Below are 72,089 nucleotides of genomic sequence, written 5' to 3'. Positions count from 1 at the left end.
CTTCCCGCAGGCTCCATCTCCCAGTATGACAATTTTCAGCTGGCGGTCCTGGCTTTCCTCCTCCGAGTCAGACATGTCGGCCTGGCAGGGTCAGGGCACACACAGGCTGGCTCTGGACTCAGGGATTATGATGACACCGGATTTACAGCAACACTGCTAAGCAACCAGACGCCATGTTCCTCTCAGCCTGTCAGTAGCTGGAGGCCAGAGTCTACCAAGTACAAAGGAAAAGGGGGGGATGCTGGACAAAGAACTGTAAATAATTCCGGTGTCGGGTATTCGCTAGTATGACGCTGTAATGAGCTGTAATAAGCTCTCATCACACATAGCACATAGACCTATTACACCCTATTCATCTCTCCGACAAATGTCTTTGTGTTACTATTCCCACTTTTCCCACTAAGAGATGGATTCTTCCAGTGTACTACGCAGCACGGCCTCCCCGCTGCCCTTTAGACGTGTATAGTTTTAGCTCCTCCCATCTGTGTATTATGAGTTGCTAGGATACGGCTGATGAGAGGTTTCCCTCATACTGACCCCAAACAATTCACATGAGGAGCCAGCTGTCAGAATATTTACTTATCAGTGATCAGTATTCTAATAAAGTGTATGCAAAACACAGAGAAGATCCAGGGACCCCACATGCAGGGACATGGGAGGGGAGAGCAGGCTGAGACAATTTACAATCAGATTGGGCTGATCTGGAAATACTTTATTATAAAAAAAAATTCTTATTAAATTATATGTCAGGAATGAAAAGATATGCAGGATGTCTCTGCAATACATACACATTCACCCATTTCTATAAAAATACGCTGCAAGTACATAAAATACCCGCTCATTCACCAGAATATTTGTGGTGTCAGGACAGGAACAACAGGATTTTTTGAGGTTATCAAACAAGTAACAAAATGCTTCCAATGGTATATTTACCAGACCAGAAAAAAGCAAATAAGAGACATTTTATTGCTGAGAAAACTACACGTACTACATGGACGTTTTCCCCAGCGTTTAACTTGAGGCTTTAAAAGCCCATGTAGTGCGTTCCCATGCATTCCAATGGGCTAATGTACACCAACACGTTTATGAGCGTTATAAATAACACTCCTTGCAGCGTTTACATTTTTTACTGCTTGTAAACTCACATAAACGCTTGCAATAAAAGAGGGTAAAATCCCTCTATGGGTACAGGCAGCAAAAAGTCACCTGATGGGGTGTTAAAGCATAACTAAACTGAAAACAAAAAAAAATTACACTTACCTTTAATCCCACAGGTCCCTCGCTGCGATCCGGTCCCTTGTCGTCCTGCAATTCCTCTTCGTCCGCCATCTTGTCTTCTCTTCCGTCTTCTTCTTATCTTCTTGGCATGTCACCCGATCTTGCACTGCGCAAGTGGGAGATTGGGGGACATAGCCACTGTAAAATGGAAAAACCGAGAGCCGATCTCACTGCACATGCGTGAGATCGGTGTACCTTTCCCTTAACCTCCTCGGCAGTTCATTTCTGTCTGGATTTATGTCTAAAAGCAGTACATTGTTTTTCCTAAAAAATAATTTTACAGTATAATATAATAGTATGAATAGAATAAAGTTTGAAACACAAAATCATGTCAAAATAATAAACTAAATACATTTCAAAAAATAAATTTAATAAACTTTGACATGATTTTGTGTTTAAAACTTTATTATACTCATACTATTATATTATACTTTAAAACAAATTTTCATGAAAGACAATGTACTGCTTTTAAACATATACATTCCGTGTATTGCATTCACAGTTATTTTGTATTGAATGAAATACAAAATAATTTGAAATTCCCGCTGCGCCCCTAACAGCGGCTGTATGCGCTGACGTCAACGGCAACTCCCAGGGAATGTCAGCCCCTTCCCCAGGGGACAGATTGAGGAAGGGGAGGCAGCCAGAGGATGGCAGGAGCCTGGAGGATGCCGGAGGATGCCGATTGGACCAGGTAAGTGTTTGTTTTTTACTTTTTTTACTAAAAATCCGCTTTCAGCTTGTTTTTTACCCCGAAATATTAAGAAAAAATGCACAGAAGGATCATATAATGGTTGTCTACCCTTTTATGTAAAGTGAAAATCTTGAGTTTAGGTACACTTCACCCATACAGTGTAAATATGATGGTGGGAGTACAGTATACAGTGATACCTCGGCTAATGAAGATAATTCGTTCCGGAATCACACTCGTTAGCCGAAATCTTCATTACCTGAAACAAAACTAAAATACAGCTCAGTACAGCTGCACTTTGCTATCGCACATCCACAAAAGCATTCATTAGCCGAGTCCATCTTCATTAGCCGAGGCCGAAACTCAGCCAAAAAATTAATTAGCAGGGTCACTTGTTAGCCAAGATATCACTGTAATCTCCAGGTGTTTTGAGCTCACTTCCTATAGTGTAAGCTCTTCACACACAATAGAATTATGAGGATGATAACAGGACACATCCTATTAAGCTGATAATTGTCACCTGAAACAAACGGTTGTGCTTGTCTTAGGCAAAAATCTGAAATGTGTACAGCAGTACGCTCATGTCATTTACCAACTTACCAAATTTATGAATAACTCATTAGAATAAGAACCTCCTAAAGAAAAATGTGGGGTGCTGCTCACTCATTCTCTCCATCCCATAGAACAGAATGACACTGAGTGTCCAGCACATGCTAATTCGTCTATCACAAAAGATCATTTCCAGCAAATATCGTCTAATATCCATTGAAAATCTGTACACGGCTTAAAGTGTCTGCTCATCTTCAAAACATTTACTTTGACTGTCATATTTTCTTTTATAATTTTTTTTTTTAACATATAAGTGTAGTGCAGATCAGAAAACAATCAACTTTTTAAGTTTAATACCATCATGCAAAAATCATTTAGTTTAGTTTCGAAATATTTGCATTTTTCCTACATTTCATCAGTAAAAAGAACAATCAGTTTGTGTAAACCATCATTTGTGATGCTGAGAAAAGAACCAGGTCTTTGTGTGGACAGGAACAAGTACAAGGCCATATTTTCATTGCTTTCTAGTCGTGGAACTTCTGAATGATGTTGCACATGTTTTTTTGTGTTTATGCCAATGCACAAAGGACATCCTGAGCATTCAATAGGTGGGTGGTAAAGTTTTTTTTGTTTGTTTTTTTTATAGTGGGATAAATTTAAACATGGGCTGTGCCAACCTAGAGGTATGCTTTTGGTAAGCAGTGGGAATTATACTTTGCCCACCCTCCTGGTATATTCTGCACTTTGACAGCCACTGACAATGGGTTCTGCATAACAAAATCTTGCAACCTATTAGTTAATATGTCCATAATAACTAAATTGTTACATAAACATATTTGTTTTCTTTTCAAATAAGGTGCACAAGCTAGGGGCACCTTAATTTGTGCAAACAGTACGTCCGCAAATGACATAAATCCAGGAAACTAGAAATTGTATAAAATATATATAAAAATGCCCTAGCCCTGGTCTTGTTTATTTTGTATTTTGTTTACATTTTCTATGTAAACATTTTGAAATCTTTGTCTTTGTTTCTCTTTGTAGTGTCCAAAAAAATTCACAAAATTCAAAATAAAAAAGCCTTAGTATAATTAGAAAATTTAACCTGATAGAAATATATAATCAGCACTATTATATTAAAGACAAATTAAACAATAGAATTTTCTTTTTGAAAAATACAGCTGAGCTATAACCCAACAATTCACAAAGATTGAAGAAAACAGTTTATGTTTAAGGCTATTAAATATTGTATTATATACTTACCTTACTGTGCTTCCAACTGTAGTGCCGAGGTGTTTGCGGATGGGATCCCATTTAATCCTCATAAATTAACATTCCGGAAGCTTTTACTGATGACTAGGAATTTTTGGGGTTCTCCATGGAAGGAGGGCAACATCACGTCCTGCATTACAGGGGTAACGTACTTATACATAGTAACAATTTTTACCTGCAGGTTTTTTTATTGATGATAGAGGAGAACCCCTGATACAATGCATTTATTACTAGATTAGCTACCCCCGCACCATGATTTTGCCCACCTGGTAAAAGACTTATTTTTATTCCTTTCCCAACAATCTTTTCTTTGCAGCCTTGCCCAGTGCCTTTGCAAAGAAAAGATCCCACAGCCGTATTCTTAGTGGGCATAAAGCCTAGTTTGACTTGTGGCTTTCTAGTGTGCCTAATTTATTTTTATGGACTGGGTAGATTTTAGTCCAGTAACCCACAACACCCCCTAACAACAAAAGCTTTGGTGTAGTGGGGGTGTTCTTGGTGTGTCTCATATTATGATCCATGTTATAATTTTTTATTTTTAATATTTTACCATATCCACAATCAATTAATTGAATGTACTTTTCTTTAAAGAAATTAGAAAGAATTTTGTGATTAGTAAATATATTTAGATTTATTCTTAATCATTTTTTTCAATACACCAATATGCAAACATTTTTTTTAAGACCCATGAACATACTTTCTTTATCCTTTTTTTTATTTCGGTGTTTCTGTCGTTCGGGCACACTTTTCCTTGTAATTTTATATGCCTGCTGGCTATCGAGGCTGCACTTCTCACTTGGAACTTATGTAGTGCTTTGGGCAGACCTTTTCAGCATGTACATGAGGCCCCAGGGTGTAGTCTGCTCAGCCTCTTTTCCCACTTCATAAAACAAAATTGAAAGAAGAATTAGCTACACAGGACCATCGCCACTAGGAATATATTTTGTGCAAAATTGGGAGTTCACATGAAACAAGCCTCACAGTAAGAGCTCCGCATTGCATTCCAGGTAATATTGCTGTGTTAACATTATACATGCAGCCGAATGAAATTCTAGTAATTCGGTTCTCATAAAACCAGCAGTACATATTAATAATTTCAAGCATTTTCCTGCTCTTTTCTGGTTCCAGGTACTTAGGGGGAGGTGGACTGTAGGACCAACACTTCTAAATACTTGTACTACATTCTATCCCTTTCGTAGTTTGCTTTCACCCGTCATTTTTAACTCACTTGAACTCACTTTTTCAATTCACAAGATTAAAAAAAAATCATGACAGATAAAAAATGAATAGGCTTTAACAAAATTTTGATAAAGTATGATTTACTGTTTTTTGGCCTAATTTTATCTATCCATTTAAATCTATTGGAGATTTTAAAGCTTTTTAGGCTCTTGCTTTTGAATGTTTTTGAATTGGGGTGATTGCTTTTTTTTCACTTTGTATTTTTTTGGTGTTTTATAACATAGCATAGGAATTTACAAAACAAATTTAAATAAAAATAAATAGATTGTACTGTCTCATATATTTCAATATCTTTTTCATTTTTTTTTCACATTGACTACTTATTACATACAAATCATATTATATACATATATACATAATATATACATGTATATTATATACATCTTATATATACATTATTTATATAGTATATATTACATTATATACAAATCTTAAAAACAATAGAAAAAGGAAACAGATGTAAAAGGCCCACCTTTTATCATCACTGAATGCATGATTATGATCACTGATAACACTTGATGCCAATAAAATATAAAAATATATAAAAATACCCAACCCCATCCCCAAAATAAGGTAACTAAAAAAAGATGTGTTTTTTCAGGTTTTTGTTTATTTTGTTATGGCTGCCAAGAATGGGTATTATACGTCATGACAATAAAAGAGTTAAAAACGTGCTCTCTCCCTGCGGCAGTAGCCCTGAGGATTTTTTTCTTTGTTTTTCTTTTTTTTTATATTAATTTGTTGTTACTTTGCCACATGATCACTTTTATAGACTGAAATGTATGACCTTCCCACCACCAGACCCCTTGATATTTCTATAGAGGAGACCTGTAACCTGCCTAATGTTTTCACATAGGAGGGCTAATGTTAAAATGTTATTAGGTATTATGAGAAGAATAGTTCTTCAAAGAACGTCCTATTTTAATAAAATATTAGGCAATTAAACTAAAACTAAACTAAACTAAAAAATTATTATTTTTTAATATTAAAAATATATTGTGCAAATATTAGGAGAATATGCAGCTACCACTACAGGGCCCATGTATTCATGAAATATATATTTTTTGGGGTGTTTGAAATCATTTAAAAAATTGTGAATTTTAAAGGGTTGTGAAAAAATAAAAAGGCTGGTCAACATCCCCTAACTCTTCCGGTTGTAGCCAATCTCTCTTCTCCCTCTATTTCCTGAATTTACCCTCTCAGATTCTGTATTCCATTGATTGTATTCACCTGGTAAACAGGTTCTATTAAATAAAAATCTTTTTATAAATGGATTTCATTTTTAATGGCCTAAAATGCATACACAAGTTATTAACTGACTCGTGATTTTAAAATGGGTTTAAAGAATTGGTTTATTGATAAAGAGCAATACTCCTTTATTGCAATGGAGAGTGAGAAGCCTTTGCCATTTGTAAAGTGAACTTTTACTTGTCTAACAGAGCAGCCTGTGCTCCGTTAGAATCAACTCTTATTAGTAAATCAATTCCTATGTGTGCAACATGGTAAACAAAAGGGAAAAAGTAATAAAAACGCCATCATAAAAAAGGAAGCAGGTGCAATAAAATTTGCCTGTATTTAAAATGTGTTGTATGTACAGCGCTCGTTCATGCATCATGCAGTAGTTTGTTGTTGGAAAGGATCGTGAAAGATCCTTTCCAATGTCAATTATTGCATGTGTGTACTTAGCTTATATTAGCTGACTTCAGATTTGTAAGATACACAAAATCGGACCTGCGGACTACTACTGTGTTTTATTTTGTTATAAGCAGGGGCCACTCATATTGGAAACCCAGGGTTTTTTTTTTTTTCCTGTCCTCCTGCAGGCAAGTTTAACCCAGATAATAGACAACTAGTCACTACAAGTTGACTGCTCTTAATAGAGGACAGCACACCAAAGATGGGTCTTCAATCATTTTTCCATAAAACAAACTGACCACACTCTGAGACCCTGACGATGATCCAGAAGTTCTGATTCCAGAAAAATAAGATGGATGGGAGAGTTCTTGCAATGGGCCTGATTTATTAAAGCTCTCCAAGGCTGAAGAGGATACACTTTTATCAGTGAACCTGGGTGATCCAGTAAACCTGGAACAGTTTTGCTATTTGCTAGCAAATGTTTTCAATTGTGGACCAAATCCATTCCAGGTTTGCTGGATTACCCAGCTTCACTGATGACAGTGTATTTTCTCCAGCCTTGGAGCAATTTAATAAATCAGGCCTAATGACTGCTGAACCTTGATTTATCCTTCCCCAATAACCAGCCCCTTCTAAACATTCACCTATTTATCAGATAAGTATCCTTGTTTGATATTATTATTTTTTGTTGTTTTTTTCTACCTTACCCCTTACAACTCTTTTACATTTTTATATTTTAATTCGGTGTTTTACCCACTCATGTAGGCTCTACAACCAGGGTTACTTCAGAGATTGCTAGGGGTTCCTTAAAAAAATTGTGGATCTCAGGTCAGTTTAAATGACATCAATGATCTTTTTGGCTATTTGTAAGGGTGACATTCTTCCCAATGGCCAGCAATGTAAGAGACATTCTTCTTATCGATCACAGCAATAAATAAATTGTGAGTTGTGGATACAGAAATCAAAGCAGGGGTCTATTACAATAGATTCCCCTATGTTTAAAAAGTTAATAAAACTCTGGTCCTCACTTAATTCTCTTGTTAACTTCTAGCTTATCTTTTGATACTGATCAGTTTATTCCAGCCAACTGTTTTCTGGCTTTGTGAATAATGGAGAACATCTTGGTTTTTCAACTGCCGAAACTCGGCTGTTGATAATATGGAACAATAGTATATTAGTATAATTTTTATAATGTAAAAAAAGTAATTTTCTGATATAAAAAACACACACAAAAAAAGATTCCAGTCTTCTACATTTATTCTGAAAAGGAGATGTTTTTACGTTTATCTGGAACTATTTGTTACCCTATAGAATATGAGTTATTGCCATCAATGACAGAATACAGCCATGACTTTTAGGTAATTGCTGCATAACTACTGGCTACCAGTGGGCCTTGTTTAACAAGTAAGCTTTTAAAAGTATCTTACAACCTCCTAAGTGACTCAAGTACACAAATGTTTATGATAGTAATGTCTACAATCCTGGTCTGTAACAACAGACAGGCCCAGCTGCTGAGCGTGACATACAGAAAAAAAAGAAAGGCTGAACAGACAGGGCCTTGTGAATTGCTGAGATTTATATGTATTTATGTTTTCTGAAGTGGTATCTAATCAGTTATGTTTTCAGAGCTGTGAGTGTTAAAGTAATGCCTATTATGTACACATTTTAAAACATGTTTAAATAAAATTGCCACCTCGAAGACAAGCACAGTAGGGCATCCTGGGAATCATGCACTGCCACTGAATTGAATTTTTATGATTAAATAATAGAGAAAAAAAAGAATGTTTAAAAAGAAAGCACGCTTTCTATACTGGTGTAAACTCTGTAATTTTAAAGCTTCTGGCAATAAGTTAAATTAATAGAAATAAATATATGACAGCCCTGTTATCTGCACACGAGATGTATACAGCTCTACCATATGGCAAAGACAGATGGCTTACCTGGCATTTTTCCCTTACAGTAATGCGGTTGTAAACCTAAATTTGTAATCATGAAAAAACTGTTCCCTAAGGTCACATGATTTCTGTGATCCAAATGTCCTTGGTGGTGAAAGGGGACAGCCCTGGTGCTGGTAAGGTCCAGTGTGCCCTACCATGAACTAATTTAATTTAACACTTTTAATGGCCAATAATTGGTGGCCTGAGTGTTTTATGGACCCTGGCCCCTCCTGTCATTACATTTAATGGCATGGCAGACTGGTCCTCCCACCGCCCTGGCCCTTACAACCTACTGCCCAGGCCAATCAGATTAGCAGAAAGAGCAATGTGATCTAAGGCATGTGCAAAAACAGTGGCAACACTGCGAATAGTAGATGAGCCTGCAGATTGTTGAACCACCGATAAGAAAGGTTGCATTGCTAGCATATATTAGTGGATATTTTTTTTTTTATAGTAGACTTAATATTTATTTTTTATAAGAGGGGTTAAAACCATTAATCACAGACTGATTATCTCCCTGCTGCAAGGAAGCAGCAGTTGATTGATGGGATTATCTCTTTCCTCTCGCCTCTGGTCAGCATTCCCTTCTAATGCATCAGAGGCTGAATGGCATGAGAGTCTATGGGAGTAGTCACCCTCTCATTGTACAATAGATTACAAGAGGCTGTTATCATAATAGATGTGTACCTACCTGAGATTTCTGCTTTCAAAATGCCATTAAAACAATAATTTCAGGTTTATATTCAGGTGACTCCTAGTGGTACATCCTGGAACTGCATTTGTCTCTGGTTTGACAGATCAGAGCTGTCAAAGACAGCGTGCTTGTAACACGCTTTACATGAGGACACAGCTCCAGCTTTTGGTGGCCAACAACCATGCACAAAGGATTGTTTAGGAGAGACCCAATATGACCAACTTATAATGTACTCAAGCACAAAATATGTTAACCTATTTACATCTGAGCCCATGTGACTTTTGTTTACCTTTGAAACAAATGTTTTAAAAATATTTTACTATTGATGTATGTACTCACATTAATGTTATTGGCATTTCAATTTATTCATGTTTAAATGTCAGTAGTGATGACTGCATTTTGTGCTCTAGGTTTATATTCTAGTCATTCCTTTTTTAATTTTTGTATTTTTTAGGTAAAAGTAGGTACCCTTGTTTATAATAAAATCAATTTTTATTTAAGTATATATGGTACATATATCGTAAATTTATAACACAAACTTTTTTACATAGTTTGGAAAAGAGTGGTCCCCAATGCAGAGGGAAAATAATGAAAAGGGTCTTAACGTGCACCTGCTTCGAGACAATGAATGTTAAACTGCTTAACCATATTCTTAACCAGCAGTACAGGGGCGTTAGAGCATGTTTCCCCAGATATGTCTAGCTAATTTTAATGAGAATTTATTCTTTCTCAAAGATCCTTAAAGATAACAAAAAGGACTCTAGACCCACCTTAGAAACACCTGCTGATAACCAACATAATTTAATAATAATTTAATAACCAACATTCTGTTATTAAAGATTTTAGTGAAATCTAAAAAAACACATTTCTCCCCAATGCATATAGATACAGAGGTGGATGAGGTCTGTTTAAACCTTCAGGTTCAGTTTACCATTTCCTACCCTATCCTAAAATCAATTTAAAAAAATGTTAACTTTAGACAAACTTTGTGTTTTGTTTCTTGTATACTTGATTTATTTGTCGATCGAGTTTTTTGAAAAGTGCACATGTACTTTGCCCATACAGTTTGTTGTATTGCTGTCTGTAGCTTTCTTTCCCTATTTCTCAAACATAAGTTACAGTGAGAAAAAAATCAACTAAATGGCGTCACTAACAGAACTGAAAGCAAGACAGAAGTGTATCTCCCCATTGTATCTAAAACTGAAAAAAGGCTGAAGTTGGTCTTGTTTCTGGTAATTGATAAAAATTGTCAGCAAGAGATTAAATCACTCAGAAGCACTCAGAAGATTGAAATCATATTTTTAGTTTTTCTCTCTAAACTGTGAAGGCCCCAGCTTAATAAGGAAGAACTCCAGGATCCTCCACTGTACTGAAAATAGTTACTCTCATTTCACTGCATACATGTGCATTCTCACAATGCTCTTTAGAAGCTGCAGCAAGTCAAATAAAGCCTACCTCATTCCCTGGCTGGAAAATGTCCAGCAACATCGTGTCCGAGTTTGAATTTATCTGTTCCCAGTTTGAATGTCACCAGATGTTTTTTTCATCATAAAGGCTCAGAGTTATATATGGTGGTACCTAAGAAGGTCTGCTGTTTTCAGGAAAGCATGCACAGTCCCTCCGACCAGCCATAATCTGTCTGGAATGCACAGAGAAACACAGATACCTAGTGGTGACATTACTGGATTCAAAGTAAGATATGTAACAAAAATTATTATTTTTTTTATTTAAGTATATTGATGAAACACCAAAGGTAAAACATAAGCAGTTCAAACTTCAGGTTTGCCTTAAAAACAGCAAGAGAGGGATCCACAGTATTCCTTCCAGGATCCCTGCAGATTATCTTTTCTTCATTACTTTACCTTGGTTTTTTGGCTTCACATACAGTTAGGCTCCTAAGTTTACTTACCCTGGCAGAATTTACACGAGGTGTACCATTATATAAAGAGCGATTAGTCAACATAGTACAACCATTAAACAAATCATATCAGTATGGAAAATAATGGGATTGTCCTGTTAAAAGTTTGCATACATAGTTCCTATTACCATGTATTGACTCCTTTGTCATAGTTGTGGATGAGGCCTCTTTTTTTTCATCAGGGCCCTGTAAATTCTTGGGATTTCCTACATGGACTGTATGTTTGAGATCTCCCCAGAGTGGTTCCATGATATTGAGGCAGGGATAGCCATTCTATCACCTTCACTTCTTTTGCTGTAGCCACTAAAGGGTTGACTTGACCTTGTTATTGGCATTGTTGTTACACTGGAAGAACCAAGGGCATCCCAAGAAAGGCATCCTATGGGCAGCTTTAGAACAGATAAATGCAATTATTCCTCCAACATCTGGTAAAAAAAAACTACAATCATCTTGGCATCAGTTTTTAGTTCCCTGTGCTGTTGTAGCTCACACACTCCCAGAACATCTGAGATACACCTCCATGCTTCACAGTAGGGATAATGTACTTTTCATCATAGGCTTTGTTGCTTCCTCTACAAACAATTTATGGTTTTAACTATATTGTTCAATGTTAGTCTTATCATTTCAAATGAATTTGTCCCAGAAGTTTTCAAGCATATGCTGTTTGGTATATTGTAGGCAGGTTGTTTTGTGGCATTGGCATAGTAAAAGCTTTATAGCTTTCCTATTGAGCTCCTAAAAAAGAATGAATAAAAATTCCCTCAAGGCACACAAACAATAAAAAGGACTAACCATTTTCTACGCTAACCAAATGATATTAAATTATTTGGGCTTTGGATATACTTTTTTATTAAATCTACTAGACTGGTGTCCCTTCAGGTAGAATTTACCCGATGGTTGCCCACAACAAGTGCAAACTGAAAGTCTCATCTCCTCTTTCTTCTAAAGCACTGAATTTAAATTCTGGTTGAACATCAAAGTTTCAGGATATAATCATAAGGGTCCTGTTGGTAAATTTTGTAAAGTAGTATAAACACATCAGAGGGGTCTTGCTTGTGAATTTTCAGTAAATGAGACAAAGAAAACAAATCCTTCCAGGGTCATACAGTCTGAATTTCTATTCATCAATTTATTTTATTATTTTATAGTTAGGTTCATAAATATTTGGACAAGGACAACTTTTTTCTAATTTTGGTTCTGTACATTACCACAATTAATGTTCAATGTTAGTCTTATCGTTTCAAAGGAACTTGTCCCAGAAGTTTTCAGGCATGTGCTGTTTGGTAAATTGTAAGCAGGTTGTTTTGTGGCATTAGCATAGTAAAAGCTTTATCCTTGCAACTCTCTTCCTTTTTTCTAAGCAACAGGTGTCCTTTCTAAAGTTTCACCAGCATGGGTTTGCAGAGCCTGTAGAAAGACGCACATGGGGTGATTCAGTGCCACTCACTAAATTAGGGCTGTCTTGGGCTGGATAAGGGGAATTGGCCCCAGCATGTCATGTGATCATCCTAAAGACATCTAAAAAAGGTAAGAACACCAAAATAATAACCAAAACATGGAGCATAGGTGGGCCTAGGTAAGAGAGGGGTGCTGCCTGGGATTACCAGGAAAACAACCAAGAAAATTAGCATTTCATATGGATGTCAAAACTGGCACCCCCCACTTTAGACTGTAATTCTAATCCAGTTGTTCCAGTAACCTGAAACAATTTTTGCAGATCGGGAGTTCTTCCTTTAAACCGACTTTACTTGTTGCATGCTTGTTCTAGACCACCATCAGAAAGCTTTAAAGCCATCAACAGCCAGACAATTAGCATTATGTGAAAGATCTGGAATGGAGGCCCCCATATTTCTCATGTGTTTAGTCAGGGCTAATGAAAGGGAGGGTTATTCTCAGTGATATTTTAAACTTTAGATAGAACAGAAAAAAAATAATCTTAGCAAATAATCAAAATAAAACTGCAGAATCTTTGTTCATTTTTTGTTTGAGATGGTTTTGCCTGTCTATAATAACTAATGATGCTCAAATCCAGAATGGAGGAATGGACTATGTTTAAGTTATATTTGGCACTGATTTACTTAGTCCTAATACCTCCCATCCATTTAAACGCATTAAAGCAAATTCACTTGCAAATGCTCAGCCCCATTTCTGGACTTCTATCTGCCTTTCTGTCACTCACACAGTTTACTGCCCACACTCGCCTCGTTGGGATCATCTTCCTTATTTTCTTTCTCACGTCTGCAAGTGTGAATCTCAGCAATAATTCACGGGATATTTGAGGAAGGAATGAGTCAGGTTGTGTAATCTGTTTGAAAGGTGCTTACTGCATGTAAACGGAACATGAGAAAAGTGTGCATTGGAGAAGAAGGTCATATGCAATGTGAAATATCATTTGTGACCACTATTCCACCTTTGCTAATATCCTAAAGAATTTATATTATTTTTATCAAGAGGTTGCGACAGGTCGAGCACTCCGTTTTAAAGTGTATCTGCTTTTTTAAAGATGTAAGGATGTTTTTATTGCTGTCTGTGCCCGGGCCAGGAAGAAATACTCTCACCATGTGTCCTGTGACCATTGTCACTGGGATTAAAAAATCTAAATTTCTGAGTTATCCTCAGAACAAAATGATAGGCGAAATCTTCCAATGAAGACACTTGTTTGGGTGAAAATTCTCTAACAAAAGCGTTCTAGTGTTGTCCCCGGAAATATTTTTTAGTTGGCTTAGGGGAAGCTGTAACCAGGTGGTGGGCAGACCAGGCATGTAAAATGTAATATAAGTTATGTATTGTAAAAAATAAGGTATAACAATCCCCAGCAGAGGTAGCACTCACTTACTGTAGATGTCACTTCATAAAAAGTCCAGCCTCAGCAGCTGTCCGACCGCCAGGAGGCTACTGAAAAATTCCGGGCAAGGCGCCCGGCTGAAAGGGGCTGGGGAGAAAACTGCATTGTTTTACTGTAGCAATTTTCTCCAACTTCCTATCCGAAATAAGGAATTATTAAAAATTCACTCAGGGCAGCCAAACAATAAAAAAAGACTAACCATTTTCTATGCTAACCAAAAGTTATTAAATTTTTTGGGCTTTGGATATACTTTTTTATTGAATCTACTAGACTGGTGTCACTCAAAGTAGACATTAACTGATGGTTGCCCACCACAAGTGCAAACTGAAAGTCTCATCTCCTCTTTCTTCTAAAGCACTGAATTCAAATTCAGGTTGAAAATCATAGTTTCAGGATACAACCATGGGGGTCCTTATTGGTAAATCTTGTAATGTAGTATAAACACATCAGAGGGGTCCTGCTCCATTACTGTGAATTTTCATTAAATGAGGGAAAGAAAACAAATCATTTCAGGGTCATACAGTCTGAATTTTTATTCATCAACTTATTTTAGTAATATATATTATTTTTTATTATTATTATGAATATGAACATATTGCCAGCAGTAAACAGAACATGAATCATCTTCCTAGAAAAAAAGAGACATTTCCCAATGACCGATCCTTGTAGTAATAAAAAAGTTGCCTTTCCATGAGCCCATCTCCCTCACTTTTGCTCTATTCCAGAGATGTAGCTTCTATAGGGTTCTGGGAGTGTTGGATACCTGTTATCCCCCCTGCGCTGTGGTTCCTTCCTCCTTCTTCCTTTCTACAGCACTCGATGGTGAAATAGGGGTCAGAGGATGGAGAGGTCAGTAAAAAAAACTTTTCTCATACTAATAAATAGGAACTTTGACATTTGTAATTTAAGTGGGATATCTACTTACAACAAAAATGCTGGAACTCTCTTTGGTTGAAGAGCTGCTTGCATTCTGCAAAGCCCTCATTATTGTATTGGAGACCAGCTTTAAAACAGAAACCTATACTGTTGAACCTGTGCCTGAAAAAACTTAAGTGGGAGGCCCATATGTATAGTCGAGTATTGCATACAAGGTGTCAGGAGCTGATATAGGACTGTCCTAACTATGCCTTATTTTTCTCTACGTCTCCATAAGGTGCAGCCCAATATGGTAGAGGTGCGGGGCTTGCTCTCAAAAGCCTAACCTGTTCTTGCGCTTACCGCTATTCCATTAAACTGACATTAAATATGACACACAATATGAGAAAATAGAGAAATTACCTTTGTATAACTAGAAATAATTAGCATTTTACTGATTTCACTTAGTTAACAGTCACAATATTAGAAAAGTGATTTTTTTTTTTTAGCAACAATGGAAAAATTGCCTGTGTATATCTGGAAATAATTGTGATTTCACTTTTTTTCATGATTCAGAAAAACAATTTTTCCAAAGTACTCTTCCCCAAAGGACTTTGCAGTAAGAATTGTCTGCCTCATCTCTTTTTTATTTTTATTTTTTTTTAAAACTGTCTCTATATTTTCATTCCAAGCTTTGTGGCTGACAGACAGAAAATCTCCCCTTGGCTAGCTGTGCACCATCTTTTATAGAGGGCCCCACTGATGCCATTCCTGATGATGGCCATGACCCTCTACAGAAGACAGCGACAGTTGTGCTTTACACATATTTGAGAGCTCCAATTCTAAGTTCTGATCTGAAGTTGTAAAAGCTCTGATCCGTGTCTTAATCACCACTACTACTTTTTAAATATAAGAAAAGCAAGGAAACTCTTGCACTGCAAGTCCTCAGGTATAATTGCTCCAGCAGAATCTCAGAAGCAAGGACATTTCTGACCTTTTAGCACCCTAAATGACATACAGTACTCATCTGGTGCCCCCTTCATTATATTGGTGGTGAGTAGAGAATACTGGATTCTCCCTGACATGCTCTCCTCTTTTCAGGGCAGCCAACTCAGCAGAAGAGCAGCCAACAAAAAGACTCAGCATGCATGTCATGTGGTGGGTAGAGTTTGGGAGTCTTGCTGCCTGAATATAATGGGCAGGTTAACCTTATAGGGGCATAAATGGTAATATTCCTCATAATAATGCCCCCTCCATCTTAACATGCACATATGCTACACCACTTATGCCTGGAAGCAGCCTTCACCGGTGGGGCACAAATTGCTTATTGTTCAAGGACCCCCTAGCATGCTCAGGAGGAATCCTAATTATCCGTAAACCCTGGTTAAGAAACATTTGTCTAGGTAATGATTTACTAAAAAGGTTTACACTGGATTCCTCTCACTGGATCCAAAGACCTGACCAAAAAAATGTGAATACCCAATCATGTGCAGATGCTTTACATATTTTTGAATAACTTTAGTGAATATTTACAAACTTTGTAAAGATTCTTAATTCTTTTTGTAAATCAATTTGTAAACCAACCGTCACTTGTCAGGAATACACTTCCCTTTTAAGGAAGAAGACAAAATACTTTCCCAGTACTTTACTGTGCTATTTTTTTGCAATGTAGTGCTTAGTACGAAACCCTATTTTAACAAATTTAGGTTAAATTCAGCTAAAAGTAAGTGGCACAATTTTTAATGTGAGCATGCCCTCTCTCATTTATTTAGGGGTAAATGCATGCCCCCAGGGAAAGCTAGGGGTGGGTGATTTGTTTGGGTTAGCAAGGTGTGGGGGACGTCAGCTAGCTGCTTCATGGGAATTCGGCCTTCCTTGTCAACAAAGCACTAAGCATCATGTTGACCCTTTACAAATAAGTTTTCAAAAAACTAACATTATACCTGTTACCAATGCCAGAATCAATTATATTGTGTATATTTTTCCAAGTATATTGCCAAAATTATTTCAGAAGTGTTGAAAAACAGCATTTAGGTTTATTCTTTTATTATGTATATGTGATGACAAGGACCCCATTTTAGAGGTAAGATTTCCACATAAAGAAAGAAAATAGTGATACTTAATAGGTTTTAAATTCCTTGTTTTTTTATAGTAAGCATACATTTTACTTTCCTTTTAAAACAGAGAGAGAATGGAACTTACCTAATGTTGTAAGGCTTAAAGTATAAATGAATATAACATAAACATCATATACAACTAAAAGTCCAACTTCATGCAAATGCTGTGCTCCTTGCCTGTTTCTCTCCCACCCAATATTATTATAACTATTATTACTAATAATATTAATATTAAAAGTATTTATATAGTGCCAACATATTACACAGAACTGTACATTAAAGAGACATTGCAAATGACAGACAGATACAGACAATGACAGGAGGAGTCCTACAGAGTTTACAATCTGCCCTACAGAGTTTACAATCTAATAATTAATCTTTAAAACAATCTTTCATTAAAAAGCCCTCCAACACTTGTCATTGCCTACCTACATCTAATGTCTCCTGCCGCTCCTCATTTGCCTTTTTTAGTCATTCAGTTCAGGCTTTACATCTACTAATATATACCCTCAAAGCAGTGGTGCTCATTTAGCACTCGCGCAATAACTTGTGCAGATGATATACATTTTTCAGATACACCTTCCCATCCCCCCTGACCCCCCAAACATAAACGGCCAACAAATACCCATTTTAAAAATTATTTAAAAAGAATATAAAACAGTGCTTTATTAGCATACAATTACCAATTACCAAAAAAATTAAAATGCTTCAGTTAATGTGAAATATTAGGGATAACCTACACTTATACATTTTTTAAATATCCTTATTGTGATTGACCATAAAAGATAACAAAAGTGGCTTTACATGACTTGTATACCGAAGTTCACAAAAGAATTATACATATATTATATGGAGATTATACAGGAACATTGGGGATGGGAGGAGGTCCTTCTAGGATTGTCAGTAAGTACCGCATTTTTATTATTTTGCTATGTTCACCCTATGGTTGTGCTTTATTCCTTCAGTTTAATAGAAGAAAATTTGGTACTATCTAGATATTAATTTAAAACTCAAATTTTCCAACTTGGTAACAATGACAGATACACCAAAAATATAGCTAAAAACCTCTGCCATGCCTCCCCTAAAGTTTAGAGAATTAATACCCAGAATACTTTTTTTAACCAATAATCTTTTTATGTATTTATACCTCAAAAAGCAGAACAATTGAAGAAAATGGATAGACAGGGGGATTTGGTTCCAAAATGGAGACAGAGTCCCACAGAATAAGGAATAGCTGGACGCTTTGTTAGTATTTTGCAGTTCCTGCACATTGCCACATACTCTACTAGCACATATCAGAAATCAATATTAACAGAACAAATTTCCAACACAAAAAATAGGCTTCACAACATAGAGATGGAAACTAATCTAGATTTGGAGTAAGAATAGGTGATGTCATTGTAGTATTATTTACTGTTCTTTCTAGAAAAACAATCTGTACTTCGGAACCTGCAATGCAAGAATATTCCTGCTTTATTCATCCTTTCTGCACTTCCCTTACCATTACCGCCAATTAATAATGCCAGTCAGATAACCAGTCATTGGGGGGCATCTCTGAAATGGGGGATCAAAGCCTTGCCTCTACAAGGAGGCCACCCCAATGCAAGGACTACAGAACAAGACATGATATATAAGAAAAGATCAGCTGCAGAGGGCCCAGGCATACTGGTGACTAGTCCTTTACCCTGCTTGTCCATTTTGGGCAAACCTTTCATATTTTAGGTCTTCTTCTAGTTCATCCTTCCTTTTGATTCAAATGCAGTTTGCCAGATTAGAAAAATTTTGCTTAAATCTTCAAATTTTTGCAGAAATTTGGGTCAAATTAAAATTCTCAGTTTCGCTCATCCCTAGCAGCTAAACACCGAGACACACAATACTGGCTGTTGATGTGTGGCTGCCCCTGGGTTAGCTGTTCAATACCAGGAATGCAGGCAGGGTTGTGCTGACAGCTCAGTGAGGGATTGTACAGGCAGGTCAGGCTTTCACTAGCGCAGGCCAAGACAATAGCGTTATGTTCCCTCTCCGCTTGGCTTGTCTGTGAATTGATTCCTGAAATAACATTGCCAGTGTTGCTGAAGCTGTCATAAACACCTGGCACAGGTGGGCAGCTCGCTCTATTTGTAGAGCCCCTCTTATGGCTCAACTGGGAGCCAGTAAATAAGCCCAACATTATTTAAGCTAATGTGTTTTTAATAGGAACATACGGTTTAATGGGGTTTTAATGAAATGTAAATAAGAATGGCACTACTGTTTTAGGCTAGTTAACTTTGTTTTAGGGCAGTTTGTTCTTTTCTGTTTTACGATGCTCTGCAGGCTTTTATATCTCAGCACGATGGCTGGATGCATGTTCACATGTTGTAATGTTGTATGTTGGCACCCCTTATAACTGCATATAAACGCTTAATTACCAATGAAACGCTCGGGGGTCATGCCAGAGAGCGATCCTGGGGCGATATAAATTGTGCTGTGTATGGAAATGTCACTTATCTACTCTATCTGCTCTCCTTCCATTCAGAGAGGGCTAAATGACATTATTGACTAAATGACTTCTATTATCTATAATGATCTCTTACCATGTAAACAGGTCTGAACAACAATTATAATGTAAAACAATAAGTGTTTTTTTTTCATAATACATCAATCGGAACATTCACCAAACAGGTGAATATTTTTGTGCATGTGTTTGATTCACCTAGAACGGTTTGCTACATGTCACATTTACTGTTAATAATATGACCCTGACACATTAACTGTTAATAATATGACCCTGTGTAACAATAATGAATGTATACCAACTGTGAAATAAATGATATTTATATGATATGATGATATATATAATATTTGATATACATATGATATAATATAATGATATATATAATAAGTATGTTATATATTTTATAACCATGATACAAATATATGATACATTTATATAAAATTACTAAAGGTAACACTAATACATTCATAGAATTGTGAAGCAATCAAACAAGGATCAGATTTTGCATTGTGGGATATAAAAATTCATTTCATTAGACGCATTTTGTATATTTTTTATATATATTTAAGTATTTGATATACATATGATTTAATATAATGATATATATGATAAATATATTATATACTTTATAATGATACATGATATATATAAATATATATATATATATATATATATATATATATATACATCTATGATAAAATGATAAATGAGTAATAAAGATAAGACTAATATTAGAAATGTGTAGCAATCAAACAGGGATCAACTGTTGCATAGTGAGATAATAATATAAATTTCATAAGACACATTTTGTATATTTATTGGATGTATTTTTTTTTTAAATTTATGAATAGCTTATACACAACTCATTAACAACTGAACAAATAATAATAACTATAATAAATTATAGAAATGTTATCTCTCTCTATCTCTTTTATATTATACTGTATATATATATATATATATATATATATATATATATATATATATATATAAATATATATATATAATACATAATTGGAAGAATACATTTCTATATTCTATATAATTTAACATGTAAATATAACTAAAGGTTTGACATTAACAACTGAGCATGGTAATAATAATAATACAAATAATAATATTGTAATAATCGGATTAGATAATGACATAAAGCTGGGCATTTAGTTGACTATGTGACTAAAGGACCAGTTCTGCAATGCTCATTGAGTGACATCTGTATCAGGCTTATAACAGATCCCTCTGTAGATAATCCTTTTCGGCCATACACCGATCTTGGGCTCCTGGCTGCTCCCATTATTGAGGTCAGTCTTCAGCACTTGCCTGAGCAGCAATTTACAGGTAATGGTTTGCAGATGTTGGAACTTTGAGCCTTTGAACACTACAAAATCGATTTGGTATAATCCTCCATAGTAGGAAAGCATTACCCAGCTTAGTGGGCCAGCAAACACCTGTCTTATGAAAGCACACCCGAAGATGTCTTCCTTCTGCAGTCACAGGTCCTTGAATGGGGCAAGAATGGCTTCAACTGCTGGAATAACAAACGTATTATAACTGGAGATATTTATGGGATCAGTAACATAAGGCCCTGCTGTTTCCTTCAACCATTGTGTTTTACTTACTAATAAATACCATTCAATTTAGCTGTTATTATGGGTAATCGTGACCATTTATGTGCTCAGCATGATAACTGAAATCAAATACTTTCCGTGGTACCCTAACATATGCAAAGTTATTTCAGCTTTTGCTCTTTCTGCTGGTCAGTTTATATATCAAACTGTCCTTCTGTGATTCATTTACCTATTTTATTAGAAGTTTTACACTAGAAAGCAGAGTGATATTTTGGCACCCAGCTATTTTTCTATTTTATGTCTATTGTCGGGGCCTGATTTATCCAAATTGGAATCTCTGCTGCCAGTGAAGCCTTATACAGACATCAGATGGCCTTCAGATTATTGTCAATGGAAGAGATGTTTTGTGATTGTTTCCAGTGATAAATGAACAAATGAGCACTGTACACAGGGCGCTTTCTATTCTATGGAGAGGGGAGGCAGGAGGATGAGCTAGTGGCACCCTGCTGTACTCTCCTCCATTCAAATGCACAGTGGTCTTTCTCAACTGGTCTTTAATTGATCCATAATGGTGGATTGATAAACAAGATTGGGGTGCTACTGAATACTTGTCACATTTTACCCAAGACTCAACAACAATCATCTAAATAATGTATGTAGCTGAAGGGGGAAGCCCACCTTACCTCTCCAATTAAACAATGTCAATTCGTTGATGCACTAAGCTGACATTCATGTACGTTTCAGCATGCAAGTAATGTGCTGCTAACTGGCCAGCCTGTGGGTGTAACTTATATTGTGTATTTATTTATTAAATACATGAAGAAAACTTTGAATATTTAAAACAACAAAAACAGCTGGAAGACACTTGCATGATTTAAAACACAAATTGTAAAAGTTTAATTGTATAGATAAGCTGAGCAAACTTCTATTTACTTTGATGAATCAATACTTTTGTGAATCAATACTCCTACAAATAAAAAAAATTATTTCAAATCTCTTTTGTTTTAAATCTACCACTGCATTCATTAAGCAAAACTTTTCAAGCTAAACAATGAACATATGTTCACCAGAGTTCATATATGGTGACAACAAACTGTCCTATCAATACATAAAATACTGACTGGCATGGAAAGTAAGCAAGTGATCGAACATTTTCTAGGTTTGGAGGACAACTTCTGAATTTATATTCAAGCCCAAAATATTAGTAAAAATTATTACATGGCATTGCCACATTACAATTTATAAGATCAAAAAATGTAGATTTTAGGCAAGGTCTTAACATTTTATTGTAGCTATTTTGGGATATTTCTCCAAAGGAACATAGGTAGCATAAACTAATCTGATAGGGGTTTTATCCTTGGCCTAAACTAGAAGAACATTGTTTAAATACACTTTATTCATTAAGATTATATCACTTTATGTTTATGTTTTAGGATAATCAGTATTAAAAGTAAGTAAAAAGGCTTAAATTCTGAAATGTCTGGGCAGCAGCTCTTGTAGGGGTATGTATCCTTGTACATGGCCTGTTAGGACAATGGAATGTAAAACTACACACAGCCCATCCAAATAAGAAGTCACACACTGTAATACTTCTTTGGGCAGCCATTAACTTTGATTATGGCGCACATTTGTCTAGTGCTGCAATAATGTTTACTAAGATCTTGTATTGATGATGGGAGAGTTGGACTTTAAAGTCTTCTCCAGCACATCCAAAGGCTTTCTAATGAGGTTAGGATCTGGACTCTGTAAGGGCCAATTCATGAGTAAAACTGTTGCTCCCAGAACCACTTTCATTGAGCTTAATCTGAATCCTGGCATTGTCATTTTGGAATATGGCTGTGCCATCAAGGAAGAAAAATCCATTGATGGTAAAACCTGGTCATTCAGTATATTCAGGTGGTCAGAATTGGGCACATAACATTGCTGAACCCAGACGGACAAACTGAACCAACCCCAGAGAATGACAGGGCTCTTACGGCTTGGAGACCTTTATTGGTCTGGCAGTATATATGTGTGTATCATGTTTAGTTTTAAGAAAACCCTTCTCTCTCCTTCTGTCTCTCTCCACCCTGTGTGACCCCTGGCAAGGCCAAGGCAACTATTATATAGAATTACCTTACATAGCCCTTTGCAAAACCAACCTACAAGTTATGCAGAACCACCCAGCTGATCCTCTGTAATGTCCACAGTGGGTATCTAGAACTACCCAGTGTTATCCTTTGTATGACCAATTGTAATGCCAAACTTACCATTCTTTAAGTCCCCCTGTTTCACCCCCTGTATCCCCAGCCGGTTATCAAAAATAAAAAGTGTGATACTTTGGCCATTCTTATCTATAACACCGCTATCATTCCCAGGTCCATATTTTGTTTTCTGTGAGCCTTAAACTCTGGACCTTTTTAAATGCTCCTTAGCATTCTCAGCATTCTTTATTTTAGTGTTTCACTTTCTTGTTGCCAGAGGCCATTGGGAGGTATAGTGGCAATCAATAAACAGTAAATGGCCTGTAGAGAATTTAGGATTAGTGATGCAAATTATATTATTTTTATTTTTCAGACTTTAAAAAAATGATCTGGTAGTCTGGTCAGTTGCTATGTTAAAATAAAAGGGACTAGAAAATTAGAGCCATTTATGCTATGGCAGGTAAGTTTGTAACGGCAGATCGGTTGTAATAATCTATCGGGCAGGTTGTAATACTCATCCCATGAAAGGATCACATAGTGTCACCGCGCCGATTAATCCGAGTGGATGGGTGACATTACTTTCAGCCTAACAAATTTATATTTCATCAACATATGGTGTGTGGATTTAGGTGTCAAAACCCGGAGAATTAGAAATGGTAATTTTCCATCATTAAAGGTGAAATGTGATCTGTCACAACAACTGGAACATGTCTGCGTGCTAGCACAAATAATTCTTATGATTGGGGATCATTATGGATGTCAAGCGGACTCCATTAAGTTGTATAAAGGAATTATCCTTGACGTCCGAGCTCAAACTGCTGCCTAGACACAGGCAGGGCATTGATCAGCTGTACCCTGCACTGGGGACTGGAAAATTGCTGTATTTTCTTAATGATAAAACTGTGTTAATAAACAGCACTGAGATCTAAGGAACGGCTGGATAAGAGCACAGGGCATTAAGTGCTCCCACCATTAGTCTGATGGTAACTACTCTGCTTGGTCAATTAGGTTTTTCAGTTCCTGCGCCAACCAAATTCCCCATAAATTGCTGCTCTTTCAGAGTCACGAATTCAGCCCACGATTCATATAAAGGTGTTTTCTTCCCAACTCTGCTGAATTCCTATACTCATCTAAGTAAATTCTCTGCTCATCCACCACGCTGGCAATATTATGTCAGGTGTTCAGGTGCAGATACTAAAAGAACCACAAGTCCCAGCACGCCTCTGTACATTCAAACAAATGGTAAACTTACGGATATATAGCCTGGCAAACAGTGCAGCAAAAGGAGCTGAATTATTTTTTAAATCCATGCTATCAGTGCTGAGAACCTGCAGTTGGTTATATCCACATTTTTGTATTTTATTAAAAGAGAAACTGTAATGTTTTGGGGGGAAAATATATTTTCTGTAATGTTTCAACTTTAACTGACCTTGTCAGGGGGTCAATGAAATCACAATGGCTGTACCCTGATAGTAGTGATATACTTACCTGTCTGGAGGCCCTTTTGCTAAAACATTACTGCTGAAATACCAGCAGTTATTCCATTCTATGTGTGTGAATAGCATGATGAGCTTATTTTACTGGAATAGGTTTCCCCACTGACAATTTACCAGCCACCAGGTCATAAAAAGAAGCTGAATATCTCTGGTGGGGACAATCGTTCCAACCCTTCCAATGGGCTCGAGGTTACGGATCTGGCAATGGTGTCTGGATCATCAAACTGGATAAAGAGAATACAGAAAAACAGTTCACATGCATGTATTTTCACTGTGTCTTTAGCTTTCAAGCCCAACACCACTATTTTTTTATTTTCCTTAGAATAGAGGATTAAAGGTCCACTCTTGTTTTTTTGTGATTCTACAAAGCAGTAAGTACCCCCAAAATGGACAGAGAAAAATGTAACCTATTAAAAAAAAAAAGAAGCTTAAAATATCTAACAACATTTGTATTATTGCCCAGTCATTCCTTTCCAGTGATAACCACGCCTGCATTTTTGGCACTCAAAATGCATGAAAATCTCCCTAATATGGGGCCACAGACACAATTAATAACCAGACACAAGTGCTTCCTTTTGTCTCATCTACACAAAACTAAAAAAGCCGGATGACTTTTTACATGTCTAGTGTCATCTGCGTTTGTTCCTTCTCTTTTAATCCTCATACAGTTCTTATTTGTCATTCACATTCATCTTGGTGCTGTATTTGGCACCAAGCAGAAGACGCAGACAAGGACACTCCATCTCCTAAATAACTAAACACATCTGCATGCTCCTACAGCTGTTGGCTATTTACTAAAATTTCTTGCAAGCAAAAACATTTGGCAGTAAAGGGTTAAAATAAAGCCTATATGTCCAGCTTCCCTGCACTTAGCGGATTCTCACAGAGGGCACAGAATGGGCTCCTGTGACTAATACTGATGTCACTGTGTTTACTGAGAAGGTGACATAAGATACATATGCTGCACATTAGCAGACCATTCACAGAGCACAGCCCATACATGTCATCTGGCAGTACAAAACTCTGCTGGCCTTATAACAAACTTAATAATAGTTTTGCAACTGAAATCATCAATGACTGAAAAGAACTGTTAAATCTGGTCATGGAAGAATTACAAGCCACCGCATACTCAAAAGTAAACATATATATTTATAACAGTATATTTACAATTTATGCAAGCCATCTCTAAGCTTATGTGCTGCCAAGGAGCATATTGATAAAAGGTGAAATCAGAGTGACTGAGCTCATTCTCCTTTACTGTACAGTCACAACCTAGGACAGGTCTATGACAGTCTGGGATTAAAATAATTAAATTATATAGGATGACTGAGGACATTTAGTGATGTCCTAGTGATGTGATCTTCTCTCGAGAAGAAAACAACAACTAGGTAAGTACTGGATTGCAGAAGGGAAAGGTCATGTCCCTTGTGCAATATATTATTTAAAACTTGCCTGATAGCAATGTTTTATTTACACTCACCTGTCCTTGTTCCATCACTGGCTCCATCATCTTCACACGCTCCTCATCCAGGTTAATTAACCTCTAGTGCCCCAGGGATCGCACACTGTTCTCAATGAATGCAGCCACAGCTGCAATCATTGAGAAGATGCCCGGCAAAGGAGAACCTCCTGACATTGTAATATAAGTATCTCTTACAAATGATACATTTCTTACAGAGACAAGTGAATTATTTGTAAGAGATACTTATATTACAATGTCAGGAGGTTCTCCTGTGCTGGGCATCTTCTCAATAATTGCAGCTGTGGCTGCATTCATTGAGAAGAGTGTGCAATCCCCGGGGCACTAGAGGTTAATTATCCTGGATGAGGAGCTTGTGAAGATAAAGCGTATTAATTACCCTCTAGTGCCTGGGGATGCATGATGCAGCCCTGGAAACCCTCCTGTTCGGCGAGAACCTGACCTCTCGGCAAATCAGAAGGCCGTTCTTGCTTACATTTTCAGGCCACAAGATCAAACTTAATATTCTCGCTCACTCATCCCTAATGTCCAGTTAAAACTGTCATGATAAGCTAGTAGTATCTCTATAATGTAAGAAAAAAATTGTCCAGTCCAGGACCAGGAACCAATTGGCGGGCCACCAATGTGCAATCACAGCTGTGTACTTTTACCATCAACACACACCACAAGTATAAAGGTGCTAGGTTGCCATTTATTTGGTTTATTGTTAGCACTCCAGATGCACCTTAGGGCAGGTTCAGATCTGTAGAAGGAACAAGTGATTCTGCACGTCTCTTGGAGCCACTCAATCAATTATACTGTAATATAATATAATAATATATGTCAATTATACTGCTTGCAGATTAGAAAGCAGACATCAGTGAGCAGTTCTGCTCTACTCACTGCCACCCCCATTCATTCTCTATTGGGCTGGTATAGGTATACACTGCATGTAGCATCTCTGCCAAGGCAACAGTTTAATGGCATAATGGAGCAGTAACCTCACTTCAACCTCACTGCCAGTCCGATCATAGCCCTAGGAACACACTGCTGTGCCTTGTGTGTATGTGATGCACTTTAAAATTGCAGCATGCACAACATTTCTTTGCAATGGACTGATGAACACAAAATATTGCTCTACTGATGGCAATGTGTATGGGTTTCATACAACACGCCACATTCCTATAGGGTGAATGAGCCCTAAGCCTTCTTCAAACACCGGGTATTCATATGTCTCCATCCATCACAAATCCCAAAATAAGAGGATTATTCAGTTTAGTGTATATGGCCATGCTTTCTCTTAAATGAACTGTCCTTGCAAAAATAATACCAAAAAAATAAAAAAAATATTTTACTTGTGGAACAAAAAAATCAGAGGCCTTTTTGTTCTTATTGCAATTTGCAAGTTGATAAGTTCACACTAAAAAATAAATAAAATTTCGATTTAGTAAGGCTAAGTGTGATTTGTGGGCAATTTCCAAGTGGCGGAGGTCTCTATAATGATATATGGTGTATACATTAGAGGACACAGCAGTACATTCAATGTACACAACATTTTATCTCTGGATGTAAAACATTTTGGAGGATCCATCACATTGTCAGTGACCTGAGTAATCCCTTCTGAAAACAGAATTACCCGGGTGAACGCTTTATCAGCCCCGACCCAGGGATGGGTTAAACAAGTTTACTGTGACTAATAAAGAGCGTATTATTCAGGCGTTCTCTAATTGCTGTAATGACTCATTTACCGCTGGCATCATACAGGGGGTGATGAGCTCTCAGGTAACGCTTCATTAAACTGTGCCTTCTCCAAAATGTTCTGTGTATTTTAAATTAACTGTAAGATTTGACAGAAATGTTCTATCCATGGTAAAGGAAATAGAAAGTATTTTTTGTAAGCTTCTACCCACACTGAAGCCATGCAGTGCATTACTGTGTGACTATCCATGTGCATTAACCCAAGCTAGACCTGGCTGCATGCAACCATGGGGGAGCTGGGATTGGGAAGGACTTGCAAAAAGGGCAAACTAGGGTTAGGGCATGTGGATGGTTGCGGGAAACTCTTAACAAACCATAATTATTATTTTTTAGGGCAAGTTTGGTAACACAAAAAAAAACATGTAATGTGTTGAAACCAATTGTGCCACTTTTAGCCTCCATCAGAAGCCAGAAGAAAAGGTGACAATGGAGATAAGCAATTGGAAGTCAGGAACAGAGCATTACCAGCCTATTATGGCAAAGATCTTCATGGCAGAATTACCAAATGCTACTTAAATTAAAGCTGCAGATTGAAAAAATATTAAATATTATTTGACATTACATGACCATGTTAAAGTTTATGTGAGATTTATTGATTGGTTTACATCTATTTTAAAGTAATCTGTTGTATAATGTACAACCCAGAAGGGACCTCCGGTTAAACATTCTGTTAAACATGCTGAACAATCTTCAATACAATGACTATTTACAGAAGTTTTAAGTGTGTTATCAATTTATTTTACCAGATGACAAAAAAAACTTAGCAGGATCTTTTCCATACTCTGTAGGAATTTTATTAAAATCTTTGGCTGTAATTAAGTCCTAATACTCCCCAGTCATTCCAATGAAAACTATCAGAATGACAAAACAACACTTTGCACCTAAATCCCCTCTGTATTTTATATCTGTGTGTTCGAGATACCAAATAAGTGCATATTGTTCACTTTGCAAAGTGAAGTTCCATCAAATTATGTGCTAGTGTTTTCACTTTGATCCTCAAATTAGCAAAAATCTAAATGTCATTAATTTGTATACACAAGATTTCTATTGGTATTTACACAGCTTGACTTATTACTTAACGTAAGTTAGTTTAAGTAGAGCAACTAAAATCATTATAACCTAATGTAATCAAAATAACTAATGTATCTAAACACCAAACAATGTTACTTTATATTCTATCCTGAATTCAATGTTCTTCCAGTATAAAGTCTTCATATAGTTGTACAGGTAGTCCCCAGGTCCATACGAGATAGGGACAGTGGATTTGTTCATAAGTTGAAATTGTATGTAGATCGGAACAGGTACATTATTTTAATAAATGCAATTAGGACAGATGTTTGTCTCAACATAATATTAGGCAATGAGGTGTCAGTTACTGTATAAAATCCTCACTGTGAGCTAATCACAAAGAAAGCCAAAAACTTTATGGAGCCTAGACATTCATTAACTTCTGGAGCAAGCTGTGCTTTGATATGCAAGAAAAAAAACACTGTAGAATTAGTCTTGGTAATTAAAGAGTTACAAGAGGCTGCAGGAGGCTGCTCACCCCCCTGGGGTCACTCATAACCTCAGCTGTGTTTAGCAAAGGATTTCTTCTGCAAGTCATTTCTTTATTTGTCTTAAAGCTGAAGTTTAAGCCTGCACTAGTTCCGCCTACCCCCATTCAACATGGTTTTAAATAAAACCTTCCGTTTTCATTTCCTACCTTGTTTAAACCTGGTGACATCATTATTGGGTCTCTGTGATGCTCCATAGAAAGCAGTCAGATCACGGCTTGCAGAAGGGGTCAGCAGGGATATCTAAAAATATCAAAGCACCCTCCTTCAGGACTCTGTTTTCATTTTTTTTGAGGATTCTTCTTAAAAAGAATTTTCTTCTAAAAAAAAATCAGTGAGCGTTTTGCAGCTATTAAAATACATTAATTTCATTATTGTGAAAGATTAGGCATTTCTAATTTATAATTTAATAATCTTATTTATATTTTGTCTAAGTTAAGATGTTACTAAAATGACATTTCCGTTGCAAAGCTTTACAAAGTTTTATGCAAACAAAGCAAATGTTTTGAGCATTTTCTTGTGCAACATTCTATTTGTTACAAACAAAATAAAAGTAATAGAAGAGAAAGAGAAGAGCAGAAGAGAAGGAAACAGGTAATTAGGAGTGATGAAGGCTAATTAAGGGTTAATAAGGGCAAGACATTTTATTTTATTTTTAGCTAAATACATTTTATTTAAATAAATGGAAAATAGATAAAAAATAAATATAAATACATTTTATTTAAAAAAAACCTTTTTACCTAATGTCTTCATCACATTTCTGATGCCGGAGAGGACCTTGTGGTTAGACAAACAATAGGAAAGTTACGTCACCCATTGCATAGCATAATTGTATATTCTTGTCTGAATCTGTGTACACCCATCCTATTTCCTGAGTGCTAATCTAACCGATTTGCCTAATTGGCTGTAGTTTATTGAACTTGCTGTAAACATTACTCATCCAATCACATGATCAAAAAGTTGCAGTTCTGGGGCCACTATGTACACAAACAATAATCAGCATTACTCTTGGGTAAAAGTAACCACTGTTTGGGACAATGTTTGTAAATACCTTTACAAAATTGACATCATTCTGTGGTCAATAATAAACCTTTCTCATTCTGTGGTCAATAAAAGATTTAATGCCATCCTTACCCATTATTATTACTAATAAACAACATTTATATAGCTCCAACATATTACGCAGCGCTGTACAATAAATAGAGGTTGCAAATGACAGACAGATACAGGCAGTGACACAGGAGGAGAGGAGGACCCTGCCCCGAAGAGCTTACAATCTAAGAGGTGGGGAAGCAGGACACAGTAGGGGTGGAGATATGGAGTGGTGGGAAGTAGTGAGGGTTTTAGTAGATAGAAGAAGACGGCTAGGTGAGTTTGAAGATTGGTTTCTGAGGGCTCTTTAAAAGGAGCAGAAAGTAGGAACAAGCCGAAGAGCAGGAGGAAGACCATTCCAGAGAGTTGTGGCAGCTCTGGAAAAGTCTTGGATCCATGTGTGTGTTGAGGTTATGAGTGAGGAAGTCATTAGTAGGGTATTGGAGGAGGGAGGAGAGCGGCTGGGGGAGTATTTTTCTATCAGGTCAGAAAGGTAAGTGGGACAAGAACGGTGGAGGGATTTGAAGGCGAATCACAGGAGCTTGAATTTGATTCTCAGATGAAATGGAAGCCAGTGAAGAGAACTACAAAGAGATGCAGCGGAAGAGAAGTGGTGGGAAGGATGGATGAGTCTGGCTGCAGCTTTCATATTAGATTATAGAGGAGAGAGTCGGGTTAGTGGAATACCAGAGAGGAGGAGGTTACAGTAGTCCAGGAGAGATGATAAGAGCGTGTACAAGCCTGTACCCATGCCCTACTCATACACAAGATGTCCTCTAAGGACAATAAATGATTACCTCCTAAAAACAATCATGGTCTGTCAGTATAAACTCATCACGTAGATGGAATGTGATACCAATGAAAATATTGTGGAATCTGCAACAGATTTATTAAAGAAAATATTTCAGTTGCCTGGAGCAGAACATGACTTTCTAACACTTTAGCAGGAAGAAAACTTAGAAACAGTCATATTTGTATGAATAAAAAATGTTTGGGGGTTTAGGAATTCTGTAACAGTGAGAATTTGTTTTCTTCAGAGTTTGAACTTTTTATGATAAGTTCACTTTTTATGATAAATTCACAAGTGTATTTTTCCTTCAACCCCCCTCCCTCCACTATCCTAACTCTCTTCCACAAATTACTATTTATTAAAATCCTATGGGGATTATGCTTGTGCATTATCACCCCAAATGACATTTATTGGGCAGTGTATTAGGGCTGGAAACAAGTGCAGTTGTAGGCAAAAAAGAAGATTTGCAACCAGCGAGGTATGATTTGGCTACCTTACTGCAGTGTGCCTTTTTGCAGAAAAATATATGCACTAAAAGATAGGAGTTAACAATGTGAATAGTGTGGGAATCAGACCTTCAAGCATTTTCTCACATGTATATTGCATTATACATACACTTTTATGTTGAAATGCATATATTAACACAATTTGTGACAACAAAAACATGCATTGCGTGTAAATGCCCCTTACCAATGCCCTGCATTAAGCCCAATTATTGCACATTGTGGTGTACTATTAGATTGTGAGCCCTTTGAGGGACAGCTAGTGACATGACTATGGACTTTGTACAGTGCTGTGTAATATGTTGGTGCTATATAAATACTGTGTAATATTATTAGGCATTCATTCGTATAAAAGGCATATTTTGTTTCTAACTATAATAAAAATAATAATAAATGTGTGATTGGTATACTACATTAGATAAATTGATTTCTTTTTTTGGAGATTATTCCATACTTGAAACCTATATGATATATCTCATCTCTCACTGGTGTATGCAGTAAAATGCCCTGAGATTAATGTACAGCGCTGCGTAATATGTTGGCGCTATATAAATCCTGTTTAATAATAATAATAATTGGTGAACACATTAGTGAACATGTAGATATCTCACTGTTTTCTGAATCTTGAATGTGGCTAATGGCATTTTGTATATGAGAAGCCTATCTATTACAATCCAGCCTGTTATTTTTTACATGGATATAAAATACATACTCAGAACAATGCACTATTCCCATGACGAGAATATTTAGGTTCATGTCAGCCTATCTGCCCATTCATACATGTACATGCATGTCGACGTGCATTGTGGGTACATAGTAAATACAAGGATATGATTTGGTATTCCATGCAAAACCCATGCATCATCGAGCTTGTGTGCGTTTTAGAAATACAGAACCATTTATTTCAAGTTATAAATAATCTCATATCAAAGAGATAAGTTATGAAAAACATTCATCACAAACATAGATGTCATCTAATTTATAAATACACTCTATCCATTTGCATGAATGATCAAGCATCTCTCACCATATGTAATGCAATTATCTTATATAGCATATCCCAGATAACATAAAGCATCTCCTATTAGATATATAATGTAGTAAGTATTGGAGCTGCTCCATACATATAGTTATTTGCAATGTATTCCTAAATCTTATTCACAAGTTTTTGAGCATTGAAGTCACCATTTACAGATATGCAACATGCCAACACATAGACACCTATTTATATTGAATGATAAGGAGCTTACAGTGTCTTTACAAAGTCCCTAGACATGCCACCAACTGTACCGTCAATAGCCTAAGGCAGCGGTCGCCAACCGGTGGTCCGCGGCTCTGGCTGGTGCCCCCCCCCAGCGGGGTCAGAAGAAGGACCCCCATGGAGGGCGCACCAGCCAGAGCTGTTGACCATGTCTCCCGTACAGATTTAAGGCTCAGAGCGGTGAGAGGGTTGTGTCTCTGGACACAACCAGCCCACTCTCCCATTACAGGCTCAGACCTGCGATGGGAGAGTGGGCAGGTTCTGGCATCATGACGTCACTCTGAGGGAAGTTTCTTCCTCTTTGAGCGACACACGGCTCCCCACGCGCGTGTGGTCCAGAGTCTGTGCATTTAGTGGTCCATAGGTCAGAAAAGGCAAAGTTTGTAGAGGAAGGCCAATGTACGTACCAGTTTATTTTTGGAGTGTTAAAGAAAACCCTGGAGGAAACCCACACTTTTACATGTAACATGTAAGTTAAAGTGTCTAAGTTAAGTTAAAGTGTATCTAAACCCAAACATCTAAACTAAATATCTTGTTGTGTAAGTTTATTATGTTTATTGTCTTCTTTCAGTTAAAACATACCTATTGATCCTAAAAGCCAAGTGCATTCTCCAGCCAAAAAAACATGTTCTAATATTTCCAAATTTATTGTTGAACCGTCTTTAGCTTAAATTACAGATGCATTTGCTGTTGCGTCATTTTCATTTTGGGAGAGTCATTAACTGCTGTAAGCTCCGGACCCTCTGGTGGCCAATCCATTTGTGAAAATGATATCTCATGGTCCCTGAACCACTCTTTTACAATATCAGCCTGATGAATTATGGCATAGTAATTTTGGACAATGGCCATGCCATCACAGGAGGAAAAAATCTATTGATGGAAAAACCTGGCCATTCAGTAAATTGAGGTAGTCATCTGAGCTCATTTTTTGGGCACAGAATGTTGCTAAAACTAGACTTGACAAACAGAAGCAACCACAGATTAGAACACTGCCCCCACAGGCTTAGGGACTTTTTTGACAAGCAGAGTACACCCAGAGTCTCTTTCTTTCCCAGTGTGACATAGCTTACTTAATTCAGCAATAGTTTTGTCACTCTTTCTTGCATCTGTCTGATTCTGATTTGCTGACACATATTGAACAATGTGATCTTTTTTTTTGCATACAATGCTCATAAAATGTATTTTCTTTAATTAGTGTTTTGTCCTACTCAAAGCCCAGTTGAAATCTCAAGTGTTTCATAGTTTGCTTTCTTTAAAAATCAGTGGAGTAAAAAAGCCTATCCCCTGGCAGCAACTGCAGACTGGGACCTTTGCTCTCTGCAAAGAAGCGGTGGTCTGTTTGTGCAGGTCTGATCCACCCCCTGTGTAAACCTGTGCCCAAATCAGCAGGAAACGTGCTTTTCTGATTGCTCTATATAATTCCAGCAGACTATAAAATGTCCCCTAACTTTTCCAATACACTGGAAATGCCCACACTTTAGATATACGTATACAGTAAAGTCTTATCATCCTGCTACATGCTGTGAGCTTGCTCTGATGTAAACTCCTACATTCACCTGCTGTGTAAATTTCAGACTCTGTAATGGCAATACCATTCATTCTAATCTCCATCTACTCCGACATGTATACAAAACAGAACTTCCTCCATCTCCAATTCTCCCAGCCTCTGACTTCTCTACTCATACCTGTGTGCTATTACATTCTGATTTTTACTGCTAACCAATACAGAACAAATTACTTTGTGATTAGTATACAGTGGAGTTACTTTCCTGAAAGAATACATTATTCACTTTTTTTGTCATTTAGAAAACTTTATATATTGCACATTATGATGGTGAATATTGTATAGTGATAGGTTAGCCCTTTCAGTGATGTCTCCAGTATATAAATGAGTCCTGCCTTAGCGATGACCCCAGTATATAATTCATAACTATCTGGATGTTGACCAGAGTATATAAGTGAGCCCCCCCGGGTGATGAGCCCCACTATATAGGTAAGCCAATTTCAGTGATGACAAAATATAAAGGTAAGTTCTTTCTGAATGATGACCCTTATGGTTCATGCAGGTAATTCCTTCAGGACTATATTGTGAAAATATCCTTGTGATGACCTCAGTGTAGAGTGAGCCCTCTCTGAGTGCTGAGCCCAGTACATAGGTGATATCTCTATAGCTGATGGCCAATATATAAACAGTACATATGGGCCTTGTTTGTTTGATGACCCTAGTATTGATTTGTATTTATGTAAAGACCCCCATATATATGAGCTCTGTAGAGATGAGCACCCCAGAATAAAAGTAAGTTATTTTTGAGAACCCCCTGTATATACATGAACTTTTCTCATTTGGTGAACTTAAATATGTAAGCCTTCTCCAGACGATGTGTTCGGCATATAAGTAATCCTTCTCTTGTTGATGACTCCAGTAAATAAGTGAGCCTTCTCCAAATGAGTACCCCAGGATATAAGTGAGCTCTCATTAGTAATGATCCCAGTATATAAGTGAGCTATCATTAGTAATGATCCCTGTATATAAATGAACTCTCACTAGTAATTATCCCAGTGTATAAATGAACTCTCACTAGTAATGATCACAGTATTTAAATCAACTCTGTCTAGTAATAATCCCAGTATATACATGAACTCTCACAAGTAATGATCCCAGTATATAAGTGAGCTATCATTAGTAATGATCCCAGTATATAAATGAACACTCACTAGTAATGATCCCAGCATATAAATGAACTCTCGCTAGTAATGATCCCAGTATATACATGAGCTCTCACTAGTAATGATACCAGTAAATACATGAACTCTCACTAGTAATTATCCCAGTATACAAATGAACTCTCACTAGTAATGATCCCAGTATATACATGAGCTCTCACTAGTAATGATAGTAATGATCACAGTATATACATGAGCTCTCACTAGTAATGATCCCAGTATATACATGAGCTCTCAGTAGTAATGATTCCAGTATATACATGAACTCTCGGTAGTAATGATCACAGTAAATACATGAGCTCTCACTAGTAATGATCCCAGTATTTAAATGAACTCTCACTAATAATGATCCCAGTATATAAGTGAGCTCTCACTAGTAATGATCAAAGTATATACATAAACTCTGTCTAGTAATGATTCCAGTATATACATGAGCTCTCACTAGTAATGATCCCAGTATATAAGTGAGCTCTCACTAATAATGATCCCAGTGTATAAATGATCTCTCTCTACTAAGAATCACAGTAAATAAATGAACTCTCTCTAGTAATGATCCCAGTATATAAATGAACTCTCTCTAGTAAGGATCACAATAAATAAATGAACTCTCACTAGTGATGATCTCAGTATATACATGAGCTCTCACTAGTAATGATCCCAGTATATAAATGATCTTTCACTAGTAATGATCCCAGTATATAAAGTGAGCTCTCACTAGTAATGATTCCAGTATATACACGAACTCTCTCTAGTAAAGATCCCAGTGTATCCATGAGCTCTCACTAGTAATGATCACAGTATATACATGAGCTCTCACTAGTAATGATCCCAGTATATACATGAACTCTCTCTAGTAGTGATCCCAGTATATACATGAGCTTTCACTAGTAATGATCCCAGTATATAAATGATCTTTCACTAGTAATGATCCCAGTATATACATGGGCCCTCACTAGTAATGATCCCAGTATATACATGAACTCTCTCTAGTAAAGATCCCAGTGTATCCATGAGCTCTCACTAGTAATGATCCCAGTCAATAAATGAACTCTCTCTAGTGATCACCACAATACATAAGTGAGCCCTCTGCAGTAATAGTTCTCCTGGGCTCAGGCAGTGAGTGGGATGAGGAGCACACTGTGCATGTGTAGGGATCTGGGCTCTATGAACATTGCCTGGACTCTGCACAGCTCTGGCCCCCGCACATTCCATCCTGAACACTGAACTAATTCGTTTCCTGCCTATTAAATGATTATTTTTGTACCCCTGAAGGACCTTGTAGCAGAAATCTCAGGTATTTAGTCTTTGCACTTCGGAATAAAACTAAACATGCGGCTTTCCATGCAGGAATGACTATTAGGAGAATAGGAGTAGAGTGTAAATCCTCAGGAGGAGAAGTGCCAGACTACACCAGACTACTGCTATCAATGTTCCAAGATGTGCTCATGACAATAATAAATATAATATTAATCATAAGTTGTATTATCATTAATTAGTGATCCTAATATTTGTTTTCATTTTGGTAGTTATATTATTTTAATTAAATGTAGTAATAATTATCATGTTTTCCTTTTTTTAATAATAATTATTATTACTGCTACTATTATTACAATAATTATACAGCTCGATTACCCTCTAGAGTTCTATAACAATAACCACCTCTCATTTATTAGAAGCATCACTGTAAAGCTAATAATAAGGAAAGTTCTACATGTGTAAAAAATCGACTTTACCTAAATTACCATTACCATCAACTCCAGGAATAGTCGGGGCCATTAAGCTACTAATTATAAAACTGAATTCATGATACCTCAATGACACTTCCACACAGTTGTAATAATTGTGCTGCACCCAGGACTGGTAATACACAAGCAACATTGTAACAGAACAAAAGAAAAGTATATCTATTAATGTGTGGCAGTGGCACAGGACTGCTGATTCTACTACTAATAATATAAAGTTTATCTACATCTACTACTGAGGGAAATATGAAAGGATTATTATCTCCTTGGGAATGTTTTATTTCCTGTTTCCTGTATTTCTGTTTGCATTATATTCATTAGTTCCCTATCATCTATTACTGTTCTCGTTTTCTATTGCAAACTTTTGCCACTTTTATCTCATCTCACAGTGCTATGCTAATGTTATCTGTATTTGTTATTATTATTATTATTAATATATTTTATTCGAATCATCCCATTTATTTGTTATACATATATATTTATAAAACAATAAGACTATATCCAGGTAACTTATGTTCAATGTAGGATAGGCAGGGCCTGTTAGTAAAGGATTGAATCCTATGCAGACCCCTTGCTTCTTCTAGACATCTGATTGTCTTCTCTTTGCAAAGAGCCCGAGATTTGTAAACTTTTAAATAAGTAACTGATAATATATTTTTAGGATTATGACCTAAAACGATGTTATTCACATATATATATATATATATATGTATATATATAGTTTATTAATATTATTATTAATAATAATTAATAATATTTATACTAATAATAATAATATACTATTTCCTTATTATCCCTAATATACTATATTCATATATATATATACACCATATACATACTGAAATTAATATATATATAAATATATATATATATACATTTTTGTATAAAAGCATAAAGAATGTAAATACCAGCCACCACAACAGCAATAATAGACCTTATTGTACTGCTACACAAATTATTCTATAAATTAGGGTAATATATATTAAGTTATGATCATCGCCATTATTTTCAACTGTCACATCCTAGCAAATATTACCAAATACAGCTGTAATACATTTGAAAACATAACAGTTTATTATAGAATAAATCACAGAACTGTCTTGTTTTTTGCAACTGTAGTTTATAAATTAGAGGAAAAAGTACAGCATCTTTAAAAAAAGATCTATTCACAACAAGAGAATTATGGGGCCTTTGCTGTAGGCCACCTTTACAGGATCATCTCATTACAAAGCAGACCAGACAAGTCCAGCTATTCTCTGGGGGAAGACTGTTCTCCCTGCCATCTTCACATTGGCAATGGCATGTACACATTTGTGGAGTAAGAGAGTGCTGGGGAAGTGTCAGACCCCTATTGGGGACCATTACGTAGGATCTTCTGCTGTAATGAGGCACATGGAGTAGGACTTTCTACTGGAGATGGGGTAGGACCTTTTAATGTAGATGGGACTGATACGGTAAACCTTCTACTGAAGATGGGGCTTATTGGATAGGACCTTGTAATGAAGATAGGGTTCATGGAGTAGGACCTTTTAATGAAGATGGGGCTTATTGGATAAGACCTTGTAATGAAGATTGGACTCATGGAGTAGGACCTTCTACTAAGGATTGGGCTTATTGGGTAGGACCTTGAAATGATGATAAGACTCATGGAGTAAGACCTTCTACTGAAGATCTGGCTTATTGGATAGGACCTTGTAATGAAGATGGGGCTGATAGGGTAGAACCTTCTACTGAAGATGGGCTCATGGAGTAGGACCTTCTACTGAAAATTTGGCTTATTGGATAGGACCTTGTAATGAAGATAGGGTTCATGGAGTAGGACCTTTTAATGAAGATGGGGCTTATTGGATAGGACCTTGTAATGAAGAGATCCTACAAATAGCCCCCACAGAGTCATTTAGGGACTAGATGTCCATGATTCAGTATTCTTTTCCCAGCTAGCACTTGTTTGCTGGTTTCAAGTCAATTCTATAAAAAATATATGAAGTTATAATATGTAAAACCTATACACAGTTCAAACAGCATGGATACCATGGAGGAAGCCCGCCTAGGTAGATCTTCTCCTGCACAAGCTTGTGATGGAGTCAGCAGGCTGATTAGGGGATAGCCCCAGCTCCCCTGATTTTGGACAGTGATAAGAAATAAATACTGGCTAGGCTTAAGGAGTCCCTCCAGTGCAGGCGGCTGCGGCAGCGGCAGCGGCAGCAGCTGCAGATAGCGTCCAGCCAGGCAGGGCACAATAATAGGGGTAATAATAAGGGGGCTGTAGGGGGAGCAGTGACGGCCGCAGAACTTCCCCAGGCTGGTACTGTCTCTGATCGTCCCTCACCAGGACTTTAACTGCCACTTTCTTGGCGGCCGGGGCCGTGGACATCATATCTGCAGCCATTTGCCGGCGTTTGGTCTTGTAGCGGCGGTTCTGAAACCAGATCTTCACCTGGGTTTCTGTAAGCTTGAGAGATGCAGCCAAGTCGGCCCGTTCTGGTCCAGATAGGTAACGCTGGTGGTTAAAGCGTCTCTCCAACTCAAAGACCTGGGCGTGCGAGAAGGCGGCCCGGGAGCGCTTTTTCCGCTGCTTGGGAGCCTCCAGAAGGAGCTGATCACACTTGGGGTCTTCATCTGGGGGGCTGGGATCTGTCAAGACATGAGGCTGTTAGTATAGCCAATCAATAAGAAAATCAATAAACCACACACGTGACTACTCAATATATTAAAACAAGTATACATTCATATATATAATAAAAAAATATATATATATATATTTATATATATATATATATATATATATATATATTATAAGATTAATAAAACACACTCGTTATAAATAAATAAAAATACTATAATTATTAAAAATATATTAAATTTAGGATATAAAAATGAATATGAATAAGACCATACTAAAAATCCGAATAAACTATAATGGCCCATTCCTGATTTGTGATTCCTTTATACTGACTTCTCATATCAAGTTGGCCGGATTCAGGGTTTTTATTATGGGGCAACTTTCTGACCCCTCTTCCTGCACATAAAATATCTAACTTATTAATAAATAGTTTTATTCCCAGTCAGGTACAGGAGATTTAAGAAGAACATTAAATGTATACAATAATTTCATAAATGCATTAACATTTAGGTGAAAACTGGGGAATAAGCCTCCTATAGAGGTCGAGTAAACTTTGTTCTGTGAGTCTATTATGTATGATGTTATTTGTTTGTTTACAATCTAATTGTGTAATATTACCACTGTACTGTTAATTGTTATTAGAAGCACTTCTGTTTATATGTACTATCGTGAACTATTGTTAAACCTCAATAAAAATATTTACAAAATAAATGCATTAAAACATATAAAAATATATTAAAAATACCATACACGTGATCATAATGCAGTATAAAATGACTATATACCACCAGCGAGTTTATACTTAATTACTTTAAATTTAACTGTTCGTTTCAAGCAACCAGTCAAGTGCAGGATAAATCTTATTTTCTCTCTTTTTATTCTATGTCATTTCCCTTTTCGAGTAATTAGGTATTCAAAGTGAGCTCATTTTCACCCTATTCACAACCAAAGTGAATATTCAATAATCCTTCACTAAATCAATTCCATTGTGTATTCCAATTTTATAGAAAATCTCCATGTGCTTAGGGCTATCCTAATATTATCTATGTGATATGGATTATCATATTATTCTCTATAGGCTGTCATATTGTATTGAGATTTTTATTTCCAAGCAAAGAAATATACTATGAATATTAAATATTAGATTGATGGAAATTAGCTGACTGGTAACAGCTAGAAATTAAAAGGTAAGTGATTCTTTAGGAGATTTGCCACCACTTGCTGTATAAAGTGTATTTTAATATGCCAAAGTGCAGTTACAAACTTTTAAGCATCCACATACATTCTGCAGCTCATTAGTAATGCATGCAAATAATACAATTCTCAAATACTGTATAAATACTGAAGATAGGCTACATTCATAGTAGATTATTTTTCATGCATGGATATAATTCAATCTCCTGATTTAGACAATTTTCCAATACCATGTGGTTTCCAGGGCTGGTGAGAAGCTGGCAGGCAGATGCCTCTATCCTACTAAGAAACTTTCAGCTTTTGACCATTTACTAGAGGGCCTTCCAGGCTAGGAGGTCAGAAGTTAATTTTGGTTACAGAACTTAATACTTGAGTGAGGGGAAAGGCCAGGAGGTCAGCAGCACTGTGCATTGACTGGCAGCCATAGGGCACAGAGTCCTCCTATATATACAATGTAACATCACTGCACATCACCAGAAGACTCACACCAATATATGATTTATTAGATACAAAATAAATCTCCACTAAGTAAAGTAAAGAAAAATGTGTTAACGTCATGCACCAGCAAAAATCATATTTTTAATATGCATAAATATTCAGAGCTAACATACATTTGTCTAATTCTCTGCTATTTATTAAGCAAAGTTCATCCTACAGTGTGCTATCATGTCTGCAAGCGCTCACCAGCCTGGGAAATTCTACCTTAATGATAGGAAAATATATCTGAACAAATGTAATTATATGGCTCATCACATCTCTAGTCTACCAACCACATACTATGTACAAAACATTTAACAATACTTTCTAGAAATAAATGCAGAAACACAAATTTAATCATTAAAATATAAAATTTTCATCTAGCGCATTTACTGCTGTACCGACATATATTTCTATTAATTATAATGTGTGTAATAATAAATATTTGTATGTCGGCATACTGCTGAAATCGTCTTATTTAAATGCATTCCCATCCGGAACAATACATCATTCTTATAAATGTTATTTAATCTTTATAGAAAAGAACAAATCGGAGTATCTCAAGAAAATGTATTCCCCAGGTCCTATCCAAACACGGTTCGTTGTATTCATTAGTATTGGAGTCTATTGTTTCACATGGTTTATATATAAGACGTATTCAGAAAAATAAGTGTATTTTAGATGAAAACATTGATAAATAAATATTGTAGATCTCAGGAGTGTGGAGGGGATAAATGGAAGTGTCTGTGAATAATATGGAGGCCTTTCTATTTCTGTCAATGTAGTATACAAAAATACAACATACATGTTTTAATAGACTGAACTATCTATCATTTTCTTAATAACATATTTATACATATGAATGTGATATAGAGTATAAGTGTAAGATAGAGTATAAATTTTTTTATGTAAAGTATAAATATATTTGTATACCAACGTAAGGTATACATATATTTCAAAATAAATGTACATTATATATTTATTATTTTATAAATGTACAGTATACATATTTTTTTATTCACTGTCCCTGCATAACATTTCATTGCAATAAATAGTCCTTACAGACCACTTACAACGCTAGCCTACCCGATAATTATAGTTTTTCCCTAATTGCAATTATTTTAAGTTAGGAGCAATTAATAATGAAATTTACACATATTTAAATAACCTGACTTAGTCTGGTTTAAACCTTAATAAGCCTATTACAAATACTTATTTTGTACATGTTTTTCCTTTATTGCGCCTCTTTATGCCATTTCAGTTCTCATATAGCAAGGGGAAGCAATCCATATGTATTATGATTCTCTTATGTTGTGTGTGTGTGACACTATGTAATATTTAGTGTATGCATGCTCTGTTTTGGCCTCCACATATTTTTAATGTCATAGGAAATTCTGCACAGTTTGCACGATTCATGCAGAGGAAGTTATGTGTAATGCTGGCAGTGAATATCTGACTGCAGTGTTGAGGACACAGAAAATAAAATAAATGTATCAAATGACAACCTAAAATGTTCACAGTTGTTACATTTCGTATGATGTTTCAATTCGTTTGGCTGGGAAGGGGTGTATATATTTAGCTTTAATAGATATAATAGATATTTATGATAGATTTTATAATAGATTTAATAGATATTTGCACTGGAGGATGGACTCATGCACAAAGTATAAAGAATTGTTTCTAATATACAGAATTTTATGGAGGGCAATGTAGATTACACCCCGTCTATATCTATTATTTAGATTGTCCTAGCACTATGTACAAATGTAATATAGATTTCTATACAAGAGTAATGTAGATGACATACATGACTATGCACAATATATATATTTATATATATTGCTGAATTCTATATAGGAGTAATGTAAGTGACATACATGACCATGCACTGTATATATATATATATATATATATATATATATATATATATATATATATATATGTTACAGAATATTGTCCTAGTATGACTTAGTGCACAATGTATATACATATAAATATTGGAGAATATTGTCCCAGTATGACCCCCATGAGCCCCTGATCTTACCTGTACCACTAGCTGTGATCTCACAGTCACTGCAGCCCGGGGTCTCCTCTTCTTCCTCCTTCTTAGGTCTGGCTTCCAGAGGCCTCTGATTGTTCCCCGATCCCTCCATCCTCAGGCTTCCCTCCATCGGCCTATCCCCGTCCTCACTGAGCGCGGAGTCTGAGTCCCATCCAGCCGGCTCCCTTGCTGCCATTCCCCGGTGAGCTCCCAGTCCTTCCACCTCCCCGAACAGCCTCCAGCAGCAGGCGGGGGTGGTGGGGCTGATGGCGGGGATCAGGCGGCCCAGCCTGGGGTAAGAAGCCCCCCGGTCCTCCTTCTTGTTCAGGATGGCCTGGATGGAGAAGGAGGTGAGGGTGCTGGAGTTCCTTACAGCCATCTGCAGAGGGGTCTTGGAATCCCCCGATCTCTCCTAGGATCAGATCACTGGGGAGAAGCCAGGTGACAGCCCATGCAAGTCACTGGGGGGGTCATTCGCTCGACTTATCCAGCTATGTCCAGGAATGACGTCTACTGTCAGCAACAAACAAAAGGGCTATCCCAGGATCTCATCTAGAGATTGGCATCATGTGGAGCAAGGAACAGCCTGCCCACACAGAGACAGGTCCTCTTTATGTCCAGGCAGTCTGAGGACTTCTCACAGCTTCTCCACCTCTGTAGATGTCTTCTTACAGAACTTCCACTGCTCCTCTGCGATCTTCTGCACACTGAAGAGAAGATCTGTGATCAGTGCTGTCCCTCTTCTATGTACTGCTCTGCAGATCTGAAAAGTCTCCAATGTAGATCTGTCCCTATGTGGACCTGTGCTCTCCTATGTGTCCCCCTATAGACCTAAGCTCTCCTATGTGTGCATTTATAGACCTTTGCTCTCCTATGTGTTCTAATATAGACCTGTGCTCTCCTATGTGTTCCCCTTTAGACATCTGCTCTCTTACGTGTTCTCCTATAGACCTGTGCTCTCCTATGTGTTCTCCTTTAGACCTGTGCTCTCCTATGTGTTCTCCTTTAGACCTGTGCTCTCCTCAGTAATTCTTGACAATTAGGACATTCTGTAACCAGTAAATTGAAGTCATTATATATTTTGGGTGAAAATGATACAGTATGATCAGTGCAATATTTGGAGGATGTCTGGGATAGTGTTCCCGTTATTTAGAAATATTACAAATCACACACCCAGACAGCTAAACAGACACTAGAGATTTACTGAAAGGGTAAATATAACTTAATGTCACTGAGAATAGTAAATGGGGTAACAAATATTCAGCTTCAATCATCCACCCAGTTATGTATGAAAAATATATATTTTATTTAATTTTCCTTACACAGTGTTTGCAATACAAAGCTAGTTTCGTCTTATTTATTCCTAATCCTTACCCCCTTATCAAATTAACCTTAAAATGTCTTATTCCGAATTCAAATCAATATCCAAATCACAGAAATAAATTCCCTCAACAGATACAGATTGGTCAGTCTGGAATGTTTCTATGTGTTCATACAGACATAATATTGCAGCATTTAGATTGTTTTTTAGAATTATTAATTCATGATGCTAAGAAGCCGAAATCCCTATTCAACCTCTGAATATTGTTATGTGTGTAAAGAATGATTTTTGATTGGATGCCACGAATTGCCTAACACCCCTGCTCCTTCCACATATAATGAACATGTTCGTACATCAGAATATTATATGTACATTCTTCTATATTAATGATTCTTGTAGTTAATGGAGAGGTGTCACCGATCATACATGGTATAAGTCATCACTATATCTCTATATTTCTGCTTCTTATTCACTCCTCTGCTTCCTACTATATGAAGATACAATCCCTAATACAATAATATTACATTTAATTTATTCTCTTTTATTCCTGCCAACTATCTCCTCTTCCCAGCCAATTACACATATGATGTTATTGTGTGTAATTGGCTGGGAAGAGTGTACTTCTGTGTACTAATAATGTCTATTTCTGGGGAATTTACTATAGGGGTAATTGTTCTCTGCACAATCAACCAGCGATCATCTGTAGCAGAATTGTAGATTTTATTGCCCAGGTTCCTTTCCACAAAAATTAAGTACTCTCCTTTTCACAGAAAAAAACTATGTCTTATGTTAACAATGAAATACTGGCAGATCGTCTATATGGAAATGTCAGTGTGGATATTTTATGCAAGTGCCCCTCATAGAAAAAGATCATATGATTTTACATAGTGCCAGTGTAAATGTACTTCATATGGTTTATATGCAAAAACATTTGGGCTGACTTACTTAAGAAACTGAGAATATTCATATATATTGTGAGAATATATATATATATATATATATATATATATATATATATATATTTATATATATATATATATACTGCACATAATTCACTTAAATATCTAATCGTGTGCAGAAAATAGGCAAACAGGAAATTTGCCAATCATGAATAATGGAAGAGAAAATCACACTATTTACTATATGAAGACTCTAAACTCATGCTGCAGTTGCATGCACAATACATAAAGTAAAAGATGTATATTATATTAGGATGTATATTATTATTATTATTATTATTATTATTAATAATAATAGTATTAAACAGTATTTATATAGAGCCAACATATTACGCAGCACTGTATATTAAATAGGGGTTAAAAATGACAGACAGATACAGACAGTGACACAGGAGGAGGAGAGGGTCCTGCCCAGAAGAGCTTACAATCTAGGAGGTGGGGGAAGCAGCACACAATTGGAGGGGGTGTACATGACATATACAGTGCCAATGCATGTGTGATCCATTGCCCCATTGCATATACCCCTATATAGGACCAGTGTTTGCTACCCTTACACAATGTTAGTGCTAATTTACATATGTTTTTTTTATATTTATATATTGCCAGTAAATGAAATGATGTACCAGTGTTAGGACATGTTTTCTAACATTGGCATTGCATGTGTCCATAAATACCCCAGTGCATATACCTTTATACAGTGCTAGTGCAGATTATTAATAATAATATTAATAATAAGCAGGATTTATAATGCATCAAAAAATTACGCAGCGCTGTACATTAAATAGGGGTTCCAAATGACAGATGAATACAGACAGTGACACAGGAGGAGGAGAGGACCCTGCCCCTAAGAACTTACAATTTAGGAGATACCTTTACACATTGTTATTATATGTTTCCTTATTTTTTATATATTTCCTTATTTATTGCCAGTGCATGTAGTTTTGTACAAGTGCCTGGGGAAGTGTTCTAACAGAGTGCCAGTATACCTACTCTTACATGTGCCAGTGCATGTGCCATTCATAGTCCTAGTCCACAAACCCTTACATAGTACCAAAGCAGATACTCTTACAAAGTGTTAGTGCATTTTTTTATATTTTACAGTATAATTCCTTATTGATATATATTGCCAATGCATGTAATTTTTTACCAGTGCCAAGGCATGTGTTCTAATAGAGTGCCAGGATATGTGCCATCCATAGTTCCATTTCTTTTTATTTTATATAGTACCAAAGCAGTTTCACTTTGTTCACATTTTCTGATTTTATATGTTATATTTCCTTATTGATACATATTACCAATGTATGTATTTTATACCAGTGTCAGGGCACATGTTCTTATAGAGTGCCAGTATATGCAGCCTTACATAGTGCCAGTGTGTGTACCCTTACATAATTACAACCGTTACCCTGGCTGATATTTAAGCCAATGTTATTAATACTTTGCTATAGCATAAATCAGAAAGCTGTAAATCACTCCATTTGAAGTGACAGCTTACATTTCACTGCTGCACTGTGAACACTAGACAGGTTCTCTCTAAACAGTAGCTCAGACTAAGCTATTAAACCCTAGAAGCATGCCACCAGGTGCTTGGCAGGGACAATGGCAGCTCCAGCAGGGACCTGGCCCAGACAAGGCTTATGAGATGCAGGCTTGAGCAGCCCCATCCATAATCACCTTGTAAAAATACAGTCTGACAATAAGATAAACTTTACCATAATGAGGGCCACTGTACAACCAAGTGCCATTGTGTTAGAACCACTAAAAGTGAGTTGGGCATTAATAAAATAAAGAATGACACATGGGAGGGGGGTCTCAGACAGGGCTGGTGGTGATGAGGCTTCCTGAGATCTGCAGGCAAGTTGGGTGGTCTGTGTTTATTTCAACAGTGTTAACTAGACCCCTTCCTCACCTCCCTGTGCAAGAGCCTTCAGCAGCTTGTCCTGCTGAGATCCTCTTCACACAGTTCCCTGTCATCCCCCAGGAGAAAGAAATCTCCACATTTTGCAGGGCCGTGTGTTTATTTTTCACCCCACCAAGAAGTTAATGTATAGGCCAAGATCAATACGGCGCTGGATTTGTGAACAAGGAACAGCCAGGTAGTTTTCCAGCCTCCCTGCCAGGGAAGAACTTCCAGAGAATCCCCTTCTTGTGTTTTGCAGTCTCTTTTCTTACTCCTGTAGACAACAGTAGCATGATTCCTCCTTGGCACTGCAGGCTCTCTAAAGGTTTTTAGCATGGCTGTGCGGTATTGTTCCCTATTATATTTAATATTTTATTCATTTATACATTTTTTATATTGCTTTACACACAAGTCATTCTATCAATTCTTACTTCCAAAGAAGAGAAAGGCAACTTCTGATCTCCATGCCAAGAGCTGCACAAGTGCATCAATATAGGTATCCACATAGTGATTGTACAATGTCCTTTGCATCATTTAGACAAGGCCTGGTTGGTTGGATATTAACCATATTTATTTTTAAGGGGTCTCTCATACTACAAAGTTGTTGGTACAAATAAAAGAGTTGACCAGAGACATTACAATCAGGTTGCAAGATGTGTTAGCAACCATATAAAGAATATAAGACATTGCGTAACATGCCTCATACAGGCAATGTTCTCTCCAGAATTGTTTCTTAGCAGAGTGGAATGAAGGAGCAGCTGGTAGGCTCCATGGGAGAAAAGGTTACATAGGGTTTAATGTAGGTAAAGGTTGGACAAATAAATAGAGACACCATATCAATATACCACACATAATTTTAAGTTAGGGGTGTTACATACTATTTTTTTTTTTTTTTGCCAGGGTGCAGAATAATTCATTCTGTCCTCAAGACCCCTCAGAGACCCCAGGATTCCTATCCCATATTCCATAATGCTTCTGAATGGTACTTACCTGCACCAGACCCCAGCTTTCCCAGAGTCGGCAGGTATTGACAATTAACAAGTACTGCTACAACTACTTATATGAACCCTAAGAACCAATTAGGAAGGGCCCTAAGACATATGGATCTTGTAGAAAAAGTGATTCAGCAAAGCAATTAAATGAAGCCAACACACTCCATGCATATAGTTTCCATGGAAGAAGTGAATTCCAATTCCAAGCTTTGCATAGCATGACGAGTTATATTCCTAGACAGTATTATTTTTTACTGTGAATATTACTGTATATCATTCATGTCTTGTGTTCTATAATACAACTGCCAACTCAGGACAGTTCCTGTATTTTGAAGACTGTCACATAACTCTTTTATCTTCTGGTTATAAGAAAAGTCAACTAGAATTAAAGACCCCATACTTCTTACCTGCACTGGTTAGCTTCCTAATATTCATTTTTGGGATTACCCCTCCTAAAAAGTTGATGTTTGTGCCCACTCCCCCATCATGCACCAAAAACTCCATGTGCATTATAAGTATTTTTTACTTTTTTGTGTATGACATGTTAAAGGGGAGGGGGGTAACAGACAGGCCCTAGGTTTTTCTAATTTCACCCATGTGTTTGCCGTTAAAGACATGGAGAACCCATTAACAGTAATGTTTAATAATAACTTAATAATTAATTTGTTTTATCGTGGTCAGTCTGTGTACCTACTACTGAGATTCTAGGATTTGTCACTGATTCATAAAAACACACACACTATATATATATATATATATATATATATATATAAAGGGGAAAACACTATTAAAGCTGCAAGTACATATTGAAAATGTGTTTCAAAACTCATAGGTATACATTAACCCTAATTGTATTTTTTTTTGTTTGGAGGGTGGGGATGCTGGAGGAGTTTTTTTATTCTTAGTTGTCGGTTTATAATTTTCTGAAAATTGTAACAAAATTAAAATATTCAGCTAGATTAAATATAAATAGTGCTAGTGGAATGCCCAAATAAATAAGGTAGAGAAATCTGGAGCCATAAAAACCTTTCACCTGTCGCTTTGATAAATGTGCTGTTAACATTCATCATGTTTTTTGTGAATAATGTTTATGACATGTAATGTAATGTAATAAATATAGGTATTAATTTAATTTGTGATTATACACTGAGCTTGCAGGGTGCTGATGAGTGATTTTGTAAACCAAGTAAACTATGTGCTTCTGTTCCACAATATATTAATATAATAATATCTCAATGCAGATTTGTGCAGGCTGAAGAGAATAGATCATGAATCAGGACTCCACAGATCTGAAAGAAAGTATTCTACAGAATCATATATCACCTGGAGGCTAAACAGTTAACATTTTGCCTTTCATTCCTGGGACTAAGTAGAAATGAGTGAAAAGGAGAATTTTTTTCAAAAGTTTTCAGTGAAATTCAGATTACTGTGAAATATCCTATTTTTGCTAAAAACAATGGGAAAGGCAAAAAGCATGTTTTAAAGGAGTTTAAATGTTTCCATTAACTTTATGGAAACCCTTTTCACCATCGATCTGTAAAACTTTAAAAAAAAAAAGCCAATCAGTATTATTACTGTTATATTTTGTTTTAAAAGTAACAACAGAAAAAAAAAGTAAAACAATAACTACAATTTACAATTCAAAAACAAAAAATACATAACAATCTAAATAAAATAAAAGAAACCACTGTAAATACAAAACCTTGAGCAGCTGATAGATGATATCTGGTACATACCGCTAGGTTTCAAGGTACCTAAATAAAAGATCTTTCCTGTGTCACCTTCTTTATGGCAGAGATTGATTTGCAAAATTTAATTTATTCTAGCCAAACAAAACTAATATTCAATTTTAGTATATTATGTAGAGCTCAACAAAGGATTGTTTAAAAATTTTCTCTGATATGATATCTGCTGTTGAGTTTCTGGGTTTGCATATCTTCTAAAGACATTGTGCTGATTTCCGACTCTACCTGTTGGATTTTGTATATATTATATATTATGGAGATAGTATTAGGAGGAGCCAGAACAACAGAGGGAGAGAACATTCAATGCTCCAGTGTGGACAGGGATTATGACAAGGTGGTGTCACTGCTAGAATATGCAGGACATAGAAGAATCCAGGGGCTGACTCCTTCCACCAGACTTTAGGTATTAATAAAATGCATACTCTTGGTTGAGCTGACCATTTTTTATGACTCTGTATAAATATTAGAAATATGTAGAAAACAATGTCACAAATGTGTGAGAGTATGGTCCTGATTTAATAAAGCTCTCCAAGGCTGGAGAGGATACACTTTCATCAGTGAAGCTGGGTGATCCAGCAAACCTGGAACGTATGTGCTATTTGTCAACAAAAATTTTCAATCCTGGACCAAATCCTTTCCAGGTTTTATGGATCACCCAGCTTCACTGATGTAAGTGTATCCTCTCCAGCCTAGGAGAGCTTTATTAAATCGGTCCCCTATGATCATGGTTGGGATTCTTGCATTGTTTGGGGGAGTTTGTTTGACATTTCCTCTATAGGGAATATATGGTTTCTCTTTGATTGTATTGGTTTCCTTATGGCACCCCGTCATGTACATAGTAACCATCTGATATGTGCATTGGTTTGTAACACATTCACCGGCCGTACCGTAAACATAGCGAAGTCCTTTCACATCCGGCTTTTTCTCTAAAAGCAATACAAACATATAATAGTACAAAATGACATTACAGCACATAATGATTACACATCATTATGATTTACCAATATATCTGATTGCTGCACAAACAAACGAGGAGTAGCAAAATGGTTTGTTGGAGATATCAGGAGGTTGGAGGTTATAATTTCAGATCAGAAATTTAAACTAGTTAACTAATTTAGTAAATACTAAAAACACCTTAATTTTTCTTTTTTCCAATGATTTTTATACATCTGATGAGAGTGGTGAAATGTCAAAGAAAATTAAAACTCTATTTTCTTCATGCTTACCAGATACCTACTAGATACGGTAGTTAATAATGGCAGGTGAATTGCTATTAATGATCCAATACATTTAATACAACCTTTTAATATCCTTTATTACAGATTGAATTATTGTGATTGAATTGACCTGCTTGTATTATATTACATTGTTACCTAATTCCCCAGGTTTAAAAGCAGCTGTCACCTAAACCATCATTACATATCCTGGAAGGCAGCACAATGCACACTCATCATACAATGGAACATAAAGGATGATAATGACTATTACCTGGAACAGAAGAAATGAAGTATAGGGGCTGCCTTTTCTGCTCTCCTCTGGCCAAGCTGAACTAATGGGCTAATTTACTAAAGATCATGTGTGTACCCTGACATGTTGTGTCAAACAATTGTATCTTTGTGGAATGTTTGCAAGAGCTGGTGATCTATGCAGACACATATGCATAAGCAGGACCAGACTTTCTCAACCTGTTTAACATGGGGAAACCCTTAAAAAGTTTCACTATATATGATAAGCCTAATTCATTTTACAACATCTTGGTGGTCAATGGGATGACTGCTTCTTACATTGCTAGCCAGTGGTAAGAATGTCACCCTTACAGATAGCCTAATATATAGTTAGTGTCAGTGGTAACTGATCTGGGAGGCACAAACTGCTCATTGCACCCCTAGGAAACTCTGGAGGAACCCTGGTTGAGAAACATTAGGTTTGAGGGTATTTATATGGTTTTATATATATATATATATATATATATATATATATATGGAATGTACTGTATGATATGGCTCCAGAATACATCCTGGGTAGTAAACATAATAATAAAATGAATAAAATGTAATTTTCTCTACTGCTTTGGGATCTATCTAACTTCCATTGAAATGCACATACCATGTACATGGTATACAAATAAATAACAATATACATGTTACATGTAAATAAATAAAGCGTGAACCATACACGTAGTGCACTACTGTTATATAAATATCTGTTTGGACATGGAAAGTACAAACATTGCTAGTGCACAAAATTCCATGTGCTGGAGTAGAAAATGGAGATTCTAATGAAAAAAGTTTTTTTTGGGGGGGGGATGTAAATTGTTATTGAAGGGTTTACAGGAAAAGTCATTAGTATAAATAACACTAATCTTACACATATGAGGTCCTGGTAAAATAGGAAAAAGTTAATGCAAATCTTTAGGCTGCAAAAAAAAGCATTCACCTAGCTTCATTTACCATATGTAGTAACAAAAAATATAGTTAGTAATGATTATACATCTATTTATTCCGATACCAATAATTTGGATACATTGCCATAGCCATCACAGTCCCACCTCCTAGTATGAGTGTATACACTTTTTCATAAGACCTGTTTAACAAAAAAAGAGGGATAGAAAAAAGAAAAGACATAGAGGTTTAACCGCCATAAGGCAACTAGGGTAGGCTGCATTGCTTGCCAACTATGTGCCAGATCACAGTAAGAGCGCTATTAATATTTATAATAAATATATATTTATTTATAATATAATATATATTGATCCCATTCTGACAATATAAAAGGTTTGAATTTAAACAACATTGCACATGTTTTTTTTGTGCACTTACAAAGCAAAAACAAAGTTTATTTTTAGGTGAGATGTTGATCTGTGCATTCAGTAATGCAACTTTCAGGAGAAAAAGGAACAAAGTCAGCAGTATTTGGATGTTGTGATCACTTTGCTCTACAGCTCTACATTTTAATGTAACATAAGCTTTAACCCTTCTCTTGTTCAGTAAATCATTTTACAAAGAATACCCAATCACATGAATAGAAATATAAAAAGCGGGGTTTTTTTTCTTGCATGATTGGATGACTAAAGTTAGGAGCACTTCATCTTATTTGCTATGTGGACATCTTTTTTTTTACTTTGCTATGTGAACAGCTTGTGTTTCTTTAATAAATTACCTCTAATGTCTCTAAGTATTAAAGCTAAGGACAGTCAGGCAGCCAGTTCAGGAGGGAGGTCAGCAATGCAGCTTTAATGTTTTTATCAGAACAGATTGCAGCTCAGGTAAATCTATGAATATGGGGCTGCCATTGCTGACCTCTCTTTATGGAAGTGCTGAATGCCTGAATGTCATAGTCATATACTGACTTTTTGGGTCTGATACCCTTGCTGTATGCTTGTTCTCAAGAAGCTATGACTAGCGATTTCAAAAAGAGTCAGGAATAGCAGCCTTGATATAAAGCAATATAGATAATGCTTTTATTTTATTTTTTAACTCATTCTGCTAATGCTGAGTAATCATAAGGAAAGCTTTATTAACTTATGTTTAAAAATTCCCATCTCTGTAACAGAAAGCTGCATATAATAGGGTCATCTCAATGTTACAATGCTTATCATTTTGAATGTTTATAATTTTGTTGCATTTTATTATTTATGACTTTATGTATTTACACTTTGTTACTTTAAATATTGTCAGTATAGGCCTTCTCTGTAGTGCTCTGATGGTTAACCTCTGCCACCTAGTGTTAGAATTGTAGTACTGCAGACAGGGGGGCAGCAACCCTCCTTAAAACTTTCATTACAATTTTGTCATTTTTAAATTATTTACAAATATTGCAGAACCAACAGAAAACCACATACACTACAAGTACATTTTCTCGCAAGTCATTTTTATATATACAATATCGTGCAAAATATCTTGGCAGATGTTTGGAAAATGCAGTAAACCAAGAATGCGTTCACAAATAGAAGTGTCAATAGCTTATCTTTATTAATTACCAATGAAAAGTCAAAAGAGAAATCTAAATTCAATAAATATTTTCTGTTTATTTCCTTTGCCTTCAAAACAGCATGAATTCTTTCAGATTCATTTGCACTCAGTTTTTGTATTTCAATCTTTTTATTGAAAATTTTGACATAAAAGGTTACAAAACAGTTAAATGATAGAAAAAAAAAGAATAAAATACTTTTCAAACAATAAACAATGTAACATATGACAAATTTTGGCATTGAGTAAAGCAATATATATTGAAATATAAGAACAAAAGAAAGAGCATACATAGTGTGGGGTAACTGTAAAATGTCACATACTGAGAAAATAAAAACATTAGGTTTTTATCTAATTGAAATGGGACTAGAAAGTAAATTTACATGTATAAAAAAAAGAAAAAAAGGGAAAGGAAGGGGAGGGGAACAGGAGAAAGACAGGAGACAAAAAGGAAAAGGGAGGAACAAGACAAAAAGAAAAAGGAGGAGACTGTTATGTAGAATGACAGAAAAAAGAAAAAAAGAAAGCAATAAAGATCATCAGAAGGAAAGGCAATAAAGAGAATTGTAATTAATCCAGGGACCCCAGATGAGCTCAAATTTTTCCATTTTGTCGGTCAGTATGCTAGATATCTTATCATTGACCATGATCCCATTTGCAGTTTTTGAAGGCACTCGGCAAGTAGGTTGTTCCAAACATTTTTGTGAACTAACCACAGATCTTCTTTGCATGTAGGTTGCCTCAGATCCTTCTGTCTCCCCATGTAATCCCAGGAAAACACGATGATTTTGAGATCAGGACTGCGGGCCAAACCATCACTCCCAGGCCTGCTTGTTCTTCTTTACGCTCATAAAAGTTCCTAATGATATTGGCTGTATGTTTGGGGTCATTGTCCTGCTGAAGAATAAATTTGGGACCAATCAGATGCCTTTCTGATGGTATAGTATGATGGAGAGTATCTGCTTGTTTTTCTCAGCATTGGGGACACCATTATTCAAAACAAAAGTATTGACTAGAGATACACTTTAGTAGAAACCATAACGCAAACTAATTGGATGATTTCAGTGCTTTACATCCAAAGTCAAACTCTTCAACATGGCAGGTTTTCACATATCTATTCAGCCAGTCTTTCGTGAGTTTCAGAAAGTCCTGCCAGACAGCCCAGACAGGTTCTGCCTAGTCCTTTACAAATGGTTACCCTACACTTTGTCTTGCTCTGAACCATAGCTTGGAGTCCATTGCCCTCACTAGAGGTTGCTGTACAGAACATTTAAGGACGTGTGAGCTGAAGACAGATTCAGGAACATAAACTATTTGTATGAAATAATCTAACCATTTTATAATTACTATATATTACTAGGCTAAACAGCACAGCTTCATTTTAGTCACTAAGTGAATACACTTCTGCTTCAGTAATGTAACCTCAAAGACTTGGGGTCTATTATTAATGCAGTGAATGTGACATTCTCTGAAATATTCACTGGTGGACAATCTTTCGGATACATGTCTGATTCTCCACCAGCAAATGTTTCTGTAAAGGAAAGTTCCAATTTTAAAAATGTGTCATTAGGCAGAGCTTTATTGAAGAAAGGGACTAGCAATGTCCTTATTGCTATAATCATTCCTACCTGTCTGATCACTCTGGTGAACTGCGCTTGCAGGATGAACTCTCCCACCTGTGCAGGTTATGTCTGGAGTTACGTCGTCCCAACCTGGCCAATCATGATGGCTGAAATATGCAACTAGGAAGACGATGGCGACGCCATTCTACAGAGCAAGGACAGGTGACTATAGTGGGGTTCTGCTTTAACACAAAGCTAAAAGATTATTTACAACAGACTGATAATCTCGTATGTACCTATTCTAAAGAACCATAAATTCCCTTTATTCATACTTATTGGCGTTCAATCAAAATAAGTAAAATAAGAAGTTTTATTTTTCCACAATTTCAGTAAAAAATGAGAGAATTTAGGAAAATTTCATATTTTGGTAACATGCATTAGAGTCAGTGGGCCTGATGTATTAAAGCTCTCCAAGGCTGGAGAAGATAGACTTACATTAGTGAAGCTGGGTAATCCAGCAAACCTATTAGTGAAGCTGGGTGATCCAGCAAACCTAAAAGGAACCTGATAGGTATGACAGCTTTATTCAATTATCCTGGAGATGTTGTTCTGCCAAAAATGGACTCTCTTTGTTTTGAGTCTTTGCTACAGCAAGCATAAACCAGTGCAATCAAAAGAAAAAAAATGAAAATACAATAGTATTACACAAATAAATACAAATAGGTTCAGTTACTTGAGGCTGACTATTGCTAGCTATATTACAAAAGATCTGCCAGTGCAGGCCTAAACTTATCACATTAGACATCCCGCTTTACAAAAGCATTGGGAAGAGACAAAATATTATTTGGGATGCAAATATATAAATAGATCATTTTAATAAAGTCACGCATAAAACAGTTGTCACAATACTTTTGCAAAAGTTTTGACACCTCCATGGTTTTGCAATGAATCAATGTTAAACAAAAACATACAATTGTAGCCTTCTAGTGATGTTTATGGATAACTTATGACACTTATGTCATCCACACTTGACATACTACACCTCTATCCAGCTTCCAACACGTTTCACAGAAATATCTGCTTCTTCAGGAGATTGGAGATCTCATTGGAGGTTGGGTACATAAAGGACTTCTAGGCAGTCAAGTAGGAGGGAATGGCAAGAAGAGCCTCCTAGTCTTAGATTACGTCCAGTATAATGTAACCTACCAGGTGAACCCCTTACTATTGCACATGGTTTACAGTTTGTGAAAGTATTGTGAAAATTGTTTTATGTGTGATGTTATCTCAGTGGCTAGCACTCTGGCCTTTGCAGCGCTAGGTCACAGGTTCAACTCTTGGCTAAAACAGTGCAAGAAGTTTGTATGTTCTCCCTGTATTTGCTTGGGTTTCCTCTGGGCACTCCAGTTTCTTACATCCTAAAAGCATGCAGTTAGGTTATTTAGTTTCCCCCACAATTGGCCTTGGACTGTGTTAATGATGTATGACTATAGTAGGGACATTAGATTGTGAGCTTCTTGAGGGACAGTTAGTGATATGACTATGGACTTTATAAAGAGCTGCATAATAAACACATAAATAAAAATTGTAATAAATTGTTTTAGTTTTTATTTCCATGATTTGTTTAGACTTGGATGCCCCAAACGTCCTATAATTTTTTTGTCTCTTGAAATACTACTAGCTAAACCACGACTTGTATACATGAGAACTGCACAGACACCAAAAAAAGAGCACTGAGAAAAAACTAAACTACTCTAAATGCCCCTTTAAAAAACACACCATCTAAATGAATAAATGCATAAAAAGATGAATATACTATGTTTTATTCCATCACACTTTTCCTAGGCAGCTGAATAAGAAAAATCCAATTTAGCAAAATTTTGCCAACCCTGAAAACCGTAATATTGCAGAACAATTTTTCCCAAATCACTTCACCACTCTTTAGTGTTCAAAACTACTTTATATGTTATAGTTTTGATTAGATATGTTATATATACACTTAATTCTTCCCGCCTGTCTGCTTACATTTGCCGTATAAACCGCACTGGGATAAAATGTTTATATCATTAGTTCCAATACTATAAAGACAACACAATTGAATGTTGGGCAGTTCCAGCACTAGACGTGGCTTCCAGCCAGATGACGGCTCCCAAGCAGCCAAGGACAGAGTGGTCAGCCATGGAAATTGTGATCAAATTAGCTGACAGCAGCGGTTTGTAGAGACCTGGCGAGGTGCTTGTACAATATGCGGGATAGCGAGGGGGGTGACCAGACTGCTGCCATACAGCCATGATGGATAGATACAATTAACACTTGCTGAAAAACAGAACAGCCAGCTACAATGAGTCAGAGCTGGATCTCTCTTCACTTATAGCAGCGATTGGCACCCACACAAAAATGTAACACTTGCTTTTACAGTTGTTTAACATAAAACATTGGAGTTCAGAGCAGGAAAGGGGAACTTAAATTGACTATTTGGGAGGATTGTGTCATAAAAATACAGAACTTTTGACAGGGGATCATTTGTCTAATTTTATCAGTCTGAGATTAAAGTGATACTTATTCCTTATTCCAGTAATAGTTCAACATTTTTTGTTTTGCTTTCTCGATTTTTCTCAAAGGTTTATTTGTCTGTAACTAAAAAATATTGTCCTTTATATGGAGGATGGAAAGATTTATTACTCTATGGTGCGGCAGGTATAGCAAGTCTTTGGTCTCTTGCAGATGCTGTAATCTTAAACATTCACCACTTGTTCATAGTCATGTGACTGGCTGTCCATCAAAGGAGCTCGCAATCGAATGTCCCTACCACTGTCATATATCATGAATAAAGTCTAATTTGGAAGAAAGCCAATGAAACCTACTTGTATGTTCTATTGAAAATGGGAGGACCCAAAATTAACAATCATAATAAGTTCAGCCACAACATGCCTCAACCAGGGTTCTGTAGAAGCCAGGGGTTCCTCCAGAGTTTGTTAGGGCAATGAGCAATTTGTGACTTTTAGGTCAGTTTAACTGACACCAATTATATTTTGGCTATTTGTAAGGGTGATGTCCTTCCCACTGACCAGTATTGTAAGAACACCCGAATTGCAAACTACTGCTACAAACTAATGTTCTGTGAGCTGGGAATATAGTAATTAGAGCACGGGTTCCTTGAAGACCTAAAAGTTTTTGGAGGTTAAAAAAGTTGTGAAACACTGCCAATACAGTTTCCTGTCCACCTAGTGGGCCCAGTAGAGCCCCCCGAGGTTTTATGCCGATACCAAATTTCTATATGTGCCATGTTTATTCCATACATAAAATGGTATGTTTTACAAGGTAATCCAGTTTTGTGTTCTTGGAGCACTCTCAACTACTAGGTGCCCACTATGCAGCAGCAGTGTTTTGTTTTTGCTCCAAACATTAAAGTCAATTGTATGTTTAGCATCTCTTAAGAAATAAACTTGAAAAGCTTTTCAGCATGTTTTGGTAATATTTTAGAATTCTAGTAATTCAAATAATTTCTTTCAATATTTTCAGCACCTTATACACTTTTTTGTCTTGTCATATTTACCATGGCATTATGTAAGACCTTTATTCAAAGTATAAAAATATAATTAAGGTCCCATTAGGAACAATTTAAAAGCATTTAGTGTTTCTGGCTAGTGACAGGAATCATTAACTCATGGAAACATTTACATCTTTCGTGTGTTAGCTAAAAAACATTTTCACTTACAAGAGGAAATATATCTATTTATGAAAATGATTTGATTTGTTTCAAATAAGTAACAGACAGAAATTCAATATTCAATCATACCGAGTATTTGACACAAGGCAAGACAGGAAATATTGCCCTGGCTGGTCAAGAAAAAGGGTAATATACCCTTTAAGGAAAAAGAATGCTTTTTGGAAAACAACTTGCTCCAAATGAAATTTTAAGCTCTTTTAAATCTTCTTTAAATATTAGTCCAATCCCAAAGGTGGAAATTTACATTAGTAATGAAGACATGTAGGTATATGTATTTAAACTTTCTTTACATGTTCTTTATGCCTTAAAATTCAATAGACCATTGCAATATATATATATTTATCTATATATATATATATATATATATATATAGATATATAATTAATTGGTAAAGTATTGCTTATGCAAAGAAAAAATCTTCTTATAGATTGCCTATACCTCCATTTTATTCTGGTGTAGGACAGGGTTACCCATTGGAGGCTTCCATAAAACAGATATTGAAGACAGTCAATGAACCACCAGCTATGTCATCCTGGGGTTTTATTTATTTTCTTGTCTGATGTTCTGGGTCAAGAAACACAAATACTAGTCACTGCTCTCCAGTAGGGAGACCACCTTCACCCATTATGTTTTTCTAGAAATAACATCACTACTCATCACATTCCAGCTACAGTGTTTCTTGTAAGTATTTGCATAATGACTAAAAAACTTAACGGAATAATATAACATAATAATGTGAATTTGTACACACCATAAACAATAAGATAATTACAATATACAATATATACAAATATATCCAACAAATACACTTTAGTGTACATAATATTAAATTTATTATTTGTTTTACCATATTTAAAATTGAGCTCAATAACTATAAAAATAAATACCGGTATATATTTATCAATTATTTTACCTATGTACAAAAGTTAGACAGAAAGGTTATAAAGTCTAAGTTTCTCTAATATCCACAGAAAGAATTATAAATAATTATATAATACAATAGTTTATATAATATAATATAATATATATTGCAATATATTATAATTACAGGAAGAATTATATATGAGGATCATGTAGGAACAGTTCATGTAGATGGAGCAATCCTAAACCCTACTGCTTCATATCAGACTATCCCACAGCCAATGAAAGTTCACCAAAATAAGTCTAACAGGTAAAATCTAAATAGGTGTGTATCTACACAACAATATATATGGGAACCTTTGCTCTTAGAAACACCATCAGACACATGCAAAAATGTACATTTATTTAAAATAAACTGCAAATAGTATATATTTTCTAAAATTTGAAGACAAATAAAAAAAAAGTTTCATGAGGTTGTCATCATCAATGGAATGTTCTCTATGTGACTCTCTAAAACCCTTTACATTTCAGCAAATCAAGCATTACTGCAAAAAATGTCCCAATACAATTGTAGGATGAGTGTGCTTGTTGAAAGGCTATCATGGATGATGATCAGGAGAATTGTCTTTTATGAATGTTGTGGAGCATGTTCGGACCAGAAGAACCTTGAGGGACATCATTCAACTAGGAGATAAGGATATATTCAAGTATTTCAAATGCCAAACTTCTCCACCAGGTTTGTGGTTATTCCCAACACTCTTCCTACAGAAGATTTCATTGTTCCTATTTCAATTATTCCTTTTACTACAGAGTATGCAATGACACCTAATATGTATTGTGCCATTGCCATCTATGTACCTGTGTGCACCATATGTGTTTGCATTCAACTCTTTCATCTTTTCAGATTTTAAATGTAGTTTAATACATTTTAAATAAAATATATTAGTATCACAGAGGGGGCTGGCATCGCCCCTACATAATGGAAATTACAGAGTGACAAGCCCCCTGGAGTTCTCATCACAGAGCGCCTTGTATTCTGTAAGAGGCAACGGGGAAGATGGAGGGTAGGGGGTGAAAAGTGTGACAAGGTGAGTGCCACAGCCCTGAGATTGGGAACTGCTGAAAGTACAGTAGGAGATGTACTGTGTGGTATAAAGAACTATTGTATGGAGTTGCATTAACTTGGACATTTGTTACCCTCAAAAGTAGCAAATTTAATTAATACATACATTAAAGAAATGGCGTCTGGAGTTATGCTTTCAGTCCCGGTTACCCAAGTCTGCACCCCTATTAAATCCACGCATTTACATCAACAGTAACTGTTATCTACAAATGCATTGTCTCCTGAAAACAAACATTCACTATTAGACTATATTCCCTAATTGCCACAGACAATATAAATACAAGTCCAGTTATTACTACTAGCTGGTTACATCTTCATTATGCTGTACACAACCTGTGCAGAGAGCAGAACTGTGGGAGGGACCCAGCAGGTCCACCAACTACCGGGCGTCTGCAGGAAACTATGAGATGCTAGACAACGTTTTTAAATAAAAAGACATTTTGGAGAAAAATCCAATTATTGCAAATTACAGGTAGTCCCCGAGTCAAGGACATCCAACATACGGACGACTCCTGGATACGAACGGGGCTTCTTTACTTGGTTGTGCACAAGACAGAGGCTTGTTAGGAGGGAGGGGGCAGTCTGCAAGGCTTGCAGAAGTCTTTTGCTGTCCTGGAACATCTTGTAACTCTTTAATGACCAAGACAAACTGCATTTGTTTCTTTTTGCATATCAAAGCACAGCTTGCTCAGAAGTTTATGTTTTGTTTTTTTTTGCTTTGTTTGTGATTAGCTCACAGTGAGGATTTTATACAGTAACTGACACCACACTGCCTAATAATATGTTGAGACAAACATCTGTCCTAATTGTATTTCTTAAAATAATGTACCTGTTCCAACTTACATACAAATTCAACTTAAGAACAAATTTACAGTCCCTATCTCATATGTAACCCAGTGACTACCTGTATATTGAAGTCATTTTAGAATATGACTTCTAACATCTGACAATCAAACACCAAAATATAATATATTGCAATTTACCAGTCTGCGGTGGCTGTAAATACCAATGACTATTAGCTAATTTCATGTAAACTGTAGATACATAAACAAATGAAAAGAATAATAATAAATCATATGTTGTGCTTTAAGTATCAGATACCAAGACTGAATCATTTCACCCCTGCTCTTTATGACAGAATGTACAGTATGGTGAAGGTGGAGTGTGATGTAACTTTTTTTAAGGGTCACAATATAAAATATTTTTAAATTGTATCCTTAGGATAGGGTGGCACTTTGTTTCTGAAAGACCTATCGGACCTCCCGAAACTCCAACAACCTATTCTCTTCTACTGGAACTCGGGTCTGCTGACTTTATGCTTTCTAGCATTAAAAACTTGACCAAGGTTCTAATCCTTTACAACTCTGTCCAAAACTAACACAAAAAGTTTTGGCTATACTTTTAATTCCACAAATTGCTAACCAAGTAATATTACAGTTAGTCTTTGTTTTTCCAGTCCCCCATGACTTTTTAGTTTGTGCTTTTAACTCTACCCAAATGTTTCCAAATCATTTTTGTATGTTTTGAACTAAATTAAAGTTTTTAATGAAAAATGTGCCAGTTGATTGGAGAAACAAGTAGGAAATGTATGTTTTTTTGTTCAAAAATCTTTGTTCAGCTCCAATTTTCAGTGTGCTTTCTTGAGGTCTAGAAGAGTTGTCATAAAATTGTCACCAAAAAACGTGTCCATTCCTAGCTCAGCAGTTCAGCATCCCTGGAAATATCATTCACTTCTAATATATCTCTCAATTTTGCTGGGGGCAGCATGGTGGCTCAGAGGTTAGCGCTCTGCCCTTTGCAGCACTATGTTCAAATCTCGACCAGGACACTATCTGCATGGAGTTTGTATGTTCTCCCCATGTTTGCATGGGTTTCTTCCCATATTTTAAAGCATGTAGTTAGGTTAATTGGCTTCCCTCCAAAAATCGACCTTAGACTGTGTTATTGACATATGAATATGGAAGGGACATTAGATTAGAGGCACAGCTACGTAATATGTTGGCTTTCTATAAATACTGGATAGTAATAATAATAATAATATTAATAATAATAATACAATAATTCCTGAACCAACAAAAAAAGATCAGCAAGGAATGTAGAAGTGTGAATATTTGCAATAATGCATAAAAACCCAAATTCACCGTCTCTCCTCTACAATCTATTATGAATGCTGCAGCCAGACTCATCCATCTTTCCCTCCGCTCCTCTTCCGCTCATTCTCTTTGTAGTGCTCTTCATTGGCTTCCGTTTAACCTTAGAATCCCTACACCGTTCTTGTCCCATTTACCTTTCTGACCTGGCAAAAAAAAACTACTCTGCTAGCCGCTCTCTCTGCTCCTCCGATGACCTACAAATGACTTCCTCACTCATAACCCCATCACACGCATGGCTCCAAGACTTTTCTAGAACTGCCCCAACTCTCTGGAATGGTCTTCCTCATTCTATTCGGCTTGCTCTTATTTTCTGCTCATTTAAAAGATCACTCAAAACCAATGTTTACAAACTTGCCTAGTCATCTTCTTCTGTCTCTTACATCCTCACTACTTCCCATCACTCCATATCTCCCCACGTATTGTGTGATACTTCACCCACCTCTTAGATTGTAAACTTTTCAGTGCAGGGTCCTCTCCTCCTCCTGTGTCACTGTCTGTATCTGTCTGTGATTTGCAACCCTTATTGTACAACGCTGTGTAATATGTTGGTGCTATATAAATCCTATTTATTATTATTATTAATAATAATAATATTAATAATAATAAAACATTAATTGGCATTGTCCATTTTTATTTTAAACATTTTAGAATGTTAATAAGCTTGCTGTTTTATTTTATTTATTGTTTTTTTCTTCATTATACTAATATATATTTTTTACATGGTTACTAAAAGTCATTTAGTTGGCAAAGCAATCTTAGATTTGTAATGAGAAAGCTCAGCATTGTCTACTCAATTATCAGTTGCAGTGGCAGAATGTAAATCCAAGGTCTTGGGGGTAATGGCATCTGAAATTATTGTACATTGTACTGGCATCACTCCTTTCACTTGTTGCAAGCTATATGCATCAATAACTGTCCTTATACAACACTGTTGACTGAGATATTGGTTCCCCAATATCTCAAAATAGATAGGGCTACCAAACGACTTGTTGACAAGAATAAGCTGCTGAGGTATATTCAGTTTCTGTAGAAGTCAATGGTGCTGAGATTTTTTTTTACTGGGCCAGGACTTTTGGCTAACTGTACACTTGTAAACACTTGTAGATATGCAAATTGATTCATCTGCCCAAATCTTTTGAGCTCTTGGTTGGCATTTGAAGATAATATTAGACTCATGCCTTGATTCTCTGTAGGCATTGTATGGCTCTTTTAATTTCATTCCATTCCCTATAAAGGGCACATTAGATTTGCTGAAAAGTGACAGCACCTATATCTGGGAGATCAGGTGGTTGAAATGCACTGCAAGATTGTCTGGCCCATTGCTATGTAGAAGATCCACTTCTCCTTCCATATTATTCTATATTCTTGCTGTTGATGTGTCTACACTATTGTATTCTATCATGCCAAGCTGTTTAAAATGAAAATAAAGTCCCACTTTGATAAATCAGATCAGGATCAGGCAGTTGTTGTGGCAAAAAGGACAGGTGATGTCCCATCTACAATAATTGCTCTTACCTGGCCTGCTGTCAAATTTTGCGCATTTTGTTGCCAGCGTTGGCAATCGTGATTTCTTTCGTGATTGATGAAAATGAATGAACTCCTGCATGCCTGCACAGGATTTACATTATCCCGGCCAATAAAGATCATCTCCAGGAAGAAAAGAAGAAGGAAGATGGCGATGCCTTGCAAAAGAAGATATAGGTGAGTATTTAGTTCAACTTTAAGGATAGCATGTTTAGAACTTTGATTTCGCAGGAAAGGTTTATCGTCCTAACTTTATATTTACATGCACAGACAGTAGCACACATCACCTACAACCTCAGTTTTCAAGTATTATACTAATTTTTCCTTCTTCAACTTCATCATTGCTTTTGGGTTAATCTAATCTTCAACATAAAGTATCAGATAGATCTGCTTCCAAGGTGTACATTTAGAGCCATGGTCCCCAACCTTTTGGAGCTTGCGGTCCACTAAATCTATGCACTCCTGGACCGCACATGCACAGGGAATTGTGTGTCACTTAAAGAGGAAGAAACTTCCCCCTGAATAACGTCATAATGCTATAAACCCCACGTCCAGAGACACAACCCAACACCCTGAGCCTGCGATTGGTACAGGGGGATATGGTCTGTGGCTCTGGCCGGTGCACCGCCCCAAGCGGAGTCCTTCTCGTGAACCCCACTGGGGGGTGCACCGGCCAGAGCCAGGGATCGCCGCTAGTCTTCATGCTCTCGTGGCCCAGCTGTCAGGGGGCCTGGGGTTGGGGACCCCTGATTTAGAGTATAAACTTGGATCTGCTTTAGTGTTGTTCTCTAGCTCTCTCATATCATTTTGGTTGGGTAATGTACAACTCCTCTTTGGTGTTATTGTTGAACAATTGTTTCACAATCACATTGTGTTTGTTTGCAAGGTTTTCAAAAGTACTGTTAGTATCCCTCTGTGTCCAATGTTGCTTTGTACTTACAGAGTTTACCTTTTCAGTTGTATTTGGCATTAAAAACCTTTTTACATCCAATAGCAAGCATACATCATAGTCATTTTGTAAGTTCCTAAGCTTGATTTAGACATTTCATTTATTCTGCAGCTGTAATCCCCATTTGGTTCTCAATAACAATGATTACTTTTTCATTTCTCCCCATGTTGTTGGAGCTGTATGAACCATATATAATAATGTCAAGCATCTAGCTGGGAAGCCATTATTGGATCGGGCAGATTTTCTGACTGAGGTTGCAGACGGTTTAGTTTTCTGCTTTTTCAGAGGATAAATCACTGATGCCAATTTCAATTTCTGTGATGTTTTGTTCCAAGCCCTGCAGTACTGCTGGATTTTATGCTTAGGTTTTTCTTCCAAAGGTGCTTACTATGTAATTATATTGGGCTTTTAACACATAGGGTTTCATTATTAATCACACTGATTTCATTCTTTTTGTTGTCTGGATAAAAAAGTTCTGTAACCTTTGAGACTTGCTACAGCTGACAAATATACCTTTATAATATTGTCGCTTTTTATTAGGATGATATATGTATGCTTTTCTTCTTTAAGGCCAAGCTTCGTTCCATTAAGCAGCTCATATTGTGTTTTTTATCAATGTTTTCACCCAAAGTTCGACCGAAAATTTTGCTAATACACATATTACTAACTGGATTCAATTAGAAAGTGTCATGAGTCAAAGGCCCTGATTTACTAAAGCTCTCCATGGCTGGAGAGAATACACTTTCTTCAGTGAAGCTGGGTAATCCATAAAACCTGGTATGGATTTCCTAAAAACATTTACTATTTGCTAGCAAATGTTTTAAATCCTGGACTAGATCCATTCCAGGTTTGCTAGATCACCTAGCTTCACTGGTCAAAGTGTATTCTCTCCAGCCTTGGAGAGCTTTAATAAATCAGGGCCAAAGAGTGTTAAAGAGTCATGAGAAAAAAATAATTCACATATTTTCTAACTGAAGTGTGGAAAATTTTAGGTAAAAATTGGGTAAATCCTGAATCAAAACATTGAATAGCAAATTGTCACATCTGCCTCTCCCCAGTATGATGTTGGCATATTCACATTATTATTACTATTATTATTACACAGTAAAAAAAACACATAAAAAAATGGCTCTTTGAGGCAACAATAGTGTTTTAAAACGTCAGTTATATTCAGTTTTTTGAAACTATACAGAGCTCAACTAAACGTAATATACGTGCAGAAAAAGTGCGTGCAATCTTATCTCAGAATAAACACTCTGCCTGCTACACTCACCAGCTAACAGTATTTCTTCTTGGATATTCACCAAGAATATGGACAATATGTAATGGACCACACTTCCATCTTCTGTCCTTTTCTTTCTTACTCAAGAATTTATCACTACAACTTCCAATTTATCTTCACATATTCCTAATTTAAATCCAGGGGAATTCCCCAAAGTCAGTCAGTACATCACATTACTTGATACACTCTCTCCATCACTTCATTTCCTCAATCCTACCAATACGCTCTCCACCCTCCCCTGAGGAAGCCTTTTCGGCGAAACGTTACGGGCACAGCGCATTAATTGATTATATATTTATTCTGAGATAAGATTGTATACACTTTTTCTGCACGAATATTATGTTTCGTTGAGCTCTGTGTAGTTTCAAAGTACTAAATATAACTGACCTTTTAAAACACTATTGTTGCCTCAAAGAGCCATTCCTTTGTTTCTCTTTTAACATGTTATTTAAACACAAGGCTTGGCAACTCATTATCTTGTAAAACTATGCCTTCTGGGATTCTATTTCCCTAATATCACATTAAAAAAAGCATCTGCCACTTTTTCTCAAGTGCAGTTCATTCTCTCTACATTTTATTCTGGATTATATAGCACTGTACAATAAAATATAATATCATGCCTTTTAGGCATTTTGCCAAATTTCGTTGCTTACTTGGGCAATTTGGATTATTTCGAATTGTACCTTTGCTTTGTTAAATACAACAAAATCCTTTCCTTTCTAAGGGTCTGAAATTTCATAGGACCATAAAGAATTATTTAAGTCCAAGGGCTAGCTAGTGACATGACTATGGAGTTTTTTAAAGCGCTGCGTACTGGATATTAAAATTAATAATAATTATAAAGGACTGTCAAGGCTCTGCTATGTCTACTTTGGGGAAAAGGCTTCTGGGTCTTTTTTACCAGAACAATTGGATGACATGGGTCAATTGTTTTCCTGCCACCATGTTCATCATTGGCTCACTTTTTTAGTTTCAGGATTCCTACAATCAAAATTACAGTGCAGGGTATGGATATCATTCAAATGTTTTTCATGCTGACAGAATTAACTTCGCTGCCCTTCAGATGATATAACTTATCTGTTTTATAACTTATATAACTTATCTTTCTTTTGTGATAAAACATTGGTTACCTCCAATTATCATTACATTTCTTGCTTGGTGAGCAGAGCGGAGGTAATAGAACATAAAGTTCCTCTTTGATAGGTAGCTATCTGGCCACTGTTTGGGATGGAAGACAAAGCCCTGAGACCATATAAAGTCCACGGCAATTGTGTGGTTGGTGTTGGTTATTAAGAACGTAATTGACAACTTGTAGTTTTGTTAATTATTTAGTTGTATGAACCATATACCTACTGCATTCATGAAATACAAAACTTTCGGCACATATGGAAAGATTGGTACAAAGATGATCTTTGTGCTATATGTGAGACTACTAAAATGTTAGCACAGTGAAAATCTCCTTTACAAAAAAAATTGGTGTCTAAGTGTCGGAAAAACAACAAATTCAGCACTCATTTTATACCTTATCCTCCATAATCTCCATCGTGTCATCGGCCATCCATCTTCCTGACGTGTAACTCTGCCCAAGTGAATGTTCACCTTTACACAACTGAGCAAGGATTTCTCCCATAATACTTCAACCCAATTTTAACACAAATGCCAGCCAATTCTAACAGGTTGTTAGTCTCTGCTCTAGAATACACTCTTCTGGAGTAGACAAACTTAAGCCTTGTTTTAATATTAGTGCCCTTAGATTTTTTTTGGCTAGCAATAGAGTTGTTCAGAAGAGGAAATGTAGTGCAACATGTCGGGAATAGCTGCGGTAGTCATATAAACAATGTCTTTGAAGATGATCGTTCCTTGTTACGCAGTCCACTAAATCTCTATCAGACACAAAAGTTCATGACCCTTTCATTTTCTACAAATAAAACAAAAATGAATCTTAGTGAAAATAAACTTCCAGCTCAAATTCATATTAAACAAGTTGACCGAGATGTTGGCTATCGCCCAAGGTAGGATCAGCTTTCCGCTCCCTACTGCCGTTAGAATGCCGCTTGGCTCCGATGAACAGAATCTTGGCCTGAAGACATTGCAGAGCTTCCAACATAATAAAAACCTGTGACTCATTACAGCTAACTAAATATGTATCCTTCAACCACTCCATAGCTGAAATTTTGCAGCTAGGTTACAAATAAGCTTTTCAAATTTACAGAGCCGAATAAAAAGGACAAAAATAATGACAAATAAGGGATTAGACATGAATGGGGCACCAAAAATAGCATGGTGTAAGGTGTACTGTGTACTTCTAAAACACGGAAAGTCTTATCCAAAATTTGGAAACAGCTAATGTAAAATTCTCAGATTTGAACAGTCCTTATTGAGCTATTATTGTAGCTTTTTATTGATTTTTATAATGTTTCACTGGAAGTAGTTCTTACTTGATTTTAAAATTGAACTTTCCCTCTCATAATTTGATTTTTGCATTTTATGTATGTGTTGCAAATGTCTTTTTATTGTATAGAATTTGATAAGCAACCCTGCTTAAAGTAGCTGTAAAACTGAGTCAAATTTTGTAAATTTTTTAATTTGTAAAAACATTGTATATCATAAAGAATTGGCAAATTTAAATTTGATAAAATGCTAGTTTTCACCATTTTTTAAAATCCATTGTTATATCTGATAAGGTATCAAAGGAGACATTTTGACCATGGAAATTTCCTTGTGATTTTATGGTATAAATAAATAGGTTGAATATTACATGTGAGAAAGGGAATACAGTAGGTAGCAGAGTTTTGCTCCTTGGGGGCCAGATACCTCTTCACAAACACTGGTTTGTTTATTTGGCAATGTTCCCAATCTATACAAAGTACTGTACAGTGCTTACAAAAAGTAAAAAAATCTTCAAACAAAACAGAATCCGGATTGCGCATTTGCGGGGAGCCGGATGTCACTCAGAGGGGAAGAAACTTCCCCCAGAATGACGTGATGATGCCAGAAACCAGCCACTCTCCCATCACAGGCTCAGACCTGCTTGCTAAGCATCCTGGTGGACAATGGCGCAGTGATGTAGACGCAATACAACTTGTGTCCACAGCCCTGCGCTATTGTCCCCCCATGAATGTTTAGCAAGCAGGTCTGAGCCTGCGATAGGAGATTGTGCAGTTTGTGTCCATGTGGGGGACAGAGCCACGGACCGCCAAAGTTTTCTCACAGACCATTGGTTGGCCTTCTATCACACACAGTTAAAAGGTAACTTTTTGAAGATTTTGAATTAGTCTTATCAGCAAAATAACTATGGATTTCTGGGAGACCAGTCTGAACCTGTTTCAAAAATATGTAAATGGACAAAATATAAAAAACAATTTCATTATTTCATGGATCAATGTCAGAGTATAGCCAGGAATATTGTTTTTCAATGGGGTTAATGGGGTCAGGGAAAATTGTGAGAACTATAGGAACATGCCTCAATTTAAAAAGTGTAAAACAGGTTTTTATAGCAGGCAGGGGTTAATTAGATTTAGAATTTCACTAATTAGCAATACCTCTATACACTATAGTGTTTTGTCTCAAGTAAATGAATGTACGAAACTTTCAGTCGTTATCTAATTTCCCTTCAGAAAAATTTATTCTACTGCACTGGGCTGTACAGACAGTTTAGACTTTAGGGAGAAAAATGCAAATAATCCAAATGTTTATAGCATGGTTGTTTAAAAAAACAAAAAAGAAACTGTATGGGCTTTCCCCCTAATGTTTATGCCAGGCCCTTTCTCAGGCGTAGAAGAAAGAAGTAAGGGTGACTTGGATCTAGAAATATGGAGGAGTATGTAGCCCTCACATTCCTGACCTTATCAGACCTGTGCCTTCACCCAACTGAAGGAAGATTCATAGTTAGGGAAGAAGAACTCATAATCACAACTTGATCCCAAGGTTTTGGGGGGCTTTGGTCAGGGAACTCATTGGAAATTGGGAAGCCCCCTTAAAAAGGAGGCTTTCAGATATTTGCCCCTAACCTTTGAGAAGGAGTACAGAGCTAAA

The 72,089-nt window shown here is 36.4% G+C and overlaps 2 protein-coding genes across 3 annotated transcripts in view; both read right to left on the bottom strand.

The window, feature by feature from the left end:
- RAB28 (RAB28, member RAS oncogene family) overlaps positions 1 to 219 on the bottom strand; it is a 65,565-nt gene extending 65,346 nt beyond the window's left edge. Inside the window, exon 1 of one of the 2 annotated variants that reach the window (XM_072406429.1) lies at positions 1 to 219. In XM_072406429.1, the coding sequence (XP_072262530.1) occupies positions 1 to 75 (75 nt within the window). In that variant the 5' untranslated portion in view covers positions 76 to 219. The other variant, XM_072406428.1, reaches the window with a different exon arrangement.
- Positions 220 to 39,604: 39,385 nt separating this feature from the next.
- On the bottom strand, positions 39,605 to 45,005 carry NKX3-2 (NK3 homeobox 2). Its single transcript, XM_072407138.1, has 2 exons — positions 43,992 to 45,005; positions 39,605 to 40,287 (listed from the first exon to the last, which is right to left on the bottom strand). Exons 1-2 carry the CDS (start codon positions 44,365 to 44,367, stop codon positions 39,812 to 39,814), a joined length of 852 nt encoding a protein of 283 aa, XP_072263239.1. The 5' UTR covers positions 44,368 to 45,005; the 3' UTR covers positions 39,605 to 39,811.
- Between the last annotated feature and the right edge of the window lie 27,084 nt (positions 45,006 to 72,089).

This window comes from Pyxicephalus adspersus, chromosome 3 (assembly GCF_032062135.1).
Source record: "Pyxicephalus adspersus chromosome 3, UCB_Pads_2.0, whole genome shotgun sequence".
NCBI classification, from domain to species: Eukaryota; Metazoa; Chordata; class Amphibia; order Anura; family Pyxicephalidae; genus Pyxicephalus; species Pyxicephalus adspersus.
The sequence above is the reverse complement of the archived record's forward strand: the minus strand, read 5'-3'. Positions and strand labels throughout refer to the sequence as shown.

What these genes read in the sequence shown, in the direction of transcription:
- NKX3-2 (XM_072407138.1), bottom strand. Translation starts at nt 44,367, where the DNA reads ATGGCTGTAAGGAACTCCAGCACCCTCACCTCCTTCTCCATCCAGGCC. An exon ending in GATCACAGCTAGTGGTACAG is followed by an intron (nt 40,288 to 43,991) that starts GTAAGATCAGGG and finishes ATGTCTTGACAG; the next exon opens with ATCCCAGCCCCCCAGATGAA.